Source organism: Vipera berus (assembly GCF_964194415.1).
Source record: "Vipera berus genome assembly, chromosome: 2".
In the NCBI taxonomy this organism is placed as follows: domain Eukaryota; kingdom Metazoa; phylum Chordata; class Lepidosauria; order Squamata; family Viperidae; genus Vipera; species Vipera berus.
This window is the reverse complement of record NC_138203.1, coordinates 120,814,195-120,875,142: the sequence shown is the minus strand read 5'-3', so window position 1 is coordinate 120,875,142 and position 60,948 is coordinate 120,814,195. Positions and strand designations below refer to the sequence as shown.

The 60,948-nt window shown below is 43.3% G+C and overlaps 2 protein-coding genes across 3 annotated transcripts; one reads left to right on the top strand and one right to left on the bottom strand.

Moving 5' to 3' along the window:
* Positions 1–10,793: 10,793 nt before the first annotated feature.
* On the top strand, positions 10,794–34,499 carry LOC308663712 (ceramide kinase-like). The gene is made up of 13 exons (XM_081320356.1): positions 10,794–10,996; positions 20,889–20,996; positions 21,963–22,088; positions 22,776–22,904; positions 23,306–23,369; positions 27,701–27,846; positions 28,008–28,082; positions 28,441–28,593; positions 29,179–29,287; positions 29,519–29,601; positions 31,546–31,745; positions 32,679–32,875; positions 34,099–34,499. The coding sequence occupies exons 1-13, from the start codon at positions 10,879–10,881 to the stop codon at positions 34,160–34,162; spliced, it is 1,572 nt and encodes a 523-aa protein (XP_081176482.1). The 5' UTR covers positions 10,794–10,878; the 3' UTR covers positions 34,163–34,499.
* Positions 34,500–34,638: 139 nt separating this feature from the next.
* G6PD (glucose-6-phosphate dehydrogenase) lies at positions 34,639–53,754 on the bottom strand. Of its 2 annotated transcripts, XM_081320354.1 has the most exons (14): positions 53,645–53,715; positions 52,828–52,856; positions 52,444–52,589; positions 43,036–43,073; positions 42,842–42,950; positions 42,390–42,607; positions 41,403–41,561; positions 40,956–41,081; positions 39,400–39,493; positions 38,304–38,490; positions 37,947–38,182; positions 36,520–36,596; positions 35,944–36,036; positions 34,639–35,220 (listed from the first exon to the last, which is right to left on the bottom strand). In XM_081320354.1, the coding sequence occupies exons 1-14, from the start codon at positions 53,698–53,700 to the stop codon at positions 35,130–35,132; spliced, it is 1,659 nt and encodes a 552-aa protein (XP_081176480.1). In that variant the 5' UTR covers positions 53,701–53,715; the 3' UTR covers positions 34,639–35,129. The 2 variants fall into 2 exon arrangements, with proteins under 2 accessions (XP_081176480.1, XP_081176481.1); XM_081320355.1 differs by lacking the exon at positions 52,828–52,856 and having other exon boundaries at positions 53,645–53,754.
* Positions 53,755–60,948: the final 7,194 nt, after the last annotated feature.

Genomic DNA, 60,948 nt, shown 5'->3' with positions numbered 1-60,948 from the left:
CTGACCCGGCCACCAGAACCAGACACCTGGTGGGGCCTCCACTTGGAGCCAACAGCAACCTTCCATCCCATGCAGCCTGCGGTTGTCCTGCTGGGATGGTCAGGAATGCACTCTGGGTGGGGCCTTTCACCTGCAGAATGTCACGGACATGTCTGGCATCCAGTTTTAATTTCAGGCTGGCCAGTTGGAACCGGTTCTATGATGTCTGGGTTGGCTGGGGTCCCGTTTGAGCCAGGCTGCCGTCTCAGCCCCAACCTCCCAATGCGACCACGACGGGGGCATCTTGGAACCTGGCCTCTCCAAACCTCTCCCACAACATGTCCATCATATGCCAACCTAGTACCATAGAATAGCTCCACTCCCCCTCATCATCGTCCGTTAGGCGCCTCTCTTGCCACTCAGTCAATGGGTGGCCTGAAGCTCCCAGTGTGTATGGTTGGTTGGCTGCTGGACCAATCACAGCCAAGCTATGCGATCACTCTCCTGAGGCTCCTGCCTCCTGCGCCGTCCCTGGGACCGCCTGTGTGTTGCTTGACAGTTCTTCGGCCCTGACCTCATGCACCTTGGGCCGCACCACCAGCTGTGTGTCTCTGTCCCCAGCATCCGATGCTGGCGCTCCCACCCCAGCCACAGCTGGTTTTCCCCCTTTGCCCACAGTTGCCGTCCCCTGCGTGCCCTCAGCCATTCCCTGGTACCTACACAGAACACTGTCAGCACACCAAGGCTAACGGGTAGGGAAAGAAGGAAATGAGTGCTGACTTTCTGTCAGAGGTCCTTGGCGCACCCCTGGCTCCAACAAGAAACAAGTCGTTGAGTTCACAGGTGGTCGGTTTATTTACAGAATGCTCCGGCATGCAGTAGTCGAACAAACAGCAAACAAAGTCAGCATTGGGAGCAATCGCCTCCCAGAGCTCTAAATAGATGCCTCCTGGCTGCCCCCCCCACCCACTTAGCCAGCATCCGGCATGAGCGCCGGTATGGCAGCAAGGCAAGGAAGCGAGGCAGGATTTCGGCTCCCTGCCATTTCTCCGCACTGATCAGCTGCTTGGTGGGATGGCCTCACAACTGCATTCCGCAGGGTCCCCCTTCCAGCATACAGGTACGAGGAGGGAAAGGGCAGTCGCCATCTCTGCTGCTGGTCCCATCCGCTGCCTCTGGACGCCTCCATCTGACAGTCTTGTCCCCCCTCCCCCTCCTGTTAGTGGCAAGCCCACAGGGTCTTGACAGGCAGCCCCCTCTACCAAGGCTCCACCTGGAAGGCGGCATACAGCATACAGGTACGAGGAGGGAAAGGGCAGTCGCTGCCATCTCTGCTGCTGGTCCCATCCGCTGCCTCCAGACACCTCCATCCAACAGTCTTGTCTCCCCTCCCCCCTGCCGTTAGTGGCAAGCCCACAGGGGTTTGACACTGGCATATAACAAACACAACTACTGCATATAATGTTGAAAGTTCTGAGAATTCTAAATGGCCAATGTATAAATTGCATAATGCATAATTTAATAGTAATGATAGATTTGCTTTGGAAATAAATTTAGAAAATATGGTTTTTGATCAAAAGTCTGAAGTCTAACATTACAGGTGGGGAACTGATTTTTTTCTTAAAATGCTTCCAGATATGGATCAAGTAATGGATATTGAGGGCTATGTGATGCTATTTGAATCCAGACGCCTGGGAGGGGGGAATCAGATATTATTCAGTGCAGCTACCTGTTCTATGCCTGTTTTCTCCCCCCCCCCCCTGGAATTTAGTCATTTGGTAGACCAGGTTTGTCCTTCAGATAAGGCAGATATGATTGTTGACTCTCAGGCTCAACTGTGCAGCAGATTTATATACACATACAAACACACACATGATTATTTATATAAAACAAAAACTAATTCAAACTAATGTAAGAAAAAGGAAAGAAAGAGAAATCAAAGAGAAGTGCAAGAAAGGAAAAAAGTAAAGAAAAAATAGAAAAGAAAGGATTACCAATTATTTTATAATTAGAAGTTTCTTACTCTAAGGTTACAGGCTCATTCTGTACATTTTGTACCTCTTGGAAGACTGAGGAAAATTCTCAGGGATGACTCACACCCTGGTCGGTATGTCTTTACTCTCCTACCATCCGGTAGGAGATACAGGAGTTTAGCCAGCCATACCAACAGGCTGAAGAACAGCTTTTATCCGTGGGCTGTTAGGCTTTTGAATGGGAAATAATTTTATAATTTTATGTATGATTGACTTGCGAGGCCGGTGTGTTGTGCAATTAGCTCACATGGTGTAACAAGATGGTGGGTTTGTTGTTGTCACTGTGAGTTGAGGTGGGGGGGGCACGAAGGGAGGCTCAGCCAATCTCAATATATACATGGTTGTACTTTGACAATAAAGGTTCATTCATTCATTCATTCATTTGACTAATTTGGGCTTGATTATGCACTTTATATGCCATGGTTAAGAGTGTTCTAAGTATACAGAAAACTTTGGATGAGATGCCAGCCAATGCCGTGTCATAAAGAGCTGAATGCTACTAGATGAATGTGATGACCTTATTTGTTTAACTGCAATTCTTATGTGGTGTCATTACTAATCATTGTATTTTACTTAATTTGGATTAAAAAAGCATTATTTAGACGGCAAGTTCACAAGCACAAACATGTGACACATAATATTTTATGCTTTTTAATAAATCCTTGTATGCACTTTAAACTTTGTTTCTAAGTTAATGAGGAATTGGTACTCGGGTTCAATATCACGGATAACCTAGACTTCATGCAATCTCTATGACTGAGTTTGCAGTGTACTCACTATATCTTTGTGCCTTTTGACCAACTGATAAGTCTGTTTTTGTCATTTCCTGAATTTGTTGAGAGAAGTTGAGATTTAATTAAGACAGAGAGAGGTAGATTAGTTGTGTCTTGGAAGGATGTTATTTAAATTAAGAATATTTTGTAGGCCTGTGAAGCCCATTGGAGCATTAAAGTGATGCAGTGATATCTTCAAGATGGGCAAAACTGAAATAAACAATTGTTTCATTTAGGAATAGAGTTTGGAGGGAATTGATGCATTTTTATTACAAAAATGACACTAAAAATCAGCTAAATGCTGCCAGAGCTCAGTAGTATGATCTTGGGTGAGACTAGAGAGCCTGCCAAAATAATTAGGGCTATCGATTACTCATCCTTGGGCTCAGGTTTGAAAAGATAGTTGTTTTGAGAAAATAATTTGTTCTTCCATTTGGAGCACTGTATCTTGCATAATTCCTTTTACAGTTTCTAGCATTCAAGGGGAAAAAAATCTGATTTTCTGGTTTTTCCTGTAATAAACTCATATCTTCCACTATCTGACATATCAAGAAACCTTATGTGAAAATTTAAAGACTTGAAAATCCAGGTGTGTGGCGCATGAAGGTTGAAGGAATGAGTTTTTACATTTTTAAATGAAAGAATGAAAAATATATTCACCACAGCTATGGATGACATAAAACTAGAACAAAAATTTAGAATAGAATAGAATAGAATAGAATAGAATAGAATAGAATAGAATAGAATAGAATAGAATAGAATAGAATAGAATAGAATAGAATAATAGAATAATTGTCACTTTAAATGTACACTAATCAGCATACATTAAAATGAAATTTTGTTGTATTCAGCTCTCAGAGTAACCACCTCCAATATACACTACATAAACATGACAAAAAATTATGCATATGCTGACACACACACACATATATGACACAGATAAACAACACACTAGTTCAGATGTACACAGATCTGAAATCCTGCGAATTTACAAGACACATGGCATAGGAAACAAAGCTATTACAGAATTGGATAGTCCTGCTAGAAATACTTCAAAACCTCCTCCCAGAGAGGAGCAACAGAAACAGACTGTGAAGTGGATGTGTGGGGTCTCTAACAATGCTTCGAGCTCTAAGCACATAGCGCTTGTAAGCAGCATCCTGAATAATGGGAGGCGAGCTTCCTATGATCATCTCAGCTGTCCTTACCCCTCTCTGTATGAATGTTCTAACTGAGGCACTGCTGCCACCAAACCAAACACTGATGCAGTTTGTTAAAACACTCTCCATTGTACCTCTGTAAAAAGTGTCCAGGACAGAAGGAAAAAGATGTGCTCTCCTCATCTGACGCAGGACATGCAGACACTAATTTGCACGCTTCACTAAAGATGATATATGATGAGACCAAGTCAGATTGTTAGTTACCTGCACCCCCAGATGCTTAATACTGTTGACCACCTCCACTGCTGCAGCCTTGATACAAAGTGGAATATGACTATGCTGGCTCTTTCTCAAATCAACAATAATCTCTTTTGTTTTATTAACATTCAGAACCAGGTTATTTTTATTGCACCAGTCCACCAAAGCCTTCACCTCTCCTACAAAAGTTTTCACTCTCGTCCCGGAGAAGACCCACCATTGCTGTGTCATCCACATACTTTACAATATGATTCGTAGCAGACTTGGCACAGCAGTCATGGATCATCAAGGTGAACAGTAGCAGGCTCTAGACACAGCCCTATGCGGAACCCATACACAGGGAGATGGAATTGGAAACTTCCAACTCACACAAACTGAGGCTTATCAATAAGGAAATCAAGTGTCCAGTTACAAATCAAGTGTCCAGTTACATATTAACACCTAATAGGCCCAGTTTGTTCCCCAAATGCTAAGGAATGATTATGTTGAATGCCAAACTAAAATCAACAAACAGGATTTGCACATGAGTATTCTTCTCCTCCAGGTGCGCCAAGCTAAGATGAACCATACAAGAAAGTGCATCATCTATAGAGCACTTCTTCCAATAGGCAAGTGAGTGGGAAAAGAATGGTAAAGGATGGTTATAACTGAAATCTTTGACTAGATTGTTGTGAACTGGCTAGCAAGACATATAGATTCATAGTACTTTTACTTAAAAATTAATTATCAGTGGTTTCTTACAAAGTTGGAGAGAGATACCAAGCAAAGTTCTGCAAGAGTCACTCCTGAGTCCTTTACTCTCCAGCACTTTCATTAATTTTTGGCAGCAGCCAAAAAAACCAATGCTATCCTAGGCTGCATTAACAGACAGTTACAATCAGGATCATTTGAAGTATTTGTACTGCTTTATAAAGCCTTAGTAAGACCACATTTGGAATATTGCATCCAGTTTTGGTCACCGCAATATAAAAAAGATGTGCAGAGAAGAGCAACAAAGATGATTAGAGGGCTGGAGGCTAAAATATATAAAGAACAGTTGCAGGAATTGGGTATGTCTAGTCTAGTGAAGAGGATGACTAGGGGTGACATGATAGCAGTGTTCCTACATCTGAGGGCTGTCACAAAGAAGAGGGGGGTCAATCCATTTTTCAAAGCGCCAGAAGGCAAGAGAAGAAACAATGGACGGAAACAAATCAAGGAGAAAAGCAACCTAGAACTAAGGAGAAAATTCCTAACAGTGACAACAATTAATAAGTGGAACAGCTTGCCTTCATGAAGAAGTTGTGGGTGCTGCAAAACTGGAGGCTTTTAAGAAGAGATTGGATAACCATTTGTCTGAAATGTTATAGAGTCTCCTGCTTGAGCAGGGGGTTGGACTAGAAGACCTCCAAGGCAGTGGCGTAGCGTGGGGGGTGCAGGGGGGGCCGGCCGCACCGGGCGCAACATCTGGGGGGGCGCGACCGGCGGGCTAGGGCAAGGCTGCTCGCGAGCGAGGGGTATCTGTGCCTGCGCCGACACAGAAACGCTTCTCTCTCCGGGTGGGGGAAGGCTCGGCGGCTCCCTGGGTCTATATACGCCTCTGTATGCGCACGCCGCCGCGCGCTCCCGCGAACGAGAAAGAAAGAACGGCAGCGGCGGCGTCTGCGAGCCTCGCCAGCGGCGGCGTTCCTCGGTGTGGGCGTGCCTGCGTCTTTGGGTGTGAGGCTTTCGGAGAGGCTGCCTTTGGCTCCTGGTACTTGCAGCCGGTGTAAAAGAACAAGTCTGTGAAAGCGGGCGAGAATTTCAGGGGGGTGGGGGGGACGGGAGATCGCGGGAGGCTCGATTCTTCTTACGCCAGGGGGGTGCCAGGCATGCGGTGCGAGAGCGAGGGGGCGCAAATTACTTGCCTTGCCCCGGGTGCTGACAACCCACGCTATGCCACTGCTCCAAGGCCCCTTCCAATTCTGTTAATTGTTTGGGTGAAGGGAGAGAAGGGAAAACCTACCAAATTTGCAGATAAAGTTGCATGGAATGGCTGATGTCCTACAAGACAGGAATACAGTAGAAACGTCATGATGAGTTGGAGAAATGGGCCGAAAGTAATTTAGTAGAAGCTAGGGCAGAGTTCTTCACCAAAATCAAATGCACATATATAGTATGGGGAAACACTTGGCTTTGTAATAGTATTTGAGAGGGAGGGGAAAGATAGCTGATTGCAAAGTGATTTAGACCAGGAGTCCACATCCCTCTGGGCTGCGGACTGATACCAATCCATGGCTCATTGGGAACTGGACCATGCAAGTGGTGGGGGAGCACACAAAACTTCATTTGTGTATGCGTGGGACCTAGGTTGCATGCACAAAACAATCCCCCTCCCCACTGCCACTGCTGCCTGTCCTCGGAGCCAGGAAATTTAGACCCAGCAATATAATGTGGTTCCAAATGCAATTTTTAACCGCCTGAATAGAATAACATTTCCAAATAACAGGACATAATTTTTTTCTATTTTCTGCCTTGAATACATCTACAGTTCTGGAAAATTGGAACAGTTTTCAGGAATGGCAATGAAGATAAAGGACTGGAAACTGTGAAGAAAGACTGAAGGAACTGGCATGATTAGTCTTGAAGAAAAACGATTGATTACACCAGGGGTCTTCAAGCTTGGCCCTTTTATGACTTGTGGACTTCAACTCCCAGAATTCCTCAGCCAGCTTTGCTGGCTGAGGAATTCTGGGAGTTGAAGTCCACAAGTCATAAAAGGGCCAAGCTTGAAGACCCCTGGATTACACTCTTCAAATTGTTGAAAAGATGCCACAGAGACAGTGTAGACCTGTTTTCTTCCAAAGTGTAGGACACAGAACAATGGATAAAAGTTTTAGAAAATCAAATTCTGATTGAATCTCAACAGTAAGAGCAATTTGACAACGGAACCAGTTACTGAAAAAGTGGGAATCTGAGTAACTGTCTGAGAAGCTTTAATACGAACTTCACTGAGGAGGAGGAAGAGGAGGCTGGATTCAGTCGCCTCATGGCTCCTCCCAATTTTTTTGTTTCTGTGATTCTTTTTCAATTCAAGTGGACATTAATAAAAATACCTGAATAGTATTGTTAATATAGAGAGTATTATAAGATGAATTATGTATGAACTAGGAATAATTGTGGATCATGATTTTGAAGAGGACGCAGCAATTGAAAGAGATAACAACATCTCCCAGCTTTTGTCTCTTCTCCTTCAAACCAGGTGAGGCCTAATCTATGCACTGTAATATACCTGTCCCGACCAGTTGTTGTTAACGGAGGTGGCTCCATTATATGAAAATCAAATATAGAGGAGAAATATTAGACTTTGTCAAGGACAACCAAGACTGTGTGGGAGGGCAGGAAAACATTGAACAAATATGACAAGCATCCAAAAGCCTTACTCTCGGTGAAAGTGCTTGAAGGCATTAGGAAATGATTTTCCAGTGATGAGAAGAAGATATGATAGGCTTTCCTGTTATTTTACCTTTGCGACCATTTTTGCTTTTCCTTTTACACCAGGAATTATTTGGTTCACACAGACAGACTCACAAAATATTCTTAGACTTCCATTAAAGCCATGATGCCTTTTGGGAGTTTGGTTCCCATGAAAAGTATATTTTATTCCACCAAGAAGAAGCACGTTGTAACCCCAGTTATCCCTTTCTATTATTACTTATGCTGGTCTATGACCATAACAGAGATTTGATTCTATCTATTATTACTGTGTAGCAGGGCTGGCTGAAAGGCTTTGCAGGAGCCTGCCCGGGGAGAGGGAAGCTCAGACAGCTGCTGCCGGTTTTGGGCACGGCAGGCGTGGATCCCGCAGAAGGAAAAAAAAAAGGAAAGAAAGTGGGTGGGATGGTTGCTGTGGCTGTTGTTGGAGAGAGACCAGGTGAAGTCGAAGAGGGATTTGAGGTTTTAGCTGATCCCTTTCTGTGAAGGAGAGGGAAGGAGAGAGTGAGAAAGAGTGAGAAGGTGAAATTTTACTGCTTTCTTTCGCAGTGGGGATATCCCAAGCAGAGGCAAGAGAGAGAGTGAGGAGAGAGAAAGTTGCTGGGGTTTCTAAATTCAGATTTTAACAATAAAGGAAAGGGGGGAGGGGTTTTGACACTGACGAGACCTGAGACTGCAAGCGACGACAGAAGAGAAGGAGAGGCTGGCTGCTACTGCTTTGGAGACTAGCGGCCATCTGAACTTTGATTATTGTTACTTGTGCAAGTTATAGACATTGTGGGGAGTTGCCCTGGCGGGGCGAGCTGTTAGAGCTGTTCGTTGTTCCTGCCTGGAGCCGGGATTTCTCCCACCCCACTTGTTTCCAAACGGTCGCTGTGAAATTGACTATTGGTGCTATAACTGCCTATTGGTGCTATAACACACATTGACTATCGGGGCTAGGGGCTGGTCACTCTTTGTTCCTGAAAGCCCCACCCCACCCCTTTGACACCTGCCACCTCCTCACTTCACGTGAGCTTCTGCTAGAAAAGATACTTCACTAACACCTTGAGAGCGCAGCTGCACAGCGTGACGAAGGGGAGTGGGGCTGAGAGGGCCTGGGCTTTGGCGGCTTCTGAGGGGGGTAATGCTACAACTGTATAATAGGCAGTCCACTTTGTTTGTTGTTCTCTTTTGGCTGACCACTTTGGGGGCATAGACAGAACACAGTTGGCCCAGGGTGTCCATTTGGTCTAGAAATATTAGTCTAAGGAAACCCTGCCATTCTTATCTCTGGCTCAGGTTCAGTCCCTTCAGGTCCAGTTTTGCAAAAGGTCAGAGTGTCAAGGACAAACACCGACATCAAGTTTCTTTTCTTCCCATTTCCCCCACCTCATTTGTTTTGCTACTTGCCTTCAATCCAAACTTAATCCAGCGTTAATCTATCATTTGTCCAGGGATATTGACTTGTTATCAGGTCTTATTTATAGGAGATCAGATGCCAAATTGGCCCTATATATCTAATTTCCTGTCGAAAAGGACATTCTTGGTCAGAGCAACAAAAAGATCATTTTACAAAAGAGAGATTGTGTCAAGCCATCAGAGCGTTATCTGGTTGATTGGTTTATTTATTTAGGTTTATTATCAACTTTGAATGCTTCCTGCTGGTGCAATACCAGGTTGGTTACAATGATTAAAATGTACTGAACTAAAAACATTCATAAAAACAATCCACTTTGAAAACAGAATCAGTTAATTTCTTAATTAAATTATTATTTGGGAAGAAGAATGCTCTCACCAGTTTCTTGAAGGATCATAAAATGATACGCACCACTGAATCACAAGAGACCTGCTGTTCCGGACTGAGGAGGCTAACTGCCAAGAATTCCATTCTCTGGGTCCAACCCTACTGATCTCTAACAGGGTAGGCCCATGGAACATCTGTGTAAGGTGGGCAGATTCTAATGGACACATCAAAAGGTTTAGAGTGATTAAAAGATTCTTTTCCAAAATGCATAAAAATGTTTGAAAGTTATTTCAGGAGGTCCAAAGTTCTGTGAACAGAACTGAATGAAATGGTTCATTTCCCTATATATCTTCTTAAAAATAGAGGTGAGACTATTATAGACTGCCAAATGCTGCTGAGCTACCACGGACCTGTAACTTTCCAGCACCCAGCAACACTAAGAGATCAGCTGCTTGAGCAAAAGCTCAAGTCCCTTAATTAAGAGGATCTTGTGTATCCCAACTAGAAAATGTGTAGGACAACATCGTTTTCCTCCCCTTGTTCCTCCTTCTCAAAAGGCACCTACTCTTAAGCTCAACTTATTTCTTCAACGAGTTACATTTGTGTAATTAAAACCAAAGGGATGCGGTGGCTCAGTGGGTTAGGACACTGAGCTTGTCGATCAGAAGGTCGGCAGTTTGGGGGTCGAATCCCGAGTGCCACGTAACAGAGTGAGCACCTGTTACTCGTCCCAGCTTCTGCCAACCTAGCAGTTCGAAAGCACATAAAAATGCAAGTAGAAAAATAGGGACCACTACGGTGGGAAGGTAACAGCGTTCCGTGCGCCTTTGGCGTCTAGTCATGCCGGCCACATGACCACGGAGACGTCCTCGGACAAGCGCTGGCTCTTCGGCTTTGAAACAGAGATGAGCACCGGCCCCTAGAGTTGGAAACGACTAGCACGCATGTGCGGGGGAACCTTTACCTTTACCTAATTAAAACCCCAAGGCAAAATTCTTTGCACACATACATGGAAATGAATCCTATGATGGGCCAGGCAAATAAAAATGACAGTGGCCAACCTGGATAATCTAATGAGGCAAAGGTTATCTTTCGGATGCTCTTCCTCTAAAGGAAAGTCTTCTGTCCCTCAACAGTTTTGCTGCAACCTCAGATTCCCTCTTTCTGAGTTTACAGCACCAGGACAAGTCCACAACTGAACATTTGTGGGAAATGTTTGTGATAAATTAGCCCATTCAGCTTTCTTGTTGAAGAAGAAGCCAGGGTTGGGGAACATTAGGCAGACTCACCTCGGGCCACAGTGCAGCAGGGCGGGTACAAGAGGGGCGGGTTTCTGGGGGTTTCTCCGCCTCGGGGAGGCGGAGAACTAAACCTGAGGGAAATAAAGGCTCTGGTCGAGAATGAGGCAGGAGAGAACAAAGATCCACCTCTGCAGTGGGTCTTACAAACGGAGCGCGACCCTCCGCTCCGGCCACCGTCGTTTCGCAAACCCGGCCATGGGAGAAACTTTTCTACGCTGCCCGCTGCGCACTCCCCGCGGCCGGGTTCTGGTGTCGTTACCGCCGGGCGGCGAATTCCTGCTGGGCACTCCGGAGTTCGTAAGCCGGGCGAGCGGTGAGTTTCTCCGCTCTTTTTTCGCATCTCGAATCGGGGGAAGTTGGGTGGTGGGTGCGCCCCCGAGATAGCCCTGATCTTCTAATGGTGGGTGGGAAGGTAGCCCTGGGAATGAGGGCTAGTGCCGATGGGCTCCCATCGGGTCTTGGATTAAGGGGAACACGGATCTCAACCCAATCCCAGTCAGGAGCCTTTGAAAGGTGCCTTTTCCTTTGTGCATTTGTTCTCGCGTTCCTTCTTTCCTGCACCTTATGAAGGAGTCAGCCTTCCCCCACCCGGCATCTTCAGAGATGCTGAACTACAGCTCCCATCCCCTTTTGGCTGGAGGGGAGTTGTAGTTCAGCAAGTGTCTCCACTCCGGGGGGGGGGTTTAAAAAGCAACATAGCTGAAGGGCGCTTTGGAGGGAAAGTAGAAAGAGTGGCTGCATTCTGGTTTAGCAAAGCTATACTAGTCATATATGGAGTTGAAATTAACTGAGGCCTCTACTTACCATCCTAATCCACAACCCCATCAAGGGTGCTCTAGAATTCTGATATTTGTGATTCTTTGTTACTCGGTAAGACCCTTCAGTGCACCTTGGGTTTGGGGGTTAGGTATGCTAGCCAATGAGAATAAATGCCAGATGTTTTGTGCATCCAACTTCATTGTTGGCTAAAGCATGGGACTGTAGGAGTTGCATTCTGAGCATGAGATGGCTATCTTCTGATCAGATGGGTTTTGAACTTCATAATATCTCCTCCCCCCTGATAACAAGCTGTTCTAGATGACTTTCCTGGATAAGACATCCTGTCCAGACTAACAAAACCATACCCCTCTTTATGTATCCAAACGCATGGGAAGGGCAGACTTAGTCCCAAGGGGCCATAGCAAAATGGATTGGGTATCACTACAATTCTTTCCAATGTCCTTAACCTGTGAGGGAACAATACAGAATTCATTCTGTATTCATGTCATGCAGACTACTCTGAATGTGAATGACTCTCCAAGGCTTCCATGCTACTTAAAATGTGCTTAACTGGAAGACTGAGGGACTGATCTTGGAGATAATTGCAGGTAGTGTTCTTTGGAACTATAATCCCATTCTTGTATGCTTTGGCCTTAAGCAGCAAATGAGCCATCCTTTTTAATATGGCCTTTATTTCTAAATTATATAATTGGTCCAGTCAGTTTGTTCAGCTGCTGTGGGTACCAATTGTGCTTTTTTCCAGTGAATTTTATCACTTGCTCTGCTTTGGGTTTCACAAAAAATTGCCTATTAATGACAGACAAGCTTGCATACTACAGCAGACAATGATTACCACCTGCAAGAGAAAGATTTCAGGAAGACTTAGTTGTGCTTTATGATTCACTTGCAAAGGACGCAGGCAGGGGCGTTAGCAGGTATTGTAAAAAAAAGTGACAATGGCAGTTGCAAGAGTGCAATTGAAATTCTGCCTCTTTTTAAAATGTGTTGCATATGCAATGCACATAAGAAAACAAGCAAAGCTTTAATTGCACCATTGCAGCTGCCATCTTGATTTTTTTTTTTTACCATACCCAGATGCACAATAGTGAGTGAGATCCAGCAGACCTTTGGGAGATGAATGCATCTGAAATTATCTGCAGTATGGAAGTACTTTTCTTGGAAGTTAACATGATAGAAAAAAGCTTACATAAATAAAATATTTGAAATCCAATATAGCAGCTTTATATGCTACTTGAAGAAGCATCAATAGCTATTGTAAAGAAAATATTAGAATCTAACATCCAGAGTCAGGCAAGGTCTTGTTACAACCAACTAAAACTGATGCAGTACTCAGATTAAAAGCCTAATTTAAAATTAGGCCATTAGCCTATTTCATAAAAAACATTAATCAATACTGGCCTTAATGACACCTAGCATTCAGGGAGAAAAAATAATGGTATAATTCCTCCATCTCTGAAGATATGAAGGCCCTTAGTTCCAATTATTATCTTGCTGTAAGCACAGCACATAGACTCCTGACCTAACACAAAGCAGAAATAAATCAATAGTGCTGTTTTTATAACAATAAGACTAGTGAATATTTTTATTGGTGCATTTGGTAAAAAAGTAAATAAATAAACCCGGCCAAATAGTGTGGAATTTCCTAGGAGTTAGACTGAAGCTTTAAATGGTAAAGATGTCCTTCAGAATTTAGAAAATCAACTTTTTCTGAAGGCAGGTTTTTTTCTTCTACCAGCATGTGAATTAGAAAATATTAGAGCGTTTTTCTACTCACTTTGAGCATTGACAAACAAAATGTAGAGTGTCCCATTATGTTCTACCAAGATGTTAATTCTTAGTATTGGTGGGAATTAATTGAATTGGTGGCTCAGTGGGTTAGTACGCTGAGCTTGTCGATCAGAAGGTCAGCAGTTTGGCGGGTCAAATCCCGAGTGCCTGTTACTCGTCCCAGCTTCTGCCAACCTAGCAGTTCGAAAGCACATAAAAATGCAAGTAGAAAAACAGGGACCACTATTGTGGGAAGGTAACAGCGTTCCGTGCGCCTTTGGTGTCTAGTCATGCCGGCCACATGACCACGGAGACGTCATCGGACAAGCGCTGGCTCTTTGGCTTTGAAACGGAGATGAGCACCGGCTCCTAGAGTTGGAAACGACTAGCACGCATGTGCAGGGGAACCTTTACCTTTACTAATCCAAACATCTGGCAGAAACAAACCTGGGGCAGACTCCCTCAAATTGAAGGTCTACTTTCAACCTCCTTATTATGAAATCCCTTCAGTTCCTTTATCATAGTAAGGAGAAACTGGTACTCAACCCATTTCAACCTGTTTCCTTCTAACATGTGGACTAAAACAGGCCGTTGACTGAGAGGGAGGAGCAGCTTGAACTATGAATACTCATCAGCATTATTAATTGTTGTACCTGTACCTAGCTAATGACTGTGCCCTGAAATGCTCGGTCTTGGTTAATATTTGTCCTAACTTAGCAGATAAACAAGGTAAAAATATCCACTCAGCTCTGAAATAGTTTCCTTCCTGCAGGTAATGATTATCTTGGCAGAACACAGAGGGAATGTGAACTCAAAGGGGTGGGGGAATGTGTGTTCTGAGTTGCTTGAGTCTGACTAACAGTAAACTACCACTATGAGTAGACTTTGGTCTGATCAACAACATCCCCTCTTAGCACTATCTGTGAATGAGTCCCTCTGAAAAAGCAAGTCTGTCTGAGCTTATAATGCTCAGTAAGGTGTAAGGACTCACTGGAGAAGAGGGAAAGATTGAGGGCAAGAGAAGAAGGGGATGACAGAGAATGAGGTGGCTGGATGGAGTCACTGAAGCAGTAGGCGTGAGCTTAAATGGACTCCAGAAGATGGTAGAGGACAGGAAGGCCTGGAGGAACGTTGTCCATAGGGTCGTGATAGGTTGGACACGACTTCGCAGCTAACAACAAACCACAAGGTGTAATTTAATATCAGTGAGGCCCAAGAGGAAAAACTGCCCCAGCTTACATTTTATAGAGGAGTAAATCTGGTTGAGCCATCTATGTGTGTTGCTATTTCCTCCCCCCCCCCCCAATTGACTAGATGCCTCTCTCTGGTCCTTTTCAACGTGCTAAAATTTCAGAGGAAAATAGGGATGATAATACTTAGGATTTTATGTAGTATATTTAAAGATTTCAGATGCCTTCATATCCATGGAACATGGGAGGGTGGCCAGGTTTGGAGATCTTTTTCTTTCCCCTTTTTTTGTACCTTTGGGGCAACCTTGTTCTCATATAATAAGGAAGAATGCAAATGAGTCTCTGCAAAAGTTGCCGCTCCAGATTATTACAGATTGGCCAGTACTAAGGGTCATCCCAGCCTTCTGGCATTAGTATTTCTCCACTTCTGGAGTAAAAAGTGTAGTCTTCAATAATAAAGATAATTTAGCAGATCTAATGAGAAACAGCCAAATCTTTTCAGTATAATTGCCTCCTGGCCCTCCAGTAAGAAATTAGAATTTCCTTTGTTGGAAGTCAGCACCCACCCACCTACTAGTGAAGGAAATATTTTGGGGAATATTAAAAAAAGGCAGAATATTATATTTTCCCAAAGGATCTTAAAGGCAGAAAAGCAAGCCCAGTTTTTTCTTAATAGCCCTAAACAGAAACTAAGCAGATCAGCTCTGTAGAAATGCAGATTTGGTAATCCCATTCAGAAAGACTGAGGTCCCATTCATGAGCAAATACAGGCAGAAGCCCATTCAAGACAAAATATTTTGAAATCCCTTGCAGGAAAACTGATAGCTAACAATAGCAGAGTGATAGGATTCGAATCAACAACCCCTCACCCAAACATCCAACACAGGACATAGCCATCAGCCCCAGCCCCAGCCCCAGGAAAGCAGGACATGACCTTTAGAACATAATTAGATTAACCCATTACCATCAGAATACCAAAAGGGCACACTGAGGCTCAGGTCAAAGTTCATGCCACAGGAACAGGAACAATTCCAAATACAAAAGCCCAAGAAGGTATAAAAACCCACCACTCCCAGCTCCATGTGGTCAGCCACCCCAGAAACATGCTGCTGTCACTGAAGTTTCTGGCAACTCAATAAAGAACCTTCTTTCCAAACAGCCTCCATTTTGTTTATTCCCGGCTTGGACTGGAGCCTGATGATTTTTTTTTCAACACCTTTAAGATGAACAGAATATTAAATGGATGAGGAATTTTGCTTAACATCAAAAGACCTGAATAAGGCAGGACTGAAGTTAACTTGAACTCAAGAATGAAAAAATGCAATGCTACATTATTGTCTAATTTTATCTAGAGATGTTTGGTTATTACGGAGAGTTTTTGGAAATTTCAACATATGGTTCTTGAAACTTACGAATTTCACTTTTCCATTCATTTGTATAATTTTTAACTGCTAAGCCAGGGCTTTTCAACCTTTTCACCCATTGTACCACTTTTTAGGATATGACAACATCCAAGTACCACCAGTCGCCTAGCAAGGTGTCAAAAAGTTGATGACTAAAAAAAAAAGAAGAAAAAAATGATGAATTACAGACAGTCCTCAACTTACAACAGTTTGCTTAGTGACTGTTTGAAGTTACAATGGCACTGAAAAAAGTGCCCCCTAAGCCACAGCCAAGCAAGACACCTGCCTGCCCGCTCGGTGGCACTCTTCCTACTGTCCAAGGTTTTCATTGTTGTGAGCATTTCTGTTGAGGATTGGCAGTGGGGGTGGGGTGGCGTGGGTGTTTAGTTTTCATTCCCCCCATCTGCTGGGTGGTTGCAGCAGGTTTTGGTTACTTCACATGACCCTGGGACACTGTGACCATCATAAATGGTCTGAATGTAAATCACAAGACCCTGGAGATGCTGCAACATTCCAGCTGATCGGTGCTTCTTGTGGGCTCAGCAGAAGCGCCAGGATCAGCGCTGAGCTCCAGCCATCTCTTGCTCAGGCTTGTGCGGTGCTGCCACTGGTTCAGCTCATTCCCCACCCCTGCCTCCAGTTTTCTAGGGTGGTCGCATACCACCTGCCACGTGCCAATGTACCACAAGTGGTACCTGTCCAATGGTTGAAAAGCCCTGTGCTAAGCAATTGAAAGAACAAAGATCATGGTTGATATAATATCCTTTATATGAATATTAGAGTCACAGGATTGAGAGGCACCTTTTAGATCAACATGTACACACACACACCCCACACACATAAACACACACAGAGAGATGCCCTATCTAAATTAAAGCATACAAAACAGATGGTGACTAGGTTTTCTTCCTGTAACTTAGATTCATTATTTTGTGTGCTGCTTCGTGGAACTATGGATGAAGAATGATATCCTTTGAAGAGTGCTTAAATGAAACATTCCCAACTCTTTCTATTTGATTTCCATAGTATTTAGTTTTCTAGACTCCAGATCATCCTCATTGCTCTCTAAGGTTCTAATCCTGCTGCCCAGAACTGGACACAGTACTCAGAAATGGGTTGACTAAAACACAGAATCGAGTAAAATTTGCATGATTCAAAAACTACACTTCTAAAACTTTGATCATCTTTTTTGCAACTATGCAATGCTAAAGACTTGTATGTTATTTGTAGTCAATTATTACTTCAACTGCTTTTGCACTAGTATTATTGTCAAGCCTGGCTATTTAATTTCTAGTTCTCATAACCTTGTATTTGAATTGTGATATTTGATTCTTTTATGGTATTCTGGAGAATTCTTTATTTCAATAATTGTATCTTCAAACTAGATGGAATGTCTAACAGATTTTGAGAACATAGATTGTGGAGCAAGACAGTAGAGAACCGGACCATTAGAGGGGGAAAATATGAAAAAGAAACTCAGGGTAATTCCACTTCAATCATGCTAGGTACAAGTTGATCTGGAGAATTGCTTTAGGATGCTTGCAATATTTTATTACATTATCCTAATAGCAATAAATAAGGGACGCAGTGGCTCAGTGGGTTAAGATGCTGAGCTTGTTGATCAGAAGGTCGGTAGTTTGGCGGGTCGAATCCCGAGTGCCGCGTAACAGAGTGAGCGCCTGTTACTCGTCCCAGCTTCTGCCAACCTAGCAGTTCGAAAGCACATAAAAATGCATGTAGAAAAATAGGGACCACTACGGTGGGAAGGTAACAGCGTTCTGTGCGCCTTTGGCGTCTAGTCATGCCGGCCACATGACCACGGAGACGTCCTCGGACAAGCGCTGGCTCTTCAGCTTTGAAACGGAGATGAGCACCGTCCCCTAGAGTTGGAAATGACTAGCACGCATGTGCGGGGGAACCTTTACCTTTACCTTAATAGCAATAAAGCTCATTCCAGAAATCCAAGGGGTTTTCATTTCCTGAATTTGCCAATTTCAAATGAAAAAAAAAGCTAGACAAAGAAAAGATTGATTCTGACCTAGAAAAATGGGATATGTTTAGAGTAGCTAATACCTGTTTAAGGAAAGTTCAAATTTTATTTACCTTGAAGAAGGAAGTGGTTTGCTCCTTGCTGGGAAAAACACATTATTTTTAGAACATTTGCAATTTGTATTTGCATTTGTACTATGCAGTAATTAATGTTCATTCTTGGGTAAGAATCATTTAAGGGTGTTCTACCTGTTTTCTCTAAATAGCCTCAAACTTTGCAGAACCACCTTTCTGAATTTATCCTCGCTTCGGAGCTTCAGCACTGTTCCTCTTTAAAGTGTCCTACCAGTTCTGTGAGGGTCTCCATGGATCACAACTATAAAAAAGACTTCCACCATCTTTCTCTCAGATGCCTCAGTCTGTAGTCAGCAGATCATGTATCTGCCAGCAGTGTTGTTAGAGCAACACATAGTGACAGAGGAAACACCACTTCCACAACAAGTTGGAGGAAAATAGTAGTAACTTAGATGTACAACACCTCTGAAGTAAAAAGGGGTTTGAAGGGCTGCCACAAAGAAGAGGGGGTCAACCTATTTTCCAAAGCACCAGAAAGCAAGAAAAAGAGACAGTGGACTAATCAAGGAGAGAAGCAACCTAAAACTAAGTTGAAATTTCCTAACAGTGGGAACAATCAATCAGTGGAATGGCTTTGCCTTTGGAAACTGTGGGTGCTCCATCACTGGAGGCTTTTAAAAAAAACACTGGACAGCCATTGGTCTGTCCAGTCTCCTAACCCCTCCGGTTCTGTTATTCTGTTATTCAGGCCAAGTCTAAGGCAAAGTTGCATTTTGAGGAAGACAAAGCTTGCACCTAGCTTGACTAAGGATAATCCATGTTCTCTGTTTATGTTTTACCTGGCATTGGATGGCACCAAATCAATCAATCAAACAGTATGTTATGGATTAGAGCCATAAACACATTTGTGTGTTCTAATGGCACCGTAAGTGCTCAGCTCTGTATTTGGAACACTTCTGTTGGAGCCATTTTGTTAGTTCCGTATCCACAGCCCTTTGCTCATACTTTTATTTTAAAAATGCCATGTTAGTTACCACAACTCTTCTCTAAGCTCATCTTGGCTATGAGGGCCAAGAGGCTTCTGACTACTGCTTTTTGTCCTTTGCTCAGTCTTTTTGCAGAAAATAATGACAAAAGTATTGTCAAGTATTGTCAACCTGCACCCAAGGTTTCCTGGCTTGGGCCCAAGTTAACTCAAAGCTTGTCGTGTTTGCAAGTACTTCCCCTGAGGCTGACATCAGTGCCAGGTGCAGAGGGGAAAGAGAGGAGACGGAAGAGATGAGTTTCAAGGTTTGTTTTTTTTTACCAACTGAGGATGGGGTTGGATTTCACAAAGCAGACGTAAAACATACTTTACAGTTTCCATCACAGCAGTTTCCCTCCAGCAAACACATTTGGATCCCAGAACGGGTTTTTCAAGTTGAAGCCCCTCTGGGTCAAGCCATAGTAGTTTTAATGGTCTGGGAAAATCCGGTTGGTTTTATGCCTGACAGTCAATGAGTTAAAAACAGAATATTACTGGCCTGACCAGAATTTTCATTCACCTGGCCAACTGCCGGAAAGGGAAGAATTTAAAGTCTTAAAAATGGCATGGTCAGTTATCTTATTTTCCGCAATATGGAATCCGCTGTAAAAAAAGAGAAGAGAAGGAGGAGTTTGGGGAAGAGGCTCTCCATACACAATAACCTTTGGTTTTGATAGCTTTCAGCTGGGAGAAAGAGCTTTTCTTCTGACAGAAGGGATGTGTATTTTGTGAAACTTTGGGACTTAGAGCACTTTATTGTGAGGTGGTGTAGGACATTTATTTTTTTTTGATACAGAGCAGAAGAATTGTAGGTGAAATTGAGGCCCTCAAAATAGTAATAAATCATTCTGTGATGTTAAGAATGGACCAGTAGTAGTGGCTCTGGTTTTATGAGAAATCTCCATTCCATTTATGAAATTCCTGTCACCCAAACAGAGGTAATTAATACTGTACAAAGGATTGCTAGCTTTCAACTCTGAAGGTTTTAGCTTCTTCAAGGTCCCCTGTAAAGGAATTAAATCTCTGGATATAAGGCCAGGACAGAAGTTACACTTCTGAACTTTTAAAGATCTTGGATCAACTTGGTTAGGTGCTTGGTCAGGTCTGCAATTCTGTAATGGTCTTATCACCAGATCCTGGAGCCCCCTCATTCCGTAGCTTTCCTTCCCTGAACTTACTGGATATATGACAAAGCAAAGAAGCAATAATCTCCAAGCATCCTCTCTTCTCTTTTTCGGAGTAACCAGGGGGAAGGGGAATGAGCAAAAAAAAGGATAAAAAAATCCCCTGCGGGTTCCTTAGAGTCCCCTTAAAGTTGAAAAACCCGAGCTCTGAATGCTAGCTTTCCTACTGACAAATGTTTTGTAAATCTCTATCTATTGATGAACGGAATGGGTTCTCCCCAAAGTAATGCTTTTCTATGAATTGCCAGCCAGCCAGCAATCAAGAGTGAGCAGTTGAATGACAGATTGTGACAATTTTGTTGTTAATTGCGAAGTCGTGTCTGATCCATCACGACCCCATGGACAACGTTCCTCCAGGCCTTCCTGTCCTCTACCATCTTCTGGAGTCCATTTAAGCTCACGCCTACTGCTTCAGTGACTCCATCCAGCCACCTCATTCTCTGTCGTCTCCTTCTTCTCTTGCCCTCAATCTTTCCCAGTGACAATTTTAGTGGTGGTGTACTATTGAAAAGCTCTCTACTGTGGGAGCAAATCAGAAAGAAAAGACAAATACATGGCTTTTGATCCATAAGTCCTTGCCCTCAGACTAAAGCAAGTTTTTATCAAGGCTTCTAAGAATTATTATCATTTCTGCGGCCAAGCTTTAAATGTTTAATTTTATTTCTGATTTTAACTGTATTAATGTTACATACACATACCGAACCGACACTCACAGCTGTTGAAGAAGCACAAAGACAGGACAGAAATTCCACATATAAAGATTAGCAAAGCAACTTTCTTCTCTCCTTTCCAGATGAAGGATTCTGCATTCCCATCCAGGAGATGGTTGCTGTGAGGCTTGGAATAGCCAGTAACAGAGACGAGGTTGTGGAATCTACTAGGGATGAAAACTCTTTCACAGGTGAGCAAGAAGGGTCCAGGTTTAGAGCATCTACTGTAGGTAGCTGGGTATTATTATGTATAATGAGGGTCACAAAAATCAAGTAAAAAAATGAAATCTGAGGTTGATGGGCTACAACCTTGGTTGCATGCTGAGACTCCCCATCAGGGGAATTCATTTTTGTTCAGAGCATTTTTTCTCTAAATAAGTTGTGGTCCTTGTTTCTTATTACTTTCATTGACTGCAGGAGAAGAGTGGAGGGACAACAAATAGTGTTTACATTATGAAGGCTAGACCCAAAGTTGCACTTCCCTAGTTTACATACTCTAAACTAGGTTTACACGCTTTGTGGCAAAAGATTCAAGGACAAGGCTGAATTAAGATTTTTTTTTTACCATCTGTTTCTCAGCCTTGGATGTTGAAGGTACAGTGTGTTATGGGAATCCAATTATTTTTAGTGCGTTGAAGCAGGTCATCACATTGAGCTATAATACAGTTTCTCTTTGGTGACACAGTGTCTTATATGAACACAGTAATTGTGGTTGGTTAGTTTGGTCTTTAAGAGTTATATGAACTCAGCTAATACAATCAGCAGCATCTTTCCCTGAAGCGTAACCAGGAAATACAGGAAGTAGGAATTCAGAATTAGACCCAATGTAACCTGAAGTTTGCTGGTGACTTTGGACTTTTTGCAGCCCAATTTTTCAAAATGCTGGTCTATGATTGTAATAAAGTTTTGAATTGATTTGATGAGTGCTTTGTATACCACTTGGAGCTCCTGGTGAAAAGGCAGGATATAAATCTCAGAGCTCAATAATAATACAATTATTCAAGTTGTTTGCATGCATGTGTAAATAAAGGTGCATAATTTCACATGCAAAATAGATTTGTGACATCCCAAGCAATCACTCAATCTGATCCTACTCATAAATCCTCTAACAATCACTCTAATGTTCTCTTCACCACCCCTTCTTTCTTTCTTTTTAGTTTTTTTTATACAGCGGGAAAAAGGAGAGTTTTGGAACCTTGGGGTGCTGGAGTTCACTGCCCCATCCACATCTCAGCTAGCAACACGCTGGGTCACTGCCCTTCAGACCTGGATTCATCATCATGGTCAGTTCCTAGCCCAGCCGACATTTTCCTGGCCTTCTTTGTTGTGGCTGCCATGCAAAAAAAAAGGCAGGGTAGGGTATGGCTTCCAAGAAGGGAATCAGGGAACCGCTCTTAATTGCAAATAATGCAGTGTCAGCGCTGCAAGGTAGATTAGATCAGGAAATGAAATGAACTGCTCTTAGTCAGTAGTAAAGGAAAGATATTTTGTACAGTGTGTGCTCAAAGGCATCTGTATTTTTTTTCCTTTTGAACGTCACTGAAAATATAGTTTTGAGTTGGTGTTAAATGAAGTCTTACCCTGCAGAAGGCAACTGCCTGATCTTGTTCAGGCTGGGAAGCTAAGTCAGGTTGAGCCTGGTTAGTAGGTGGATGAGAGACTCCCACAAATACCAGGAATGAAGATTAGATTCTGAAAGAAAGCAATAGCAAGTCACTTCTGCATGTAGCCGAGCAAACTCGGCAACTTGAAGGAGACTTTTTGCTCTAACCTTTCATCTCTGACACAAAATGACAGTTCAGTCTTCCTTGTTCTGTAGCAGAGTTTTTGTGAATGCAAGCTATAAGGGAACAAAGAGAGAGGTCTTTCTTCATGCACTCTTAAGGTATTGATTGGCTACTGAGAGAATCCAAATGCTGGACTTTGATCTCATCCTGCAGTCATTTACCTTTCCCTTCCTTCTTCTCCAGGTGTTACACGGCCCAAGAGTCTCCTTGTCTTCATCAATCCAGTGGGGGGACGTAAGCGAGCAATGGAGATCTATCAAAGTCAAGTGGCTCCACTGTTTGCCCTGGCTGGGATCCATGCACAAGTTGTGGGTGAGTCTCATTATCTTCCTCCACCCTTCCCTCTTTCCTTCTCAATGTGGATTTCTTTTATTTCCAGGGGCTTCCAACTTTCCTGTTGCTCTATGCTTTGTCTGAGTCTTATAATAGCAATAGCACTTAAAAATAGCAATAGCACTTAGACTTCTATACCATTTCACAGTGCTTCACAGCACTCTCTGAGCGGTTTACAGATATCAGCATATTGCCTCCAACAATCTGGATCTTCATTATACCAACCTTGGAAGGATGGAAGGCTGAGTCAACCTTGAGCTGGTCAGGATCAAACTCCTGGCTGTGGGCAGAGTTAGCCTGCAATACTGCATTCTAACCACTGCACCACCACGGCTCCTAATAAACAGTCTCCTGCTTTCTTCCTGTTTCCATCTTCTCAGAGACCTGCCATGCGAATGAGGCTCGTGATTACATCCTACAGCAAGATCTCTGTGGCTTCGATGGGTAAGTTTTTTGTCTTAGTTTGCCTGCATCTGTATTGCCTGCTTTCTGAGGAAATTTGTGCCTCTAGTTCAAACTGGGCTATCCATTCAGTTCAATCAATGGCATCTTGCCCAACCTGTTGCCCTCCATTTCTCCTGGGACTGCAATACGCTGTACTTTCCAGCATGGGATTACATTTGGAGGGCACCTAGTTGGCCAAAACTATGCTTTGAAAACCAAATGATCTGCTCCAAGCAGACATTAGGCGTCCCACAAAACAAGGGCTGTAAACCAGATATATTTTCCAATGATCTGAATGCAAAAAAAGGAAGAAACCAACCTATTTGTTTCTTCCCCAGGTTAGTCTGCCAGTCAAACCATGGGGAGAACTTCTAGCTAGTTCCAAATGCTGTAAGTCATTAATTCATTCACTGTCAGGTTTAGCCCAAGAATGAGGTAGAACAATCCAGCCACGGTTCAGTTCCTTATTTGTTTATACACATTAAACAGACTCTTGCCAGACTAAACCCTTACTTCTCTCACCCAAGGGGATATCCTCTGGGAGATTCTGAGGAGTGGCTATCCTAGCTCTCTTCCTCTGCCTCCTATCCGGCTCCAAGTTGTCATGCTTCTTGTCTCGCCCCTCACCTTGAAATGTGCTCTATCCTTCCTGGGAAATTGCTGTTTCACTGTAGTCCATCACATCACCTTCCCATTCAAAGGCACCATATCTCACCTTCACAACTAGATTCTAAAACTAAAGTCAGAACTGAAAAAGCTTCTTGGATGAGAAGCGAAATGTCTTCCTCAAGGGAAAAACAGTCCAGTTGCCTTTTGGAAAAACAGCTTTGAGACAGCCATGACCTGGATGACTGAGAATCTCCATAGACATTATAAAGCCAGATTAAATACTTGATTCTATCATAAGTAGGCTAAAAATCGATTCTTAAAAAAATACTATAGTTAGAAAAATGTTTAGATATTATGAACATTAGACATTTAATTTAAATCTGGTTTCTGAATCAATTTAAAAACACGAATATTTCTGGCCTTCTTTGCAAATTACCGTATATACTTGAGTATAAGCCGAATTTTTCAGCCCACTTTTTGGGCTGAAAAAATCCACTTCGGCTTATACTCCAGTGAACAAAAAAAAAAGAACTTACCGAGGACTTGCGCGCGGCCGAGGCTTCGGTGCTTCCGGAATCGCGCGCACCTCTCCCAAGCCGCCGCCGTCCGGAGACCTGCCGAAGTTTGGGGAGGTTTGGGGAGGTGCGCGCGCACCTCCCCAAACCTCCCCAAACGTCGGCAGGTCTCCGGACCTCCGCGCCCTGCCTGCCTGCTTCTTTCCGCTGCCTGGCTGCCCTACGATGTAACCCGCTTCATGATAGAGTGCGACGCCTGCAAGGACTGGTTTCATGGCAGGTAACACAAAGCGGGTGGATCCGCACTCCGCAAGCCTCTGCCGGCGGCAGGGCGCGGATCCAGCCGGCGGCAGAGGCTTGCGGAGCGCGGATCCACCCTCCGCCGGCATGCAGGCAAATCCTGCTAAAGGGCTTTTCCCCCCCAATGGATCCGCGCTCCGCAAGCCTCTGCCGGCGGCAGGGCGCGGATCCAGCCGGCGGCAGAGGCTTGCGGAGCGCGGATCCACCCTCCGCCGGCATGCAGGCAAATCCTGCTAAAGGGCTTTTCCCCCCCACTGGATCCGCGCTCCGCAAGCCTCTGCCGGCGGCAGGGCGCGGATCCAGCCGGCGGCAGAGGCTTGCGGAGCGCGGATCCACCCTCCGCCGGCATGCAGGCAAATCCTGCTAAAGGGCTTTTCCCCCCCACTGGATCCGCGCTCCGCAAGCCTCTGCCGGCGGCAGGGCGTGGATCCAGCCGGCGGCAGAGGCTTGTGGAGCACGGATCCAGCCTCCGCCGGCATGCAGGCAAATCCTGCTAAAGGGCTTTTCCCCCCCACTGGATCCGCGCTCCGCAAGCCTCTGCCGCCGGCTGGATCCGCGCTCCGCAAGCCTCTGCCGCCGGTTAATACCCTGTATTCAGCTCTGGGAAGTGGGGGGAAGGGGGAGAGAGGGGGAGTTTGGGAGGAGGGGGAGGGGGAGCTCCACAGTGCAAAAATAAAGCCCTGCCGCTCTTCGCGTTGCTTGCCCGACTGGCTGTCACGGGACCGCACGGATCGCCTCGCTCCCACCGGCAGCTGATTCCTTTGAGTTTGGTCTCGAGCGATTTTGCATTTTCTCCAGTGCTGAAAGCCACTCGGCGGATCCCAGCCTCGGCTTATACTTGAGTCAAGAACTTTTCCCAGTTTTGGGGGGTAAAATTAGGGGTCTCGGCTTATACTCGAGTCAGCTTATACTCAAGTATATACGGTAATTTTTTTAAAAAAAAATCTGAAAGATATTACAAAAAGGTTTTAAATATATGTATATGCATATATTTGCATTTTTTTAGTTTATTTAGAATATTTGTATTCCCTCCCATCTTAAAACACTCTGCAGGCAACAGCAATAAAACCCCAGAAGTATATTTTAAAAATAATAAAACTGTAAAAACAAAACTAAAAGGTCTTTATTGTGGCCCAACAATCAACCCAAGATACACTCAGTCTATCCCAGTGCCTGTGTAAAAAAAGCTAGGTCTTAATGGCCTTTTGGAAAGCTAAAATGGTGGAGGCCTGCTGAGTAACTAGGGGTGGGAAAGGTGGGTATTCCATAAGGTAGGAACAGCTATGGAAAAGTCATGTTTCTGAGGTCCTGGTAAAAGGCAGCTTTTCAGGGAAGGGACCCAGAGGATGTCTAACCTCTCCGATCTGGTCAGGGAGAGGCAGTCCCACAAAGAACCTACGGTAGTCCAGTGTCATGCAGAAGTTGGTAGCCAGCGTTTTGAATTGCAGCCAGCAGGAAACTGGGAGCCAGTGCAGCTCGTGCAACCGAGGTGCAATATGTGAATCTAAATATGTGGCACTGTGAGCGCTGCTGTATTCTGGACCACTTTCTAAGTGGTTTTCAAGGGAAGCCTTGGAAGTAAAGTGCATTTCAGTAATCAAAACGGGATACTACTACAGCGTGAGTGACCATATGCAAAGCCTCCTGGTCTGGGAAAGAGCTCAATTGATGCACAAGCCCCCTCCCTACCCATGGCTGCCAGCTAACTGAATAGCAGGCGTGATTCAGGGAGGACTCCCAGATTGCAGACTAGCTCAGTCCAGGGAAGTGCAGCCCCATCCAGATTCAGAGATGACACATCACTAGACCCCGTGTGTGTGTGTGTGTGTGTGTGTGTGTGTGTGTGTGTGTGTGTGTCAAAAACCCAAAGCCACTGTGTCTTGCAAAGACTGATGCTGAAGCTCAAATACAACAGTTAAATATTGCAGCTAAACTCAATCAAAAGAATTTTGAAATTTCAAAAAAACAGTTACTAAAATACAGGAAAAAAATATGCAGTATGCATTTTGCATGATCAGAACCCCCCCCCCTCCGCAAATATTTCCAGATCCAATTATGAAGTGATCTGTGGAATATGTTTAAGATTTCTTCTGATATGAATCTGACTTTGAGCATTTGGGGTCTAATTAGTGTCCATGAACTTCCTTGGATGGTATTTCTGGAAGGAGATAAAATAGTGTAAGAGGAAGTGAAGAAGAATACATTGTAGAAAAATAAAATGTCTGAGAGCTCTCTTGGCTGAATGTTGCTCCTCATCAGAGCTTCTGCCACTTAATTCTACTCACAACATTAAGAAGTCATGAGCAACTCCAGAGGACATTTTTGCTCCATGCCACCCAACATTTATGTAATCAGGCACGGCAGTGTCCTTGCCCCTCATGGAAGTGGGGAGAAATGCGAGAATCCCCATCATTTGCTTAGAAGGGGCCCATAAAAGCAGTTGCTTCAGACCCTGACTACAGATAGCCCTCAAATTATGATCGGTTGCTTAGCAAGCATTCAAAGTTACGATGGGAGACCTGGAAAGCTACTTGCATCCAGTTTTGAAGTTCTGACACTGCCTCCCCTCCCCCCCACAGTCACATGACCACATTTTGGACTCATGGCAACTGGCCCAGAATTATAGCCATTTGCAATATCCCACTGTCACCTGTCCTTGATTTACATTTTTGCCAGAAAGCAATCTTTATTTCTGGCAAAAAACAGCCCATCGTGAACAGTTGGTTCACTTAACAACTGTGGTGCTTGCTTAACAACTGCCACAACAAAAGGTTGTAAAATTCGGTCCAATCATGTAGTGAACTGCTTTACAGCCATCATGACTTAGAAGCCTAATTTCCAGGCTCAATTACAGTTGAAAGTTGAGGATTACTTACAACTTGGCTTATTACCTCCGTCCCATTCCAGGCTGGTGAGCGTGGGAGGCGATGGCACATTCAATGAAGTGATGCATGCCTTAATTGACCGAACCCAGCAAAAGGCAGGGAAGCTCAAAGAGGACTTTGATGCAGAGCTTCTGTCCCCAAGACTTCGTATTGGCATCATTCCTGCAGGTAAGGCCAATAGCTCCCCAAGACTAAGACTTGAGGCTTTAAGAGCTGGGAAATCATGACTAAAACTTTTAATTCAAGGTTCGGGGGGGGGGGGAAGCAGACAGACTTCTGAGCTATTTTCCAGCAGTCGGGTGATAGGATATCTTCTGTTTCTACTCCAGGTTCTACAGATTGTGTCTGCTTTGCAACCGTGGGAACAAATGACCCCGTCACTTCTGCTCTGCACATCGTTATAGGTGCATAGCTAGCACACACTAACCATCTGTGACTGTTGAGAGTATGGTCTTAAAACTGCCCTGAGTAGGGAATTTTGAAAAGCCAGGTTTGGAAGTAAATCATCTGTAGGGCAATCCTGAAAATGGTCTCCGACTCATCACTGGTCATACCCTTGCAATAAAAAGAACTCGGGTGCCTGCTTAGATGACTTCATAGTGGGGCTGGCTATTTTGCATTTTGGGCTTGAGAACAGAAACATTGGCTTCCTTGGGAAAAGGTTGCGGGTCGATAGATACCCAGCCCCATACCTAAAATGGAGGGAAAAAGTGGGGTGTTTTCCTTCTGATCTCTTTCCCATGGCCATTCTTTCCTTCCCAGGGGACAGCCAGCCTCTGGATGTCTGCAGCATTTGGCATGATGGGATGCTTTTACGCTACTCCGTCTCCCTGGCTGGTTACGGTTTCTATGGCGATGTAGTGAGCGCCAGCGAGAAGCACCGTTGGTTGGGGCCAGCGCGCTACACCTTGGCAGGTATCATTCGGCAGAAGAAACCAGCCAGATAAAGGGAGCTGGGAGAGGGGAAGAAAAACGCAGACCCATAAAATGAAATTCTTCTTGATGGGCTTGAAAGAAATACAGGCTCAAGGGGCCTACTAAGAGAGTAATCCTCTGTGCCCAGGCAGCTTTAAATTCCAATTCTCTGGAATGACTGAAGTATTTTTGAAATAGGCACAATGCTATTTGAGCAGTGGTGTTTCAGGAAAAACATGATCACTTATTTTTATTTATTTACTCTATATCTCACTGTCGAATATGATATAAGTTTAGTTCCCCCCATCTCAGTCTTTTTGAAAAGGCACAAAAGCTGTTTATTGCAATAACAGCTATGATTTCTGTGTCAGTTGTCCAATTCTTCCAGAACCATCGTCACATGATACTACAAATTATCTTCTCTTTTCTGTATCCTTCACCATTCAACAGCTGCTGACTTAAAATATGCCCATGACACTCCAGAATTAAAGAAAAGAACCTAAGAGTGGTGGTGGTGGTGTGTGCTTGTGTAAATGTGTGAACACACCCAGCCCAAACCCTCCCTTCAGTTATTTCCTCTTTCAGGAGTCAAAGCGGTGCTAAGCAACCACAGCTATGAAGGCACCGTGGAATTCCAGTTAGCACCGTCGTCAGAGGACATCAATCCACGGGATCAATCACGCTGCCGATCAGGGTATGTTGTGATGGGAAACTGCTACAATGGGATTTACAACTATGGGCAAAGTCCAGGAGCACAGCTGCAGAAAGGGATGGAACAGCTTTCTCCAATTCCTCTAATATTTTGGATTACAGACCCCATGATTCCCAGCTGGCTAGGGATCATGAAAATTGGCCTGCAATGCATTAAGAGGACCAAGTGGGGAAGAATACACGATCAAATTATAACACTAGCTCTGCTTTTCAGCTGCATGGTCTGTTCTGAATCTAGCAAAAACCTTCTGAGTGGAAGCGAGGAAGAACATTCTTCAGAAGACACAAAGCAGGCAGGTAAAAGCACCAAAACTTTTTTTTAATCGCAAAGGATTGAAAATTAATCTTGCTGTAAATTAATCTTGAAAATTAATTAACAACTGAAAATTATTTTGCTGTAATCCTTCGGACAAGAAGCCTTTAAGACAAGTGTTTGTCATGCAGGACCAATCTGGGTCATTCACTGGGAACAGAGGTTTTAATCTTCTGAGCTTTCGAATTTGTGTTGGAGCCCATTCTCAAGAGGTCCAGCATGAGTCTGAAAGCTCAGAAGTCTAAGCCTCGTCCCAATGACTGGTCCCAGATTGGATCCTGCAACATTATCCTGGGACAGGTACATTTGCCTTCATTCATGAGTGTTTGTCATTCATAGCAACTTTTACCATCAGTAGACCTCAACTCCCAGAATTCCCCAGCCAGCATGCCGAGAGTTGTCGTCCATTCCTTAAGTAAGCATTTTTAGCTCATCACCCTCACCCCCTCCATACTGGGGCTAGCCTGGGGCCAAGAGTGTGCATCTCACCCTGGTTAAACTTTATAGTCTTCAAATCTAATCTTAGTCCACTTGGCTGCACCAGTTCTCTGTGGTGCACAGGCAATGAGGCCTCAAATCTGACAAGCCAAGTTGAGTGATGTATGAGATACGCAAAATCTACATATAATCCAGCTATTACTTGTCACAGAATCTGCTTTTACTAGCACTTTTTTTAAAGCAAGCTATGCACAATCACAGGTCTGATTATGTTTCCTGTTAGGTTAGCCAAATTTGATTTAGGAAGTAGTCTCCCTTGTCTGAAGCTGGTTGACATTCATGATGGGCATTCCATGTAGCTGAGATGGAGATGGCATCTATGAACCCAAGTCTACCCTGTGATTATTAAATAAAAGTACAGAATCCTGTCTCAGAGGGCATTTGGATGCTCTGCTGCCTGAATCCTTTCCTTCCCCCCACCCCCCAGGTTACGTTGCCAAAATGTATTGCAGATTGCCAAATTACAGAGATGGGGTTTTTTTTTTTAAAAAAAGAATAATCAAATAGGTGTGCAAAGAAGAAATAACACAGACTAACCATACTTTTATTTTAAAAAATAAAAGGGGGGCAAAAAAAATCTGCCACTTCCTGCTTTAGCAATACAGTATTGCATTGTTGTCATGCCCTGTGTAGTTGAAATAGAGGGATTTAAAGAAGGGTGGCCTTTACTACCCACCTCTGCCCAGTAGAAAGGTTACGCTGGGGGGAAAAAGAGACTGTTGATAATAAAAATCTTAATTTCATCTTGCTGCCAGTTTGGTAGGTGATCTTAAGCAAGCTCCAGTCTCCTAAATTTAGGATTCTCATATATAACAAGGAACAATACTAAAGCTAGTAATAATAATAGCCTGTTTTATAACGTTGTGATGCTTACACAGCTAATGGATTCGGAGGGCTTGAAATCCTGTAGTGCATTTGGAAAGGTTATTACAGGGTGTCTTTGCTGTTTCTTAACCACCTGCCATGCAGTCTGTCTTGTGCTTCTTCGGTGACTTGCCTTCCTCAAGATCTCTCCTGGAAAAGTAAACTAATGGGAACATGCCTGGCAGGTGGTTTCTATTTTCAATGCCTCTATTTTGCAAACCACAGCAAATACAAACACAACCGGTCTGAGCTGCTTGGCTTTCTTTCTTAAGAGGTGGAGTAGAAGAGGGAGCAGCCTAAGAACCCTAATTTTCTGCAGAAATAAAAATACCGGGCATATCTTCTGCCTGTGCTTTTGGCAATCTCAGACTGGAACTGTGGGGTCTAGGCAGCATAATTTCAGAAAAATGAGGAAGATGTGTGGATGTGTCCCTGGAAAAAGCCACGTAGTAGACAAAAAGTAGTAACAAAAGAGTTGTTATCCCTTTGTAATAACCACTCTTGCCTGGATTCCTGACTAGCTAAGGGTGAAGATGCTCAAGTTAAACCCATTTTCTCCCCTCTAGGTGGTGAATGGCAGCGGGTTCATGGTAGCTTCATGGCAGTCAACCTGACCTGCATGAGCAGTGCTTGTCCGAAGAGCCCCAAGGGTCTCTCACCTTGTGCTCACCTGGCCGACGGAACTGCCGACCTTATCCTGGTGCACAAATGCTCCATCTTCTCCTTCCTGCAGCATTTGAATCGGCACACCAATTGCTCAGACCAGGTATGGTGTGTGTGTGGGGGGGGAGGGGAAGACTAGTGCTATCCTAGACTTGGGGGGAGGTCAGAATATTAAGTCTTCACGGTTATGGTTCTGCACAAGTGCATGCAAAGGAATGCCTGATAAAATTAGCGCATTTATTCTAGACCTGTGCTGATTGGAGGGTAGAATTGCCAATCACTACATATCCTGAAGGAGAGGGGAACTGAGGAGGGAGGGGTCTGGCAGGGGTGGGTGGACAGACAGGTCTGAGGGAGCATCCCAGTCTACCTGGCGAAGTAGCGATGCAATCATTCTGATTCTCCCTAAGTTCTAAGCAGGCATCAGTTCTACTGGCCATGGTATCTTTCTTGACCAACTGTGAGCATTAGAAATGGGAGACATGGCTTTCCGGTAGTTCTCCCTTTTTTCAGGGCCAGTTCCCGTCAGGGTTGATGGGGGGAGAGGTTGAACCTAAGACCCCTTATATGTGGGGTGTCACTGGTTCAACACGCTCATCCCTCTAGTTTGAGATCTACATGAAGCTACTGGGGAAAATCTTCTGTTGGTGCAAGACCAGAATATTATATCCAGCTACATACCTTGATATTGGGCCAATTAAGTGATGTGGAGGTCTCAATCTGGATGGGGAAGAACAGACAATCTGAAAAAACTGAGCCCCGACATGCACACTTGGGTTAAGGAAGACCCTCAATGTTCCATTTTTTGGGATAAAAACCATACTAAATTACAATTAATACATTTAGTTAAGTTTCTCCCCATCCATTTTATTCTGTCAAATTAAACATTATAATATGTTGACAACCACCTCCAAGTTCCAGGGGCGTGCAAATTTCACTTCTCTGCTATTAAGCAGAGTTATTTGTAATGGTCCCTTCCAAACTCTAGCGACAAGGGAGGCTGCTTTGGTTCAGGAGATGCAATTGTGTTCCACAGTTTGATTTGCCCTTTGTGAGTGTGTACCGGGTTCGAGCTATTCGCTTCACCTCCTCCAAAGGGGAAGACTGGGCGGGAAGACAACAAGCTGCACAAGAACAGAACATGCTCTGTGGGGGAATATGCCAAGGACAGCCGCCGGTCAGCTGCTGGACCTGCGATGGCGAGACCTTGAACCACACTGACATTGCCATTCGGTAGGTCCTCTGATGGGGTGGGTCAAAGATTCCTGGACTGAATCACAAAGGCACAGGGAGAGGGAACACAGATGGCCAACTTCGACTAATGGAAAAAAATTGTATGAAATTTGGGACTTCTTCAGTGGAATCCTAAAGAGATCACAGCAGTAACTGGTAAGCCAGAATGAGACTGAAGGGAGCTGGGCAGAAATGAGCAATACTGTGTTTCTCTGAAAATAAGACCTGGTCTTATATTTTTTCCCTCCAAGAGGCAGTAGAGGTCTTAATTTTTGGAGGATGTCTTATTTCCCCCCCCCCCACCTGCCTCACCTCATGGTGGCAGCATCGACAGCCCCATCTAGCAGGAGCCCTTGTGGCTGCTCACAGCTGGCTGCATAGCCTGTTGCACCATGCCACCATGAGGGGAAGCGGTGGAGCTGCCCCAAGCGCCCCATAGGCACCCAAACACTTTTCGCCCAGAGGGAAACTGGAACCTTTGTCTGCTTGCAAATGGGGCGGTTGGAAATGGAGCAAATCCCTGTTTCCAAGTGCCCCATTTGTAAGCAGATGAAATTTCCATCTTCCTCTGGGTGAAGTGTGTGGTGCATCCGGATTGCCTACCTGCCCCCCCCCCCCCGGCCTCCACACTGGACTTACCTGCGCTGCTCTAAAGGGCCGGTGTACTGTGGCTGCTGGCAGACACCATTGGCCCCTGCATGCTCGCCATCACTTGTGCTGGCCATGCCCACTCCCCAGGCTTATTTTTGGGGGTAGGGCTTGTATTAGGCACACCCTAAAAAAATCAGCCTAGGTCTTATTTCTGGGGAAACATGGTAGCAATAACAAGGCTGAAGAAGATAGGAAAAATACTCTGAAGGCTTGGTCTCTCAAGCAATCTCCCAAAAGGAAGGGGGGCTTCCCCAAAAGGTGCAAATCTTGCATGGCTCAGATTTGCCCACTGGATTGCAATGTTTCAGGTAACCGGAGGAGGACGTTATTAAATGCACAGAAAAACAAGAGTTACTGTGGCCCTATCGACTCCTTCGTATGCCGATTGCAACATACCACTAAAAAGGCCAAATGCAATGCTTGGGTCTGAAAGCAGTTCTGCAGCCCCTGGCTTAGAGAAATTATCAACTGGAAGGTAGCCACAATTCTTACAGGTGCGAGCAGCTTTAGTTTTTAAATTATGCTGCAGTCATTATTCTACAAGTGTCTCTTCTGCTCTTCTCTCCCCTTAGAGTACATGGGAGCCTCATCCATCTCTTTGCTCGTGGAATTGAACAGCAACCCAGCATATCCTAGGAGTTTTCTGCCAGACGAAAGATAACCTGATGAAAGGGCAAAGCTCCTGCTGAGAACTTCAGACACAGCCTCAAGAGGCTCGCTTCCTAATATATGTATTAATTAGGAATTGAATCCAAGAGGTTCAAGGATAGAAGCTGAGCCTGAGAGAAAGTTCAGCTCCAGTTATCAGAGATGGTGTCCTCTGAAGGAGAATATTTGTACCTCAGGGTTGGACTCCTCATGGTTTCCTCTGTAAAGGAGGTACTGGCCTGGCTCTTATCTCACTGAGGCTTGTCCTGGAGAGAAGCAGAGGCATGGATGCTAGCTTGGCTAGACAGGTCCAAGGGCCCCTGCTCCTGTGTTTTACAGCCTTCAGACTAGCTGCAATTGTGCAGTACTAAAATTCAGTTGCCCAAACTGGTGAAGGTTTAGCCGAGCGCATGGTTACAAGTAGACGTAAGACGCCTCAAACACACGTATCCAAGAGACACAGAATGGGGGAGGTTTTGTAATAACTTCCATTTACAGAACAGCATCATGTACAAAATCCAAGGAGAATGCACAGGAATGTAAGAAGTAGTTCCAAGTAAAAGCTGTTGATAGAGCAGCATACATAAGATGAGGAAGGAGTATGGAGTGTAAGAATAAAAGAAAACCTCTGCAGCCTTCTCATGCCTTCAGAAGCTTTCCCAGCATAGCAGCAGAAACTGGAATGGGATAGTGAATTTATCTGATGCCAGCCCTTCAGAGGGAACTGAGATAGACACGAGAGCCACCAAGAGGTCAGCAGAAGAAGGTGCTGTTCATGCTGAAGCCATCCCACTGCAGCTGGAGAAGTGCACCAATGCTCCCTCAGACAAAAAGGGCACGTTACAATCTTTGGGTAGGACCCAGGTCACTGTTGAGCCTGGCCGGCTCAGTTTCTCTGGAGAGATGAGGTGACGAGCGGCGGGTGCCATTCCAAGAGGCAAGAGGCTGACAGGATTCAGAGTTTGTGAGGATTGACCCACCGGTAGGTGCCTTCGTACTGAAACCCAACTCTCTTCATCAATTCATCAGCCTCGGTAGGGCCACGGCTGGAAGATTAAAGCCCCCCTATTAATACTTCTAGAAACACAGCTATGAGCAAGCCCCACTTGTACTCGTGAACTTCAACAAATGACTGTTTACAATTCTGTACTGCCACTCTTGTCACCTCCTGAGGAGCTGAGAAAAATAGTAATAGTGTCTTTCATGATCCAGAGATAGCTGGTGTCCTGTTTTCATTTTAGTGCAGTGACTGAAATTTATTAACAATCCTTTTCATTTTATCTGACCTAAATCTCTCTCTCCCCTCCCCGGCCGGCTCTTGAGTGCTCTCAGGATGCAAGAGGGCATGAATGCAGAGGCAGCTTGATTCTTGCCAAATTGTTTTATTCGATTCTAACAGCCTTGGGCCCAAGCCTTTGTTTAACTTTGTCATGTGCAGGTGCCATAGTGTAATCGTTAGTGGAAACGAGTGCCTGATACCTTGAAAAGTACATAAGGATATAGCTATATTAGATATTAGGTGGCATAGGTAAGTGAATCAAGTCCGTTGCAAAAAATAGCATGTCAGCTGAAAGACAACCCTGCCGTATGAGGGGAGACTAAGACTGTTTCTAAATGCCAGAAAAGACTAGGAGCAAACTTTCTGCGTATGTACAGGTTTGGATTAGTCTGTCATTTCTGTAGTCTGCTTTTCAAAGGAGGCATTGCTGCCCTCCTAATAGCCAACGTATTTTATTTAAAACACGCCCTGCCATTGTTTCTAACCTCACCTGCCATAGCAATAGGGAATCGGTTTTGGCTTCTCTGCCTCGATTTGGTGGAGCAGTGGAGTGAATATACGCCAGGCCTCTCGTAGCTCGTCACTGAGGGAGAAAGCAGCAGGGTTAGACTGGGTTGCAAAAATCCAAAGAAACACTAGTGAAGAGTTGTTACCAGGAATAGGTATTTTATTTATTTATTTTTATTTTAATTCCATTTATATCCCACCCTTCTCCGAAGACTCAGGGCGGATTACAAGCTTAGCAGTAGCCTTCATTCTATGTATATGCCTGCTTATTAGGGCTTTCACACACACACCCCAAGCAGCATAACAAAGTCAGCTTAATTGCCCCCAACAATCTGGGTCCTCATATGACCTTCATTATGTACCGAGTGCTGAGTGCTGAGTTTTCAATCTGTAACAATAGTTCAAGGATTTCAAACTAAAAGGAACTAGGCCATAATGCCCTATGCACAACGCAGTTATGCATAAGCCATGGATGAAAGCACCAGCGGCCAACTGCTATCAGGAGCTTGTAAATTTTGATTTTTCTCCTAAATGTGTCCTGATGACCTCCCCCACTCACCTGCGCACAAAGTGCATCTGGCTGCCACAGAAAACATCCAAGATAAGGCGCTCGTAAGCATCTGGGAGTTTCACATCCTGTGGAAAAGGACAGAAATTAAGATGTAAGCACTACAGGCTAGAAGATGCCAGGATTCACATACAGGCAGTCCTCATGGTCGGTTGCTTAGCAACAGTTGAAGTTATGACTGTTCCCCAGGACTATTTACAACCCAGATTCAAAATTCTGATTGAACACAAACACACACACACACAAACACACACACACAAACACACACCCCAGTCACTTTTGGGTGCTTGGCAATTGGCTTGCATTCATGGCCATTTGCATATCACGACCACAATTTGCTATGGCTTTTGCCGGAAACCAGCATTTACTTCCTGTTTCTGACAAAAAACACCCACTGTGGACAAAGGATTCAATTAATGGCCACAAGAGTTGTAAAATCACATGGCGACCTGTTTAATAACCAGCATGACTTAGGATAGTAATTCAGGGCTCAATTCAAATTGTAAATCGAGGACTACCTATATTAGACTAAACCAGGGGTAGGCAACCTTGGCAACTTGTGGACTTTAACTTTCTAAAAGGTAGGGAAATCAACTATATAGACTTATTGGATTTTGGGGCTATACAGGTAGTCCTCGACTTACGACCACAATTGAGCCCAAAATTTATGTTGCTAAGCGAGACATTTGTTAAGTGACTTCTGCCCTATTTTACAGCCTTTCTTGCCACGTTTGTTAAGTGAATCACTGCAGTTGTTAAGTTAGCAACATGGTTGTTAAGTGAATCTGGCTTCCCCATTGACTGTGTCAGAAAGTTGCAAAAAGGTGATCACATAACCCAGGAACACTGCATCTGTCACAAATATGAGTCAGTTGCCCAGCTGATCACATGATCATGCTGCAATGGTTGTATGTATGAAAAATGGTCACAAGTCACTTTTTCAGTGCCGTTGTAACTTTGAACAGTCACTAAATGAACTGTTGTAAGTTGAGGACTACCTGTACTAAATCCTTACCTCCCTATCACCCTACATATTGTTACCCTGGTATTCATACCTGGTATGCAGCCATTTACTAGCCATATTCACACTACACATCTGTCCTTGTTATTGAATAGCCTATTTTCTGGGTTCAAACATTACACAGAAGTGTTAATTAACCAAAACGGGCTAGGCTCATAAAATGCACTAAACTGACAATTCCAGCCCACTCACCCTCCAAATCAGCTAATGAAGCTTAGCATGTTGTATATATAAATTGGCTACTGTGGTTGAATTCTTTATTTGGCCAAGTTTAGCTTTTTATATAGGCACAACCATGGACATTCATCTAACACACTGTATATAGCAGACACCTTGAACCCTTACACATATAAAAAAAATTTTGTTTATATTTTCAGTGGCAGATAAAATAATGTACCTTGTAGCGGTTGCCATAAGTGAGGTCCAGCTCAGATTCTTCTGGGTTGAAGAACATGCCTGGTTTCTTGGTCATCATCTTGGTGTAAACAGCCTCGTTAGGTTGCACACGGATCACCAATTCATTGCGCTTGCACTGCTGGTGGAAAATGTCACCTGGGACCTCCCGGAACTGCAGCCGTACCTCTGCCTTGCGCTCATTCAGTGCCTTGCCACAGCGCAAGACAAACGGTACTCCTACAAGGAGAGTATTAAATAGGCAATGAGGTACAAGGACACTTGCCCACTGCACACTATTTCCTCCCAGTTCAATGCACGTTTTTCTTTGGCTGATCCTTTGCTGCATGGTTATACTCACCATCCCACCTTTCATTGTCCACATAGACCACAGCAGCAGCAAAGGTAGGGGTGGTAGAGCCAGCTGGAACTGTGGAGTCATCAAGATAGCCCTTCCGAGCCTCTCCCTGTCCAGATGGATTGCCCACATACTGTCCAAGGACTACATTTTCACTTTTCACCTCTTTTATGCACTTCAGAACCTTCACCTAAGAGAAAAACATGGGGAGCGTCAAGATCACACATCAGCCGAAGTGAACTGAGGCAACTATATCCATTTCAAGACAATACAAATAGTCAACTTAGCAGGAGAAATTACGTGTGACCACCACGCAGGCTTTCCAATTGGCACAGAGGTACACTTAGGTGCATCTTATACATTCAGAAAGAGTCTCCAACTGAAAAAGACAAAACCTTGACAGAAGAAATATTTACGGGAAGAGAATTTAATGGAAAGAACTGCTCTGGTTTGGTCAGCATTGGTTTTCAGGTCATTATGAGACACTTTTTCTTTTTTAAAGAAGAGATGGAAATGCTTTATAGGGAGGTCTCATCTAGATGCTTAGTAATTTATTCCTATTTTAGAGATAGATCAGGAGTCCCTCCTTTGGGCCACTAAACAATGCCTAAACTTTGAGAACATGTTGCAGGTATTCTGACAAAATGGCCTGTTATGGCATACGTGGGTAGATGTAAAATATTCAAATTACTTTAAGGCGAACCAGTAAAGTTGCTCCTATAGCTCCCTCCTGTGGAGATATTCCATACAAGCCTGGATCACCCGTGTCTTTTTACCTGGCCAGATGGGCACCTGTGCAAGAGATCGAGATGCAGCCATCCCTGTTTGTTTGTTTGTTTGTTTGTTTAAATCTAATATCTAATATCTATGTGGGATCCTTAGAAATAAAAGTGATCCTTGAAGTAAACACATTGCTTTATATTTAGCTTAGTTTTATAGTGAACAAAATCTAGAAAAATTAAACCTAGGAAGCTCTGGGCCTAAACTGAGGAGAAAGGAAAGCATTGTCAGCAGATGGAACTCTAAGACAGCTCAATAGCATAAGGAGCAAAATGCAGCTTTGCCCAAAGGCACCGAGTCAGAAGAACCAGGATCCTACCTTCTCATCACGGACATCATCAGAGTTTGTAGAAGTTGGTTTCTCCATAGCTACCAGACAGAGCATCTGAAGAAGATGATTCTGCATAACATCCCTACAGAAGTAGCAGGAACATGTTTTGATTACAGCCATGTACAGTCATGCCATATTATTATTGGCCAATCAGCCCAATACTTAGACTGGTATTTTTATTTGTCTATTGAGTCCTTCCCAAGGACTGGGATAGGCAGATGCTTGATGATGTTACAAGTATCTGCAGGCTACAAGCTGTTCCAAGCAAAGCTGCCTTTCATCGTTCGTTTTCAGCATATGACATCATCTGCAATTTGAATCTTCTATCTCATCCAACTCTATTCTGATTGATTAGCTTCTTTCTTCCCGTGTACAGGTAGTCCTCGACTTACAACCACAGTTGAGCCCAACATTTCTTTTGCTAAGTGAGGCATTTAAGTGACTTTTGCCCAATTTTACAGCCTTTCCTGCCACAGTTGTTAAGTGAATCACTGCAGTTGTTACGGTTCTTAAGTGAACCTGGCTTCGCCATTAACTTTGCTTACCAGAAGGCTGCAAAAAGTGATCACATGACCCCAAGGGACTGAAATGGTCAGAAATATGAGTCGGTTGCCAAGCATCTGAATTTTGATCATGTGACCATGGGGACATAAGTTATAAGTCCCCTTTTTCAGTTCCATTTGTAACTTTGAACACTCACTAAAGCAGGGGTGTCAAACTCAATTTCACTGAGGGCCGCATCAGCATTGCGGTTGCCCTCAGGGGGCCGGGTGGGTATGGCCAGGGTGGGCGTGGCCTACTGGGTGGGTGTGTCTAGAGTGCGTATGGCCTACTGGGTGGGCGTGTCCAGCTCTACATCCTTCGCATCAAGGGTGCCTATGGGGGCCTGGGCAGGAGTGGGACAGATCTGAGGGTCTCTGGCAGAAGGAGGGTCTCTGGGCCAGGGCCAAGGCAGTGGGGGCCGTTCCCTCACTGTTTCCAGGATGGCTTTGCGGGCCACATGAAAGCACTTCGCGGGCCGGATCTGGCCCCCGGGCCTTGTGTTTGACATGTCTGCACTAAAGGAAGAGTTGGAAGTTAAGGACTACCTGTACAAGCATTCCCCTCCCTCTATGGATTGCAACAGTGTGTTCTAGAATGCCTTTCTGTTGTTGAAGGAAATGGCTGTTCTTGTATCCAAATATTGTCTTGGTCATTTACTGTATTAACACACTGGTTTGCCAAAATATGCCCAATAACCCAAAGGCAGCATCACACTGCATCCCTCAGCTCCAGCACATACTTTTTAAAAAAATATTTTAACATGCACAATTAATTAAACAAATGTTAAACTCAAAGAAAATAATAAAAACCAGGCAGAAGACTTTTTAAGATCCTGAAACAAAGGAAGAAAACAAGAAAAAAACTACCCTTAATATTGTAGTTATTAGGTCACTGGTTTACTAATTGGTATGCTAGTATAATACAATTAATAAAATTGGTCTTTGTAAAATATCAGGGAATCTCTGCCATACATATTGCTGCATCTCAGCCCCAATACATACCGAATAATGCCAAAGTCATCAAAGTAGCCTCCCCGGCCCTCTGTGCCAAATGGCTCTTTGAAAGTCAGAATGACACAAGCCACATTGTCGCGATTCCAGATGGGACCAAATATCCGGTTTCCAAATCTATAAAGGCAACCAAAGGTGATCTGAGTCAGAAGCTACAAAGTAGAAGATCGCTCAGACAATCAAACCACAGAGCCTCTAATTTTATAGGCTGGGCCCTCTCCACCCAACAATGTTATTCTCCACACCCTATAAAAATGATGCCTTGTTGGTATTAAGGTTACAGAAAGCTTCTAACACAGCAAGAGTCAAGTTTTAAGGAGTTTGGTTCATGGTAAACAAGTGAAGGTAAATCAGATCTGGGTAACTGCTTATCTGGGCTCTGCATAGATCCACTTGATGGCCCATCTTCATTACTCCCAAGTTTTTTTTTTACTTTACCTGAGCACCATCAGGTTCTGCACCATCTCCTTGCCCAGGTAGTGGTCAATGCGATAGATCTGGTCCTCTCTAAACAGTGCCGACATGTGATTGGACAGATCATTGGAGCTATCCAAGTCCTTGCCAAAGGGCTTCTCCACAATCAGTCGATTCCAGCCACTTGAGATTTGGGACAGAAAGAGGACAGAGTTTGTCTGTGAACCATATAAGCATACGTGAACGAAGCCAAGGGAGGTTGCTCCAAAGCAATGGCATACACATTCTGCTTCAAATATCATTGAAGAGCTCTGAAGATCAAGCAACCTTTTTTGAATATGTATATGATGCTATCATGTTGGCATTTTCTGTTTCCAATAGCCTTGAAGGCCTTAAAGCGCTCTGAAGAGCACTCAAAATCTACTCAAATCACAATAAGTCTTGCTCAGTTCTCAGACACAGCCTGTATTTTTTTGCAGCCTTAAACAGAAACAAAGCACCCTTATTTCTCTTCTATTTTACTCCTTTAGTATAAGAACAAGCAATTTTTTTCAAAAATAGTAAATATCAGGACACATTGGCAGACTTAAGAAAATTAGCTAGAGTTTTGCCTAGCGGGGGAGGGATGGCTGCAATCAAGTAATGGCTTGTCAATTCCTAGATTTACAACTGCTTCCAAGGATCAATCATTTATTTTCTTCTGATGTGACGTGTCTCCTTTCTTCTTAAAGGGCAATAGTTTTAACTATGCTTCATGTTAATCAGGGTTTGGCGTCAGCTCTGTTTCCTAAGCTTTCTTGTCAAACGCAGCCTCCTCTGACACTGAACGCATACAAGCTCGCTTTTCTTGAGACTCACTGCTTTCTATTATCGCTCAGTAACTAACCGAGGACTGGCTCTTCGGCTTTGAAACGGAGATGAGCACCGGCCCCTAGAGTTGGAAACGACTAGCACGCGTGTGAGGGGGAACCTTTACCTTTACCTTTAACTAACCGAGGTTCCAAAACTTACATAGAGCTCATGCAGGTCTTCTGGATGTGTGTAGTGACTTCCTTGTAGACACTGGGAGGGAGAGCCAGATAGAAGAGACGGTTTGCCTTCTCTCCATTGTGAAGGGCGTTCAGGTGGGCATTTAGCTTTTCAAAAGAGGCCTGGTCATCATATTTGCCTGAGATGTACGAATTGCGGGCAAAGAAATCATCCAGTTTTTTTTCTTCCTCAGGACTGGCCTAAAACAATATAAAAATTTGTTATCCTGCAAAAAGTGAGTAATAATTCTTTTTCTTCTTTCCTAAAGATGTCTTTCTCCTTTATCATTGTCTATGGCAGCAGCTGTCCATCAGTGCTCATCTGGCAAAGTGATCTAGGTCTATATATTCTGGCGCTTAGCAGCATTACAACAAAGCCCAAGCACATGCTTATTGTCCTGGGATGGCCAGATGTGCTAAAGAGGCAGGCCTCACCTTGAGATATGGCTGACTCTGTTTGCGGATATCGGCAACCGTGAGCTGGGATCGGGCATAACCCACCACATATGTGTCATCAGGAAGCAGCCCATCACGATATAACCACCTGTGCAAGGAAATCAAACTAGTCATGAAATCAGGCCAGGCACAAGAAGCCTGAAAAATCTTCCTGAGCAGCAAAATGGACCTACCAGATAGTTGGATAAATCTTCTTCTTGGCTAGGTCACCCTGCAGAGAGAAGACAGAGGTTGATTTTTGAAAAGATGGTGAATATGTGCTCAGAACTGATTTTATGCTCTTACATCTCTGAGATTGGAAACCAAGTGGCCAGGAGCAAACACCTACTCTCGGCCTGGATCCACTCCTTGGAGATCACAGAGAAAAGAAAAACTGAGAAAAATCTGTGTATTTTAATCACAGGACATAGTATCCTATGATACACACACCGAGAATAATTATATGTCCGCATCAGTTCCTCTACTGATGGTAACCAGTCACCGATTAGTGAATTGAAATGGAGTATAAAACAGAGATCACTACTCTCCTTTCCGTATTCTCTCCTTTGGTAAAGCTTTGTTTGTTTCCCAAAGACTCCTTTGCAAACCAGACTTTTGGGAATATTTGAGAGAGAGAAATGCTTACACCTAAAATACTGATTTAATTCCATGTTCTACTTTTTGCATGCAAGACTGAAATGCTGCATCATCCTGGAGCTGGAGAAGAGCCTGCCTTTTCTTGTATCACACCTCCCTAACACAAGCCCTTTATTCCTGTGTTGTGCCTGGCACTACCACACTGCTCCAAAAGGCCCTGGCACTTGCCTTACTGATTCACTGGGTGGCAAGCACAATGGTTGGTGGCCATTGGTGCTGGCTGCAAAGATGCCAAGTCATGCCATCTCAGCATGCTGCCACCCACACTGCAGGCTCTTAACCCAGCTCCATCACGCCCTCAGCTGTCAATTGGCTGCTAGGCTGCTAAGTAGCAGAACATACAAATTCTAGTGAATCAAGCCAGAAGCAGAATAAAAATCTAGCCAGGGCTCTATTGTGTCAGCATTAACTAGGGCACCTAAGGCCAGTTCAAGGGTGGGTCAAAGGCAGAACTTCCCCACTGCCACCTAGGCTGGGGGAGAGGCAATAGTGAAGTACTAATGCCTTGGTAAGGCCACACCTGGAATACTGCATCCAGTTTTGGTGGTCACGATGTAAAAAAGATGTCGAGATTCTAGAAAGGGTACAGAGAAGAGCAACAAAGATTATTGGGGGACTGGAGGCTAAAACATATAAGGAACGGCTGCTGGAATTGGGTATGTCTAGTTTAATGAAGAGAAGGACTAGGGGTGACATGATAGCAGTGTTCCAATATCTCAGGGGCTGCCACAAAGAAGAGGGTGTCAAGCTATTCTCCAAAGCACCTGAAAGCAGGACAAGAAGCAATGGATGGAAACTAGTCAAGGAGAGAAGCAACCTAGAACTAAGGAGAAAATTCCTGACAGAACAATTAATCAGTGGAACAACCTGCCTCCAGAAGTGGTGAATGCTCCAACACTGGAAGTTTTTAAGAAGAGACTGGCCAGCCATTTGTCTGAAATGGTATAGGGTTTCCTGCCTGAGCAGGGGGTTGGACTAGATGACCTACAAGGTCCCTTCCAACTTCAACTTCAACTTCTTCTTCTTCTTCTTCTTCTTCTTCTTCTTCTTCTTATTATTATTATTATTATTATTATTATTATTATTATTATTATTATTATTATTATTATTATTATTATTATTATTATTATTATTATTATTATTATTATTATTATTATTATTATTATAGTTCAGAACATGCAAAGAGACTTTACTAGGTCTGTGCTGGGGCCCCAATTACTGTGAACAGGAAGTTGCCTGTCTGGTTTCTGGAAGTTCACCTCGGATAGACTTCTTTAATCCTCATCCCTCAACTAGAATACATTCATCTAATGTCTGGAATGTTTATCCTCTGTAATTTATATTCATTCCATTATTAAACACTAAGCCTCTTGGTTGGGAAAGGGTATATATTTCTTTTGTATTATGAAATTCTTTGTATTATGAAACGGTATCAGTGGGATGTTACTATATATATATTACACAATTGCTTGGGGATTAGCAGAGTAGAAGAAATGGAGGATTTCCCTTGCAGAAATGAAGCCACTAAAATATTTTGTAGTGAGTATCTCAGGACTCCAAGGGGAAGAGGAACCCCAAGAGTTCTGGGTTAGCCTTGCATCTATATTATCATCCACTACTGTAATAAGACCCAGATCACAGATTATTCTGGAATGATCTGCTACCATGTATTCCTCAGGCAAAGTTTAAAAATGTATAGCATAAAACTGACAGTACAATATTGGTTCTAGATGGTTGTACGTAGCAATTAAAATCATTATATGGCTAAGTTAAAGTTCTGTTTAAAATATTAAACACACAAATTCTTGGTTTATTTATGACATTTAAATACCATTTAGCTTGTCGATCAGAAGGTCGGCAGTTTGGTGGGTCAAATCCCGAGTGCCGCGTAACAGAGTGAGCGCCTGTTACTCGTCCCAGCTTCTGCCAACCTAGCAGTTCGAAAGCACGTAAAAATGCAAGTAGAAAAATAGGGACCACTACGGTGGGAAGGTAACAGCGTTCCGTGCACCTTTGGTGTCCAGTCATGCCGGCCACATGACCACGGAGACGTCCTCGGACAAGCGCTGGCTCTTCGGCTTTGAAATGGAGATGAGCACCGGCCCCTAGAGTCGGAAACGACTAGCACGCATGTGCGGGGGAACCTTTACCTTTACCTTATCATAGGGAGATAGTGGGAATTAGTAATTCTTCCCAACAGGCTAGAACATAGTGACTACGATGTCCAGCAATACCAGTTTTACTTGTGTTGTACCACCGATAGTCCGTTTACACACTCATCATCACAATAGATAACAGCATGCTAGTAGAGGTTTCAGGCAGAACTTATAGTTAAGGCTCAAATGATTGAGAATAGACATGTTAGGAGAGTTTTGGATTACTAACCCAAAGCAACAATTCAAATGGAAGGAAATAATACAGAAATAAAAGGAGAAATAAGAAAAATAGTTTTTATGTAGGAATTCATAGCTAAACAAAGGACAGGTATTACAAGAAAAAGCAGGCAGAGACAAGATAGGATATTTCCACTTTATCTTTACTTCCTTTCCCTGCAGTAACAACATAGTCTCAGATTGACAGGAACCCAATATCTCAAAAACAAAGCTGGAGTCCAGCATTAAATATTTCCAGAAATTTTAGAAATTGCATAAGCTAAACTGTTTTTCCCAGTTTTAAGCCACTTATGGTTTTCTCTTTAATGGCACTATCTCTTTTGGCACTTGGCCTAAATCACTCTGCTTCACTCTCTGCTGGTTTCTAAAAGTCTAGTGTAAAATTAGGGATGCAGTGTGCTTTGAAGTAAGTATGGGCATCTATGACCCACCTGCTGATGCCTCTTTAAAGCAGCCATGTATTTTCCTGGATTCATAGGTAGCTGTGCTAAGAAAACAGGTGTTTGAGGTAAGGAGAGGTGCAAAGTTGTTTTGGAGCAAGCAATGATGTGCTGTCAATACCTTCTTACCTCAAACACATATTTTTCTGGGATTATTCAGTCAGGTGAACACATGAAAGCATACAATGCCTATAAGGAGATAGCAACAGGTGCAGGATGAAAAGCCAAGCACCTTTTTTCCCCTTCAGATCTAAAGTGCTGGGTTTCCTTATTTACAACGCTCCATTTAAGAAAAGCCTTTAGCCTTCTAAGTAAATTGCAACTTTGCCTCTGTAATTATTGTTAGAAGCAGCCTCAATATTAAGTAATATTGTTGCTTACTTTAAACTATGAATGTTTTGTGCTTTAAATGACACTCCTATTTCAATAATATAATTTGTATGCTTACTACCAGAATGATTGCATTTGTCCTAACAGATAAATGAATGTATAGAATAATCAAGATTGAATGAATTTGTCAGCATAAATTGCTCTTGGAATGCTTGAATTCTTGTGGACATACTGTTCATGAATTATTCCTCTAGGGCAGGGGTCTCCAACGCCCAGGCCGTGGACCAGTACCGGGCTGTGGCATGCCAGCAACCGGGCCGCAGAAACAAGCAAAGTCCTATCCGCGAGTTGCAGGCAGCACACAAAACCATGCCATCTCTGGTCCATGGGAAAACCTTTCTCCATGGAACCGGTCTCTGGTGCCCAAAAGGTTGGGGACCTCTGCTCTAGGGAGTACTTCTTTAATAGAAGAAATTCTCCCTGGAGGATAATTCATAGACATTATATCTACAAGAATTTAGGCATTGACAAATCTGATTTTTGGTAACCATTTGTTCATGTCTGAGTCTGTTGAGAGGCTTGCCATTGATATCCGCCTCTTCCACACACACCTGCAACCATAGGATGTATTGCCCCTTCCTTGCCCCAAGTCAATCTCATTTTATGTTGGATGTCCTATAAATATTCATATGGGAAATTCTTGTCCCATCACTTGTTCATGCACCCTGCACTTTGTTGTGGACTGCAAGCCTTTCTTGATCTTCCTTCATAAATCCCTGATTCATTTAACTTCCCTTCTGGTTTCCTGGCAACCTCCAGCCATGCTCTACTACTACTATTACTGCCCCTGCTCAAGATGCCTTGACCCTCAGAAGCTCCCAGCTTTTGTAGTATTCTTCCCAGGCTGGAAGCTCTTTTATCAACTGCAAACATTGATCCACCAACTATTCTGCTTTGATTTAGGCCAAAAAAAGATATGAAACATCTGGGGCACGTTACAGCTGTTTGGAGTCCAAATACAGCTCTCTTTCTAGGTCACTTTTCACCAGTGGATGAGGTGATCTAATTTCTTTCCTAAGTCTAGCCAGTCATCGCCCTTTAACATTGCTCCCTAAGAAGATATTATCTAGTCCTGGAGTTCAGCAGATGGATACTAAAGCTAAACACTTTAAAAGGCTTAACCGCCATTAATCAGCTTAAGTGTTAACTAATGGGTAGGTGTCGATTTTCTTTACTGATTTTGCAAACTAATTGCATTTTTTTTAAACTTGGTGTTTATTTCTCTTGCATTCCCATGACATGCACTGACATAAAAAAAATCTTGCCACCTTTGGGGTTTTCTGTAAGGGAGAATGGTTACTTATTTAGCGTATGGCATCTACAGGTCATACAATCACTGACATACAACTCTAATGTGGAGAATGGTTAGGGTTAAAGACAAATGGGCTGCTTAGGAAAACCATTTTGTCCCTTAAAAGCCTTCTAAACCAGTTTTGGACTCCAAACATTGTCACATTATTTTGGAAGCAGCTTGGATATCTGTAAAATATGGAGTATGGCCTGTGTGTCGCCCCTAACTGAAGTGGTAAACAGCAAAATGGCAGTGGTGGTGTTGACTTACTTATCCCATACTTACTTTTATCTAATTGAAGCAATGTATACGATGCTATTTTTCCCAAAACAACAGCACTGACAGGTGGGTTGAACTAAGAGACTGACCCAAAGTAACCACCAGCCTTTCGTGCCTAAGAAAATGTTAGAATTGAGTCTCACTTTCTAACTCATGAAGTTACTCACTGCACCAAACTGGTACTTATCAAAAGACTACAATGGCAGGATGTAACATAACTAAACAGGTATTTTCAGTTACCGAGATTTCAACTTGTAATAACTATTATGCTGCAATTATATCTCTCCTTACAATCTACTAATCTAGAGAGTATAAGGAATTCAAAGAGGGCTTAGTGCCTTTTATCCAAGCGAATTTGTGAAGTTTTAGTTCTTGAAATCGCCCTCACAAATACCACTAAAGAGGACAGAGATTCTGGAAATTGTGTGATTCTGTGTTCAGGGACTGAGCCTCACAGATAGTGTGATTTCACTCAAACATGGATACTTGAACTGACATTCATCTCTCTGGCTAGTCTTAATGTTTGGTAGGAGCTGACATAGACTTATGTGATGTGACGGAAGGTGGGAATGACCTCCAGAAGTGGGGAAAGCCATGCTGCCTAGGGAACAAATCAGATAAAAGGTGAAGAAAGAAACCCAGGAAAGATCCTTCCTAACTTAACAGGCTGCAAAAAAAGAGACAGCAGGAGATTTGAACTTCCAGTCATGCAAGATTCTGTTAACGTAGCTTTACAATAAATAGAATTTAGCTCATTTGGTTGTTCACTGTTTGCTCTACCTGGCAAGGCTGACATGTCCATCGTGGCTCTTCAAGCTATACTAAATATTTCAAAAAGCTACTTTACAATACATGCATGAAGCCTCTTCTTTTGAATGGTTGAAGCAGCTGCAAAATGGCTGTGCATGCATTTTCACATGAAAACAGCCAAGAGTAGCAGCCAAGCTTGATGAACAACATAGCTGCTTTCACCACTTAAAAAATAATGCGGTTGTACGTATGTCTTCCCAAGCAGTGTGAAGTGTGACCTTCGACCTTCATAGCCACTCACCACAGCTCAAGTGGCTATGAAGTTGACAACTGATACACACATTGATGTCCATGAGCAAAATGGTAGTAAGGCCTATCATTTCAGCTACACTCTATACTGCACCAAATCAGAAGCAGAAGTGCACTAGAAAGAAACTGATGAAACTGCCCAGAAGACAAACTTCCTTCTTTGACTTAAAGAGAGTGGCACACCTTATTTCCCCATGACTCAGCATGGACTAGTTTCTCCTTCTGCTTGGTTGATTTCTCAGTGGTCTCGTCTCTCACCCTTCTAAATCTGATTCCCTGCAATTTTCAATTCCCCCACCCCAAAAAACTTGTAATGAAGGGGGAAGTCATTTCTTTTATTTCCCCCCTTTTATAGATTTTTTCTCTCTCTTTTGCCCTCCCCCTTTCTTTCTGAACTTCCTACTCTTTCTGTATGAATATTTTCTTTTTATTCACACACATTTTTTAATCTTTGTATTTTTAAACCTCAATAACTGTTATTAAAAAAGCAAGATGAAAGAACCACACAGCCACAGCCATGAAATTATAAAGTTCAAAGAAAGCACAGGACAATTATTTTAGTCACATGGTGCAGGTTACCAAACCATAAGGTTCAGATGCAATTCAAAGTATATTAAATACAGGTAGTATTTGGATGGGGAAGAATTTCAGGAAGAACCACTGTTGTGGAATGCTGTGGAGCACTGAAAAAGAACAGTGTTGATTGCCATCACTGAGTGTTTACAAGAAAGGGGAACCCTGATCAATGGAAAAGCAAAGATTTTTTATAGAACTTGAGGGCTAGAAGGTGAGGAATCCTAAGGATTTGATTGGCTGGCCAGTTTGAGGAAGCTAGGCAGATCCTTGTCAGTGTACCTGGGGTTAGTTCTATTGTTAGGCAAAATGGGCCTCTCAGAAGGCAGCAGAGCTCAATTGTGATGGCCTTTTTGAGGTTTTCAGCTGATGGACAATGAAAGATTGCAATTCTTTTGTAAGGCATGCTTTTGAGCTCTACTGGTACAGCTTCTATTCTTTGCTTTGATTGGATTGCAGGGGCTTTGTCTGGGGCAGAAAGGGTCAATTTGGGTCTGATGGGATTAGGCAAAGAATGGAATATAATTTGAGCCAGGTCATATCTAAAAGATGGGGGTTGGGGGGAAGTAATGGATGCAGTCTCCATTTTGTTTTATAGGTTTCTTTTTTCTATCACAGCTACCAAAGTTTGTGTGTTGCAGTATACAGAGGTCCAAATGAATAACTAAAGTGTCTAGGGACACTTTAAAGTGTCCAGTCACACTCAACTTCAACAGTGAGTTAAGTGCATACACAAGGTACACATACACAAAGTTATCTTCAAGATACTATTGGCTTTACTTTATAGCTCCATCCCTCATTCTTTTGTATTATCCTACTTCAACCTCCTGATTCCGTTCTCCATTAAAGTAGCATGAGTTTTAACCCTAGCCCCAAACCTGGAACTTGGTTTGCTGAATTAGAACTGAAATCATCACACCAACATGGCTGGGCAAGATAGGAATTTTAGTGCAACAGAGAGCCAGTTGGCGGGTTGTAACATAATAGACAAATTCTGACCATGTGCAACATATTTTTCTTTTGCATGAACAACTGCATCTTATCTTTACAAAATTGAAGAGGCTCTCCAAGGTTTATGGCAGGATTATTATATGTTTCTCTCTTTCCCCCTCATTTGTTTATATTAAATGTGTCCTACATCATCCTTAATAATTTAAATTTTCATGTATTTTCTAGCAATATCCTCATCGCATCTCTGAACTCTAATTACTACTCTTATTTTGTCTTTAATCATATTCATTCTTAGTTTCTCATTAAGAATAATCTAGTGTTGGCTAACAAATAAATAATAAATGAAATATAAACTACAAAATATGAAAAATATGTGAAAAGACTCATAGTACATTCTTAAGTATTTCATTTCATGAGAGTAATAGTTATTCTTATTGAAATTGCTCCTGAATAGTATTACAAACTAAGGCATTTAGAATATGGGTTTTGAATGAAAAGGAAAGGCGATCAAAAGTAATTAAATTTCATACAATAGAAATGAGCAATAATTGCAGGTAGCCAAACAATAGTATAAAAATATTTAAATACCAATTAGTGTTTGAGGGAAAGGGGGTAAGGAAGAGAGGGGGCTCTTTTTTAAAATTAATGATTATAGTTTCATTTCAACCTTCAATCTAATGTAAAGGTTTTTTTGTAAGGTGTATATTCAGTTCCCTTTTCTTGTTTTTGCTTTTTGTGTTGCTTTCCCAAAAAATAAAAATAAAACCAGAGGAAAAAAAGAGAAAACATTGTCCCCTGCTGGAACATACCTGTGCACTATAAGTTCAGAAGATTTTGCACGTATAATTTAAGACTGAGAAGCACATTAGCGTTTACAGGAAGACTGAGCTGAACTTTACAGCTTCTCATCAAACCCAAAGAGTGTCTGAATTAATTAACTGGACCTTAAACATACTCAATTTTTCCCCCAGCCTTCCAACAAGGTCTGTTTGACCACACTTCATATGTGCTGAGTTGTACAACCACACTGTCCTTACAAATATCCTTTTAAATGTCATAAAGGCAAGATGCTATGTACTAATGAGCAGTTTGGCTGTTTTATCTATGACTAATTTGAGGCAAGTTTAAGAGCAGGCACAAAGTCTGCATTACTCCCTTCCATTTCTGAAGAGGGTGATGCTAGACCTGAGGCCAGAAGTGTAAAAGCTGGACAAAGAAGGATCAATACACCAGAGGAGTGTAATTTTGGAAAGATAGGATGGACAAAGTAATTAAAAGGAATTTTTTCTTTCCAGTGCAGTCCTTTTGTAGCAGGGGATAGAATTACATATACAACCAGTTACAAAACTGTCATCAAAGCAGAATCTCTGTGACAAATCCTCACTTTTCCCCTATAAAGCGGAGAGAATTACTTATATTTCTGACACCTAGACAGCAGGATTGAGTTAGCAGAAAAATGCCTATGTCGCTAAATTATAGCATACTTAATAAAGCTTACAAGTTCTTGGATTTATAATACAACACACACGCTCCATGAAATCCTGCCTAGCCCAAAGGAAAGAAACTCACCGAAGCTCCAAAGATGATGAAGATGTGGGTATCCAATTTGAGGAAGTCATTCCCCTGGCAGAGCTCTTCACGGAGCATCCCACAGATGTCTGCTTCGGACAACTCGGCGAGTGGCAGGCGGCGACTCATGTTGGTAGTATTGTTTCCTGAGAAGAAAAGGGATGATCAGGTAAAACTCCTCCCACCTTCGTGCCCTCCCAATCCAAAAAGTGTTACCCAGGTGAACAACCCTCCATTCCTCTGTGGCACATAGCAGACCAATTGAGCACTAGGCTGATATCCAAGACACAAGTCTCAACTCGCAGTAGGAAGTTCAGTTTAGCTTATCCATCGCAAGTGTAACAAGATGCATTGTGCGTTATCAACAGGTTCCCATGTACATACCTGGGCCTGAAATCCTGCTGCTTGGCAGACTGGTCCAAGAAAATTAAAAACAAAATGCTAATTGTATAAGTTGCATGACTTTTTTTAAAAAAATAATAATTGCAGACTACGTACTACGTAAGTTACATAATTTGTTTTTTTTTTTAAAAAACAAACCAGGCAGAGGGATGCAAGAAAACGAGGAAGTAACTGAATTCTCCAGGAAGATAGAAAGCACAACAGCGCACCATGATATGCCCGGAACGATCAACTTCCCGGAGTTGAAAATCTGGCCAAGGTTTTCACGCAAATTAGCAAAAAGATCCTAGGGAATCTCACCTAGATGCCGGATTTAAAAGAAGCGAGGAACAGAGGGTTACTTTCAGGTCTGATTGCGACCATCACCCATCTGGTTCCTTTCTCTTCCTTAACCCCTCCCTCTTTCATCCCGATCCTGCCCGAAGCCGAGCATCCTTTCTTTTCCTCGCCTCCAGGGCTTCGCTCCGTCCCATTGGGAGCAAATTCGGAGTGGCACGCCTTCTTTACTCAGCCACAAAAGGGGGTCCCGGTAGTTTCGCACGTTGGAAACGTTTGCTACCCTCTTCCTTCGATCTCCTCTTGCGCCTTCCCCTCTTCTGGCTCCACCGTCTATAAAAGTAGGGGAGAAAACCGGCGGCGGGAACCGAAGAGAGGGAAGCGGGAATAAATCGGGTCTGTCCTTTTTCCTATAGGTCAGCTCTCTGCGAATCTCCGGGAAGCTCATCTCATCTCCTTCCCCCGCCTTCAGCCGGGTTTCTTTTCCAGCCACCCCCCACCCACCCTCCGCAGCCCCAAGTACCTGCTCCCGGGCTCGGCTGAAGCTGCTCTATTTCTCCCGCTGGCGGAGCTCCCCATCCCCCGCCCCTTCGCTTCTCCGGCGCTGACAAGAGGCCTCGCCCGCTTTTGCAAGGCCAACCCCCCTGCTAGTGTGAGTTGCCGGCTCGAAGGGCCGGAGCCGATCTAGACTAGAGAGCCGCCAAATGCTGGCCGCTCGGCTTCCTCCTCCGCACGGTAGGCCGGGCTCTTTTCAACAAGCCTGTTTCGCGGGATGAGGCGGGGGAGGGAATTTGGCCTAGGGAATGAAAGGCTGCGCTGGAGGCAACGAGAGCCTTGCCCTCCTCCCAAGACTTAATCCCTTTGCGGTAGGCGTAGGTACAGCACCCTCGAGGAGGAATTGCGCTCCCGGAACTCCCCGGGCAACATTCCAAAGACCACGTGCTACCGGGGATTCTGGGAGGAAGTCCAGCACAAGGGAGAGGCAGAGGCTAGGGCAGGGGTAGGCAGCCTTGGCTCTTTTATGACTCGTGGACTTCAACTCCCAGAATTCCTGAGCCAGCTATGCTGGCTCAGGAATTCTGGGAGTTGAAGTCCACGAGTCATAAAAGAGCCAAGGTTGCCTACCCCTGGGCTAGGGCCGCATGCTATAGTACGCTGTCGGCTTTTGTGGACTCGCCTTCCCCTCGTTACATTTGAGCAAGTGGACCCTAGAAGAGTTGCATAAAAAGCACCCCCTTGTGCAGTGAGATCGTATATACCAGGGGTCGGCAACCTCGGCTCTTTTATGACTCGTGGACTTCAACTCCCAGAATTCCTGAGCCTCTGGGAGTTGAAGTCCACGAGTCATAAAAGAGCCGAGGTTGCCGACCCCTGGTATATACCTTACCGTAAAGGAGGCTAGGAATTCCAACCGAAAATAGATTATTCTTTCAGCGCTCCAAGTCTTGGGTTTGGTGTAATAAATCACTTCGCTGTATTTTTAGAAGAAGGGCTGCCACGGAGAAAGTGGACTTATGAAAAGCTAGTATGTGTCTACCTTTAGTGTCTATGGAAATTCTCAGTCATCCAAGTAATGGCTGTCTCAAAGGCAACTGGAGTTTTTCTTTGAAAACGTTTGGCTTCTCATCCAAGAAGATTTCTTCAGTTCTGAGTTCTTCAGTCAGAACTGAAGATGCTTCTTGGATGAGAAGCCAAATGTCTTCAGGGAAAAACAAAGTCCAGTTGACTTTTGAAAAAAAAAACATCTTTGTCTCTCTTTAGGGAGGACCAAGTTAGTATGTGCTCTCCCCTTAGGAAGGACCTGGAGTGGACTGCTTGCTCTCATTGGAAATTCCCTCCATGAAAGCATTTAGTGGTAATGCTAGAGGTTCATTTTTGTAGGAAACTAGTATGAGCTAGTTGCTCACTACAAGTAACAACCATTCATTTAGCAACTGTTCAAAGTTATAGTGGCAGTGAAGAAAGTGACAACTGCTCCTCACATTTGTGATTATTACAGCTTCCCCACAATCGCTTGATCAAAACTGGGTGCTTGGCAACAGGCATACATTTACAAGAGTTGCTGCATTCCAGGGTCATGTGATTGCAATTTGCAATCTTCTCAATTGGTTTCCGAAGATCATAGGGGGAAGCTGAATTTGTTTAACAACTGCAGGATTCAATTAATAATTGCAGTGATTCACTAAACAATAATGGCAATCATGATCTGTAACTTGAGCTGGCCACGAACAAGGAGTATGTATCAAAGGTAGTGACCCTTTGAGAGCTGTATGCAACGAAATTTCATTTTGATGTATGCTGATTGGTGTACATTCAAAGTGACAATGAAGTTATTATTAAAAGAGGTCATAACATTCTGAAAGATTCAATAACTGCCCTACTTAACAATTGGGAAATTCTGGTCCCAATTGTTGTAAGTTGAGGTCTAATTGGATCTATGAGTAGCAATTGATATTCCCTAGCCTAGGCAGTACCTCAAGGGTTCACACATGATGCTAAGTAAAGGTTTTTTGAACAGGTACACTTGCCTGGGTTTATTCACTTTATTGAGTCAGAAAGGAGGGGGGTTGATTTAGTTTAACAAGTTGTGTACATTTAGCCATCTTTTTTGTTGTAAGCTTGTATTTTAATATATATCTGCTGATGATTAAATCTTTCACATCTGCCTAGTACAGTGTGTTTGCCCAGTACTTACTCTAGTTTGTGACCGAGATAGCATGGTTTAGAATTGTGAGGTCAGCCCCCTCAGAGAAGGAAATATTAAAAGGGCAGAATATTATATTTCCTCAAAGAATCTTAAAGAGGCAGAAAAGCATGCCCAGTTTTCTTAATAGCCCCAGGTCTCCCTCCCCCAAACAGAAACCAGCTCTATAGACATACAGATGTAAATATTGTAATTCATTCAGGAAGGTTGGAGGCCCCCAGCTAGAAGCTTAGGAAGACAAAGACATCTAAAATCTACATACCCCACTCAAACTCTTAAGACAGGACATAATAGGATTAACCCACAGATGCCAAAGGGCAAACACAGGTTAAAATACATGGCTCAGGATATAAAAAGTAAAGGTAAAGGTTCCCCCGCACATGCGTGCTAGTCGTTTCCGACTCTAGGGGCCGGTGCTCATCTCCGTTTCATAGCCGAAGAGCCAGCGTTTGTCCGAGGACGTCTCCGTGGTCATGTGGCTGGCATGACTAGACGCCAAAGGCGCACGGAACGCTGTTACCTTCCCACCGTAGTGGTCCCTATTTTTCTACTTGCATTTTTACGTGCTTTCGAACTGCTAGGTTGGCAGAAGCTGGGACGAGTAACAGGCACTCACTCTGTTACGCGGCATTCGGGATTTGACCCGCCAAACTGCCGACCTTCCGATCGACAAGTTCAGCGTCCTAACCCACTGAGCCACCGCGTCCCTCTGGCACAGGATATACAAAGCCTCAAACAGGAACAGGAAACAACCTCAAGAGCCCCAGAGGGTTTAAAAACCCACTCCCTACATGTGCTCTCTCTCTTTTCTTCCAGAGCCATCTTTCTGTCTGTCTCTCCTCTTCAATAAACTGCAACCTTCTTTCTAAAGCAGTCACCATGTTGTTTATTCCCAGCTTGGACTGAACCATGATGAAGACTTCTCCTTCAACAGAATCATGTTTTGTGATCCAGCACAAGAGTTCCCCAAAGTGGTCAGTTTTTACCCCACAGGTTGATGGGATTATCGGTTATGATTAGTTAAAGTAGTAGTAATTATTTTCTTATAAAAATGTTTGGGGATCAATGAACAATCAAACTTCATGAAAGGATTGCTGAGCTGAAGAGTTTGAGGACCCTGGTCTAGCACAACATGTAAACCCAGTCATTGTGTCTTATATAAGGTAATTTGGTTAAAAATATCCCATTTCATTTTATTTATATTGCCCTTTTATTATTTGTATAAATAACTCCTATTTTCCCCATAACAACCCCGTGAGGTGGTGTAGGAAGAAAAGTCTTCATCATGGTTCCATCCAAGCTGGGTACAAACAACATGGCGACTGCTTTAGGAAGGTTACAGTTTATTGCAGAGGAAAGCCAAACAGAAAGATGGATCCAGCAGAAAAAGGACTGAACACATGTAGGGAGTGGGTTTTATACCCCCTGGACTCTTTTGTTATTTCCTGTTTCAGGCTTTGTATTTCCTGTGTGACGTATTCTGACCTGAGTTGCTTGGGTGTGCCTTTCTGGTATTCTTGATGGTTGTGGGTCAATCTTATTATGTCCAAAGGTCATATCCTGCTTTCGTGGGGCTGGGGTATATGTAGATTTTAGGCCTTTGTCTTCTTAAGCTTCTAGCTCCAACCTTTTTGATGATTTACATTTGTGTGTCTATAGAACTGGTTTTCTGCTTGGGGGAAGGAGACCTGGGCTATTAAGAAAACTGGGCATGCTTTTCTGGTTCTTCAATATCTTTTTAGGAAATATATTTTTCTGCCCTTTTAATATTTCCTTCTCTGTAGAGCTGACTTCCCTCAGTGGGTTGGGCTGAAAGAGTGATTGCCCCAAAGTCAACCAGCTTTCATGCCTCAGGCCTCTAGAATTCACTGTTTCCTGGTTTCTAGCCTGATGCCTTAGAATAGATACTAGATCAAACCGGGTTCTCATTGTATAATCTGTGAAACTGATTCCTGTTTCAAGATCTGTTGCTATTGCATCACTTGACTTTTCTAAAATTCTTCTGCCTTCTGATGATAACACAGTTATGTGCAGTTATTTGATCAAGTACAATCTTTTTCTTCCTTTTATGCATGGCAATAGAACAGAAAATGTTTATTCAGGTCAATTTAATAAGTTTACAAAAATAAGGAAATGAATAGCCCCTAAATTATGTGCCCAAAAGGAAGATTAATCCTAGATGCCTAGAGAGTTAGGATTGAATTTCTTTTGTCCATTATTCATTTTAATGATTTTTGTCTGTCTCAGAAATAAAACTCATTTTTTGTGGACATCATTACTGTGGTATTTCTGCAAAACTGAGTAAAGTAGTAATTACATTTGTTTTTTTTTAATTTTTTAAAAAGTGCTGTGTATAGCTCAAGCTGTGTAGAAAGATAGGTAAATAATGGGCAATGATGTTTGGGGGTATGAATCTATTTCTCCTGGAAAAGAGGGAGCAAATTCTACAGGGAAGTTCAGATTTTAGAAGGCACCATTTTGTGAGCTCTGAGAAATCTTGTAAAGCAACCTTCCTCACATCTAAGTGGAACAGTAGAACAGAAAACAATGCTGGAGGTCTTTTCTACATTTCTCTTTCAGTGTAATCTTGTTGCACAACTTTCACTTCTGTTTCTGGAATGTAGTTTCATTTTTTGGTGCCTAAGGGAAGCAGTGTTTGACTGCACCTAATTTCAAGGGTTTTGCAAATAACCATGTCCTTTGGGACTACATCCTATGGATCTAATTTGTCCATTTCAGGCTGCAGTGTCCTTATTGGTGTCCCAATATACTGCTAGATGGCATGCTTCAGGTTCCTTCAATTAAACAGGATCATCTGTTGGGATCCCAGAAGGGTGCCTTCTCTGTAGCAGCATCTACCGTCCGTAATGAGGTTTCCTCCTTCCCAAAATCCTGGTGGCCGCACCTCTGCTCTTCCAGGCTCTTTACCAAAGCAAGGGAGAGTGAGACCCCTCACTTCATCATACTTGGCATCTTTTTTTTAAAATGGCCTCTGAAAAACTCAGTTATGACCTAAATTTAACTTCTGACCATTGCCTTGCCCCTACAAATTCCATGAATTTGTGTGTTTGACAACTACCTTGCATATGTGACTGGTTGCAGTGTTTTGCAGTCATGTGATCACAATTTGCATTTGCACTTATGACCACGACTCAACTTATGACCATTGTAAAAATTATTGCAAAATTGGGTCCAGTCAAGTGATGACTTGCAACCACAATGACTTACAATGGAAATTACAGTCCTAACTGTAGTCATAATTACAACATCAGAGACAGGATAGAGACTTTTTTGTCCTCCAGTACAATTGTGTGTGGGGCGGGAGCAGTGGAATGCAGAATTCTCCCAGTATCACTTTTTTAAAAAATCAACCTTGGAAAAATAGGAACAGAAAAACCAAAAGCAACCCCTCATACCCTCCTTATCCTTAACTATGTATTTCAACAAGACACTATAGTCAGTAATATAAAAAGCTACCAACAGATATAGAAGGTCACACTTATCTAACTCCCAATGAAGAACCTCCTTTAGGATGACCAAATACAGTCATGGCTGAAATTGTTGGCACCCCAGAAATTTTTCCAGAAAATCAAGTATTTCTCACAGAAAAGTATTGCAGGAACACATGTTTTGCTATACACAGGTTTATTCCCTTTGTGTGTATTGGAACACAACAAAAAAGGGAGGAAAAAAAGCAAATTGGACATAATGTCAAACAAAACTCCAAAAATGGGCCGGACAAAATTATTGGCACCCTTTCAAAATTGTGGGCAAACAAGATTGTTTCAAGCATGTGATGCTCCTTTAAACTCACCTGGGGCAAGTAACAGGTGTGGGCAATATAAAAATCACACCTGAAAGCAGATAAAAAGGAGAGAAGTTCACTTAGTCTGCATTGTGTGTCTGTGTGTGCCACGCTAAGCATGGACAACAGAAAGAGGAGAAGAGAACTGTCTGAGGACTTGAGAACCAAAATTGTGGACAAATATCAACAATCTCAAGGTTACAAGTCCATCTCCAGAGATCTAGATTTGCCTTTGCCCACAGTGCGCAACATTATCAAGAAGTTTGCAACCCATGGCACTGTAGCGAATCTCCCTGGTCGTGGACAGAAGAGAAAAATTGATGAAAGGTTGTAACGCAGAATAGTCCGGATGGTGGATAAGCAGCCCCAAACAAGTTCCAAAGGAATGCAAGCTGTCCTGCAGGCTCAGGGAGCATCAGTGTCAGCGCGAACTATCCGTCGACATTTAAATGAAATGAAACGCTATGGTAGGAGACCCAGGAGGACCCCACTGCTGACACAGAGACATAAAAAAGGAAGATTACAGTTTGCCAAAATGTACTTGAGTAAGCCAAAATCCTTCTGGGAAAACATCTTGTGGACAGATGAGACCAAGATAGAGCTTTTTGGTAAAGCACGTCATTCTACTGTTTACCGAAAACGAAATGAGGCCTATAAAGAAAAGAACACAGTACCTACAGTGAAATATGGTGGAGGTTCAATGAAGTTTTGGGGTTGTTTTGCTGCCTCTGGCACTGGGTGCCTTGAATGTGTGCATCATGAAATCTGAGGATTACCAAAGAATTTTGGGTCGCACTGTAGAGCCCAGTGTCAGAAAGCTGGGTTTGTGTCCGAGATCTTGGGTCTTCCAGCAGGACAATGACCCCAAACATATGTCAAAAAGCACCCAGAAATGGATGGCAAGAAAGCGCTGGAGAGTTCTGAAGTGGCCAGCAATGAGTCCAGATCTGAATCCCATTGAACACCTATGGAGAGATATTAAAATTGCTGTTGGGAAAAGGCGCCCTTCCAATAAGAAAGACCTGGAGCAGTTTGCAAAGGAAGAGTGGTCCAAAATTCCGGGTGAGAGGTGTAAGAAGCTTATTGATGGTTATAGGAAGCGACTGATTTCAGTTATTTTTTCCAAAGGGTGTGCAACCAAATATTAAGTTAAGGGTGCCAATAATTTTGTCCGGCCCATTTTTGGAGTTTTGTTTGACATTATGTCCAATTTGCTTTTTTTCCTCCCTTTTTTGTTGTGTTCCAATACACACAAAGTGAATAAACCTGTGTATAGCAAAACATGTGTTCCTGTAATACTTTTCTGTGAGAAATACTT

What these genes read in the sequence shown, in the direction of transcription:
- LOC308663712 (XM_081320356.1), top strand. Translation starts at nt 10,879, where the DNA reads ATGGGAGAAACTTTTCTACGCTGCCCGCTGCGCACTCCCCGCGGCCGG. An exon ending in GTTCGTAAGCCGGGCGAGCG is followed by an intron (nt 10,997 to 20,888) that starts GTGAGTTTCTCC and finishes TCTCCTTTCCAG; the next exon opens with ATGAAGGATTCTGCATTCCC. An exon ending in ACACCAATTGCTCAGACCAG is followed by an intron (nt 31,746 to 32,678) that starts GTATGGTGTGTG and finishes TGTGTTCCACAG; the next exon opens with TTTGATTTGCCCTTTGTGAG.
- G6PD (XM_081320354.1), bottom strand. Translation starts at nt 53,700, where the DNA reads ATGGGGAGCTCCGCCAGCGGGAGAAATAGAGCAGCTTCAGCCGAGCCC. An exon ending in AAGATTTATCCAACTATCTG is followed by an intron (nt 42,951 to 43,035) that starts GTAGGTCCATTT and finishes TTCCTTGCACAG; the next exon opens with GTGGTTATATCGTGATGGGC. An exon ending in AGAGTCAGCCATATCTCAAG is followed by an intron (nt 42,608 to 42,841) that starts GTGAGGCCTGCC and finishes ATATTGTTTTAG; the next exon opens with GCCAGTCCTGAGGAAGAAAA.